This window comes from Lactuca virosa, chromosome 1 (assembly GCF_052849685.1).
Source record: "Lactuca virosa cultivar CGN04683 chromosome 1, Lactuca_virosa_CGN04683_v6, whole genome shotgun sequence".
Classification (NCBI taxonomy): Eukaryota; Viridiplantae; Streptophyta; class Magnoliopsida; order Asterales; family Asteraceae; genus Lactuca; species Lactuca virosa.
The window spans coordinates 71,831,601-71,903,689 of NC_136426.1; the positions used below are offsets into that span (position 1 = coordinate 71,831,601).

The 72,089-nt window shown below is 37.8% G+C and overlaps 4 protein-coding genes and 1 non-coding gene across 6 annotated transcripts; 4 read left to right on the forward strand and 1 right to left on the reverse strand.

Moving 5' to 3' along the window:
- The first annotated feature begins 6,070 nt into the window (after window positions 1-6,070).
- On the forward strand, window positions 6,071-8,623 carry LOC145145269 (cation/calcium exchanger 4-like). The gene has a single exon (XM_079074924.1). The coding sequence runs from the start codon at window positions 6,567-6,569 to the stop codon at window positions 8,421-8,423; it is 1,857 nt and encodes a 618-aa protein (XP_078931050.1). The 5' UTR covers window positions 6,071-6,566; the 3' UTR covers window positions 8,424-8,623.
- Window positions 8,624-8,976: 353 nt separating this feature from the next.
- On the forward strand, window positions 8,977-9,058 carry TRNAS-GCU (transfer RNA serine (anticodon GCU)). Its single transcript has one exon. It is a non-coding gene; the product is annotated as a tRNA-Ser (tRNA).
- A 2,670-nt stretch (window positions 9,059-11,728) lies between these two features.
- LOC145145285 (RING-box protein 1a) lies at window positions 11,729-13,115 on the reverse strand. Its single transcript, XM_079074925.1, has 5 exons — window positions 12,910-13,115; window positions 12,780-12,830; window positions 12,634-12,693; window positions 12,057-12,128; window positions 11,729-11,970 (listed from the first exon to the last, which is right to left on the reverse strand). The coding sequence occupies exons 1-5, from the start codon at window positions 13,034-13,036 to the stop codon at window positions 11,933-11,935; spliced, it is 348 nt and encodes a 115-aa protein (XP_078931051.1). The 5' UTR covers window positions 13,037-13,115; the 3' UTR covers window positions 11,729-11,932.
- Window positions 13,116-20,921: 7,806 nt separating this feature from the next.
- LOC145145301 (ribonuclease MRP protein subunit POP4-like) lies at window positions 20,922-27,395 on the forward strand. Of its 2 annotated transcripts, XM_079074928.1 has the most exons (9): window positions 20,922-21,120; window positions 24,514-24,710; window positions 25,236-25,271; window positions 25,389-25,465; window positions 25,881-26,134; window positions 26,388-26,456; window positions 26,584-26,640; window positions 26,722-26,825; window positions 27,171-27,395. In XM_079074928.1, the coding sequence occupies exons 2-9, from the start codon at window positions 24,545-24,547 to the stop codon at window positions 27,266-27,268; spliced, it is 861 nt and encodes a 286-aa protein (XP_078931054.1). In that variant the 5' UTR covers window positions 20,922-21,120; window positions 24,514-24,544; the 3' UTR covers window positions 27,269-27,395. The 2 variants fall into 2 exon arrangements, with proteins under 2 accessions (XP_078931054.1, XP_078931053.1); XM_079074927.1 differs by lacking the exons at window positions 24,514-24,710; window positions 25,236-25,271; window positions 25,389-25,465; ... (3 more) ...; window positions 26,722-26,825; window positions 27,171-27,395 and adding an exon at window positions 22,310-23,991 and having other exon boundaries at window positions 20,939-21,120.
- A 3,558-nt stretch (window positions 27,396-30,953) lies between these two features.
- LOC145145327 (lipoxygenase 1, chloroplastic-like) lies at window positions 30,954-34,725 on the forward strand. The gene is made up of 7 exons (XM_079074929.1): window positions 30,954-31,473; window positions 31,588-31,868; window positions 32,001-32,238; window positions 32,307-32,642; window positions 32,724-33,219; window positions 33,294-33,557; window positions 33,655-34,725. Exons 1-7 carry the CDS (start codon window positions 31,131-31,133, stop codon window positions 34,409-34,411), a joined length of 2,715 nt encoding a protein of 904 aa, XP_078931055.1. The 5' UTR covers window positions 30,954-31,130; the 3' UTR covers window positions 34,412-34,725.
- Window positions 34,726-72,089: the final 37,364 nt, after the last annotated feature.

Genomic DNA, 72,089 nt, shown 5'->3' on the forward strand with positions numbered 1-72,089 from the left:
ATGGGTGGGCAAGGTTGCATACCGGTTGGATTTGCCCAACGAGCTCAACCAGATTCATAACACCTTCCATGTGTCTCAGCTTCGGAAGTGCGTGGCCGATGAGTCCGCAGTTATTCCTCTGGATGACATTCAGTTTGATGATCACTTGAATTATGTGGAGAGACTGGTGGAAATCTTAGATCGGAAGAAGAAGGCTTTGCGAAACAAGGAAGTGTCATTGGTCAAGGTCCGGTGGCAACATCCGAAGGGTTCCGAATAGACGTGGGAGCTGGAGGTGGAGATGCGAGAGCACTACCCATATCTATTTTCGGCAGTAGACTTCGAGGACGAAGTCTAGTTCAAATGGGGGAGAGTTGTAACATATCTTATTCAGGTATTCGTTTTAACCCTTGATTTATGCTCTATTTGCAAAGTTTAGTCCCCACTGGCATTTTCGTAATTTTGGAGTTGCTGGAGTACACTGGTATGCTAGGCGTACGCAGCGAGGGTGCAAACCCTAAATTTTAGGGTTTAGACCCTATTTAAACACATTTATGGCCTCATGCACCTTCTTATCTTCAGCCTACCTCTTCATTTCGAAACCCTAAAGACTGTTTGTGCATTGTGAAGCTTGTTGAGCCATTTTTGGTGCCATTTAGAGCTTTTAGAGTAGAAGGAAGAGCATTGAGGTGGTGGTGTTTCACTCAAGGCTTTGGATCCAACATCTTGTTGTTGGATTAGGTGTCTAAGCCCATAACTATAATTGGTATGTACTTGACCCGATAGTAGCATGGTCCTTTTGGGTTGCCTTCACCATAGCAACTTGGCAGGATGAATGGTGAGAAAGAGGTTGATAAAGGATTTATTAATGTATTATAAGAATAATATATTAATTGAGAAATCATATTATTTAATTAGTATTCATCAGAAATTAATTTAGTGATCAAAAGAGACTGATTGAAAGAACGCAGACTGATTATGTAAATCAGTAATAGTTGTAGTTTGGGCTAATGGATCCTATTTGTATAGTATGGACGAAAATCTATGGGAAGCCCATAGAGTTTTCGTCCAAGGCTTGCCATAAGGGGGTTCATATGTTGCTTAGGGCCTAAGCAAAGGAAATTAGGGTTTCCAGTTGGAAAACCCTAGCAGCTCAACTATATAAGGAACCCCTATGTTACAGTTTTCGGCTATGCATTCTTAGAGAACCCTTTGGCCGAAAATTGTGAAGTTCCACAACCTTTCTCTTTCTTCCTCATTGCTAGTGGTGTTTGTGACTCCATTAGAGGTTCAACAATTGAGTCACTAAGCTATTGAAGGTCAAGATCAAGCAATCAACAAGAAAGGTATTCTTCTAATTCTTGTTTATTTATTGAATCTGAAAATATGTATGCTATTTTTGCTTTGGAAAATTATTATGCATGTATAACTTGAGAAAAACCTAGATCTAAAGCAATTAGGGTTGCATGTGCACCATAAGAATGTTGTAATGCTCAAAACCCATCAGCGGTATCAGAGCTTAGGGTGTTTTTCTGTTATATTTGATGCCATTGTGTTTTTCAAAGCTGGAACAAAAATCGATTTTTTTGGCATCTGACTGAAGAACTCGACGTGTCCTAAGATGGACTCGACGAGTTGGACCTACTCGACAAGTCCATGCCCTGACTCGACGAGTTGGTTCGTCAGATGGCCGATTTGTCGGATTTCAAGCCAAATTTAGATAAGGATCATTGCCTTAAATTGTTTTAACTGTGAAAATTCGAATTTTCTGTTATAGTAATGATTATCCTCATCTAATTGGAAGATAATGATCAAATTTTAAGATAATTTCCAAATTATGTGATTAGTTTAATTATTTAAAGTTTGATCTAGAAGTTTTATATAGTTTCAAAACTTACCATCAAGTTTTGGAATTTAAAATTTGATTAAAAGTTTTAATTTTGAAATATTAAATTCTAAAACCCTAGTGTTTTAAAAGTTTAAAATACAACCCTTATACTATTATAATATTAAAAGATTAATATGTATATATATGTATAAGATGAGTCAGTCTTACCGTTAGTAGGCCTCATTCACGAAGCCGATATATATAGGGGAGGGGGTATAAGGAAACTGCCTATAAAATGGCGGTTGAATGGGTGTCCACTCTCACCCACCGCTTCCTTGATTGGTGGAGGGTCGTTAGCCGAATGGGTAGGATAGGATATTTAATTCCTCATTAATAAGTATAATTAATATTATAAAGTAACTAAATGTTTTATAAATTCCCAATCTTAGTTACTTTATGAAAAATGTGAAAATGATGCTATTCCATGAAATTGCACTTTGCACCTTGTCAAGTCTTTAGTGGAGCGTATGTGGATAACCGGCACACTAACTTGGACTAACAAGGGTTGTAAAGGGTAGCTCGATAATTGTCATAGATCAATGGAGCGTGTGTGGTTAACCGGCACATTGATTAGGTGGTAAATGTCCTCGAGAGTACCAAGCTGATTTGCATGGTTATTCACACCTTGTTTGTGATCCTCGGTATCCCAGTCACAAACTTGAAGGGCATAATCGAGATTAAACATGCCATTGAAAAGTTCAATGAATCTCAAAAGAATCTAGGAATTTCATTTAATTTAAAACCTAATTCTTCATTTCGTTTTTCATGGTGGAATTGGTAAATCGTCATTTACCTACCTTCAAATAATTTGCAATTGGATTACGGCATCCCTCTTTCGAATTGTGAATTGTTGTGTTGGGTCCTAGCCTTAATATTTCATTTGGATGTTATATTAAGGATTCTTTATCTAATCAAAACTTTGTTCTTTTTCTTTTCAGATGTCTGGCTCAAACAACGCTTCTGGCTCGAACTCCAACTCCTCAAGCTCATTCTCTCTTATGAACATTTGTGGAAGGGTCACCTTCGATGGATCCAATTTCAATGATTGGATTCGCAACATACGAATGGCCCTTCGATACGAAGAAAAAGAATACGTCTTTGACGAAAAGCTCAAAGAGATAGATGAAACCAAAGCTACTGAAGAACAAATAGTTGAATATAGGGCTCACGAAAAAGACGCGACAAAGGTGTCGTGTAATGGTAGCCACTATGACTCCTGAGCTCCAGCGGTTCTACGAGGACTACTGGCCTTACGAGATGTGCCAAGATTTAATAGAAAAGTACCATCAAAGTGCGCATCAAGAAAGGTATGATATTGTCACCTCGTTGATAACAACCAAGATGAAAGATGGAGAGTCCATCACGAGCCACGTGCAAAGGATGCAAAGGTATGTGGATCGTTTGCTCAAGTTGAACATCAACTTTGACGAAGAGTTTGCGATTGATATCATTCTTCACTTTTTACCTCCTTGTTATGATCAGTTCAAGATGACTTATCATATGAACAAGGAGGAAGTCACCTTGAGTAAGCTTCAAGGTTTGTTGAGAACTCCCGAAAGTGGACTTAAAAGCAAAGCTGCCGAGTCCACCCCTACTGCTTCTGCCCCCGTCCTCACTATAGGACATGGAAAAGGGAAGAAGAGGAAAGCTCCCTCTAAGAGCCATAAGGGAAAGTCCCATGATGGATCTACTTCACATGGATCCAAAGGTAAAACAAGTTCTGCTACTCCCTCATCCGATCCTAAAGAAGCAACGTGCTTCTACTATTACGAGAAGGGGCATTGGAAATGAAATTGCCTAAAATATTTGCAGGACATCAAGGATGGGAAGATAAAACCCTCCTTCGCAGGTATTTATACTATTCAATCTAATAACTCATCACATGCTATTTCTTGGGTCTTTGATATAGGATGTGGTTTTCACATTTGTTTTGATTTGCAGGGGCTAAGAAGAAGTAGGGATGTGGAGCATGGGAAGATGAACCTGATAATGGGAAATAGGAAATCATCGCCTGTCACCAAGATCGAGATTTATTCTTTAGTGCTTAGTAGTGGGTTAGGATTAGAGTTGAATGATTGTTGCTACTCGTCAGAAATGACGAGGAATATTATTTCTTTTCATGGTTTGTACAGACAAGGTTTTAGATTTTCATTTAATAATGAAGTTGGTTCTATTAATGCTTTCTATAATGATACTTTATATTTTGAAGCATTGCCTTGTAATGGTGTATATGAAACTGTGATGGTTGTAGATAACTTAGGAAATAATATGTTGCATATCGATTCATCTAATGGTTTAGATAAGGCATGCTTGTGGCATTGTCGTCTTGGACATGTCAACAAGAAGCGCATAGCCTAACTCCAAAAGGATGGAGTCTTGGAGTCATTTGACCTTAAGTCAGATGACACGTGCGAATCTTGTTTACTTGGAAAGATGACTAAATCACCTTTCACTGGTACTTGTGAAAGAGATGAGGGATTGTTAGATCTCATACACACGGATGTGCGTGGGCCCTTCAGAACCACCACAATGGATGCTAACCACTTATGTGTGACTTTTACTGACGATTATAGCAGACATGGATATATCTACTTGATCAAGCACAAGTCGGAAACCTTTGAAAAGTTCAAAGAGTTTAAGTAAGAAGTGGAGAATCAATTGGGCAGGAAGATAAAGATGCGCAGATCCGATAGGGGTGGTAAGTATCTTAGTATCGAGTTTCACGACTATCTAAAGGAATGTGGAATTTTTTCACAATTGACGCCACCTAGAACACCACAACTTAATGGTGTGACTGAGAGGCACAATCGAACCTTGTTGGACATGGTTCGTTCCATGATGATTCGAGCTTCGTTATCTATCTCATTCTGTGGGTATGCCTTAGAGATTGTTGCCCATATCCTCAATCTAGTCCCAACTAAGAAGGTTGTCAAAGCACCTCACGAGATGTGGACAGGGAAGGTTCCCTCGTTGGCACATATCAAGGTTTGGGGTTGCGAGGCTTTCGTAAGACGAGAGACTCACGAAAAGCTTGAACCTCGTAGTGAGCGATGTATTTTCATCGGCTACCCATAGAAATCTTTTGGATATTTTTTCTACAGACCCAGTGACAACATGGTCTTCGTAACAAAGAGAGGGGTTTTCCGCGAGAGAGAACTCATATGCCAAGAGGACAGTGAGAGGCAAATTGATCTTGAAGAGCTTCAAGAGTCAAGCGATGAAGGAACCTCTAACACTAACGCTCAACCTGAGGAAGAGATTCTTGTTGAACCAGTTGACGAGTATTTACCTCTGAGACGTTCCAGTAGAGTTAGTGTTCCACCTGTGTTATATGGTAAGGTAAAGATAGATATAATATTGTCATATGTGTCTTACTTTGGTAATTCTTTTATTTACCTAGTGGGTCTAACTAGGGATGATCATATTAACCGAAAAACCGAATCATAACCAAATTAACCAATATAACCAAACCATATTAACCGAACCATTACTAAAAAATATGGTGTGGTTTCTAGTTTTGATTAACCGAATATATATGGTTCGGTTATGGTTTTCATCTAAAACCGAACTACTATAAACCGAACCGAACCAATAATATTAATAAATGTTTTTAATATAATATAATATTAAATATATGGTATATAATTATATTAGGATTTGAAAATTTAAAGGATAATTATTTGGAATTAGATATGATATGTAATCTTCTATTAATACAATTATATATACACAATCATTCACTTTTTATACAATGGATTTTATGTTTTTCAATTTTTATAGAAAAATATTTTTATTTTAATGTTATCTTGGACCATTATGGTTAACTAATATTAACCATTAGCCATAACTATTAACCGACTAAAACCGTTAACCAAAACTAATATTAACCGTTACTTAATGATTATCGAAATACATTAACCAATTGTAATGGTTATGTTCGGTTTTGACCAATAACTGAACAAAACCGTCTCATACACACCCCTAGGTCTAACATTATGTATTTACGTTTAAGAAAGAGAATAATCGCTTTTTGATTTAAAGGGGGGAATGTAGACGGGATGGTCCGTATGCAAATAAAATAAAAATAAAAATAAATAAATAAACAAAAAAACTAAACTTATTCAAGAAAAGTGCATAACCACATGGAATAAATGGGACCGAATTTGTAATCTTCTCTACATTATATCGTATTATTGTTGCATTTGTGTTTGTTTGTCATGAGGGGTAGAACTGGAAATAGGAACTGGTTTAATTTGTAAAACAAACAAAACCCACCGGTCAATCCCTGAAGAAATACAACTTCATGCAATCGAGCTCTGACAAAATTTACCAGGTTTGCCATTCATCGCCGATAATTATCCGATTTCCGGCGATCCGAATGGTCTGTTGCCGAGGTAAAACACTGCAAGAATCCGTGTCTTCTTAGAGCTGTAATCGTTCTTTGTAGGGTCATCTGTAAACCCTATATACCTCTGAAAATTCTCCGGTAAGACTGAATCTCATATATTCATCCTTTTCCCCAATAAATTGGGTATAATTAAGCTTCCTTCACAGCATTTGGTCCGAATATTCCGTTCTCCTCTTTCAAAAACTTGATTTTCCGACATGAATCGAAACCCTAGTCCCGAGGAATACTTGTGTTAGGGTTTCGATCATCCGCTCTGTTGCTCATTCTTAAAGGTGTAAAGATAATACTAGAATGAGGCAATTTGTGAATAATCTAGGTAGCATACGTCTCCGGTTTCGTGAAATTCTCAATGCTACATTTACCCTGGTTTTTATCGCCCTCTTTTACACCCAGTTCAATATATCGAAGAAAGTTCCATTTCGCGATGCTCAATGGAGTTCAAGAGGTAGGTCTACGATTGAACTAAATGCAAACTCATCAACTCTAACAAATACTAGCCCTGGAATCTGTACTGGATTGGTGGATCATCAGGGTTATCCAAGCAGCTGTGAGTTCTTAAAAGCGAATCCAGATTGTTCATCTGATGGACTTTTTGACTACTTAAACTTCTACTATTGCGACTGCAATGAAGGTGCATTCGGTGCTATACTTTTGGTTCTATGGCTCATAGCATTGTTCTACCTTTTGGGTAACACAGCAGCAGATTACTTCTGTTTCTCCTTACAAAAGCTTTCAAGTCTCTTGAATTTATCTCCAACTGTTGCTGGGGTTACTCTTCTTCCTCTTGGTAATGGAGCCCCTGATGTATTTGCAAGTATTGCAGCTTTTGTGGGACGTGACAATGGTGAAGTAGGTCTCAACAGTGTCTTAGGAGGTGCAGTATTTGTCACTTCCATTGTTGTTGGAATCGTCTCTCTTTGTGTAGCAGATCAACAAGTCCAAATTGACAAAAAAGCATTTCTCAGAGATATTGGTTTCTTCCTCTTCACACTACTCTTCCTTTTCTTGATTCTAATCATTGGTAAAGTTACAGTCTTTGCTGCAATTGCATTCGTCTCCATATACATAATATACGCTGTTTTCATCGCCACAAATGAAATCCTTAAAAAACATGTTCAGAGGCTAAAATTGGATTCTGTCACACCATTGCTTCCACTTAGTATCTTTTCAAGATCGAATCAAGATGATGACATACAAACTTCTTTACTTGATGCTGAAACGGATTTCAATGGTCCACAGTTACCCAATTCTTTACCTGAATGGATGTGGGCTTCCAATGTTGCAATATATTCAAATCAAGAAAGACATTTATGGGGATGGCATGATGATGCCATCGAGGTTGACCAACCATGGTTCTCTTTAACTAACATATGGTCACTTCTCAACTTCCCGTTGACTTTTCCAAGAAGGTTGACCATTCCATTACTCGAAGAGGAAACATGGTCAAAACCATATGCGGTTGCAAGTGCTTCATTGTCCCCTATTCTTCTTTCTTTCATATACAACACCCAAGACAGTTTAACTTCTCGAAGCAAGAATGTTGTTTACATTCTTGGAGTAATTGTCGGTTCTACCCTTGGTATCTTATCATATCTCTACACAAGGCCAGATCATCCGCCACGTAGGTACCAATTCCCATGGGTTTTGGGTGGGTTTCTTATGAGTATAGTTTGGTTCTACATGATTGCAAACGAATTAGTCGCGTTATTAGTTGGATTTGGTGTGTTTTTACAAGTGAACCCTTCGATTCTTGGACTTACAGTATTGGCTTGGGGGAATTCAATGGGGGATTTGGTGTCAAATGTTGCATTGGCTTTAGATGGTGGGGATGGAATTCAGATTGCTTTATCGGGTTGCTATGCGGGTCCCATGTTCAATACACTTGCGGGTTTGGGAGTTTCATTGTTGATTGGGGCGTGGTCTGAAAAACCTGTGTCATATAGTGTTCCACAAGATAACAGTCTTTATTACACGATGGGGTTTCTGATTTTAGGGCTTGTTTGGGCTGTTTTTGTACTTTTGAGAAATGATATGAGGCCTAATAGAATGTTGGGAACAGGTCTTGTTGGGATTTATTTGGTTTTTTTGTTTGTAAGGTTGACTGGTGCAATGGGGATTGTATCATTGGCTGGTTTAAGTAAATTGTAGACATTAACAATCACATGGGTTTGAATGATTTCTGTTGCACAGTTTGTAATGTAGATTGTAGTATAGAATTGTTGGGTATTTGGTTGTATTAGTTGTTGATTTTTTGCCATGTTTGTCTTGTTTTTGGCACTTGAGTTGACTATGGAAACTTGTATCTAAATATGTATATTACCATTTGGATGCAATTAGTGTTTTTGCTATTTTGAAAATCATGTATTGGAATGCAAGTTTAAGATGACAAATACACAAAATAGTTTTGGAGTATGGTTGCGAATGAGCTAAGATAGGCTTCAACTCACTTAGGAAGTTTGAAAAGCATATAAATATTAGTTAGAACTATGGTGGTAAAGCAACCATGGAAATCTTTTTATTAGAACTATGTGAAATAATGCAACACATTTCATGGGTTTCGAAATATAAACTCGAATTTGATTCGCTATCTGTTTGGAGCTCATTTATATACCCAAAATCGAGAGAAATAGTGGCATTAATCTGTAATTACAATCAGAAACTAAATAATATATTATTAAATTATTTGGTGTAATCAACAAGCGACGCTTTGGCCGAGTGGTTAAGGCGTGTGCCTGCTAAGTACATGGGGTTTCCCCGCGAGAGTTCGAATCTCTCAGGCGTCGCAATATTTTTTCCTTTTTCTTGTTTCGCTATTTTCAGAAACTTTTTATGGAAACAAAATTCTGTCAAAATTTATATATAATTAATACGATTAAGTATATTCATAGAAGTTAAATGTAATTTGGTTGTTACAAAAATGATTTGAGGTTGTATGTGTCAAAAAAAATAATAGTAACAATTTCATCCAATCTCATGACTTGTTTAATTATTAAATATGTTTTTTTACGACATCATAATATACACAACAAAAATCAACTTGTTTATAAATATTGTTGTAAAAAATCCTGACTAATTTCCGATTCTTTAAGCGGTACGCAACCGACTATCATTAATGAAGTTGTCGAAACCGATGAATTATTAACATCTCGATCTTGAAGAAGTTTCATTAAAAAACACTACTTGAATAAGGATTAGTGTTTTAATAGTCATATTAACTTGTTTTGTTATGATATTAGTCAATGTTCTAAATAGCATGGCGTGGCGTCGCCGCAATGTCAAGTCTCAAGTTTTATGAGCTGTGGGGAGTCACGACATTTGTTAAGGTGTGACGTAAGGCGGAATTTTTGTATATAATTATAATTTCATATATATTTTTTATAATATTATTCATTTTCTTTATATATATATATATATATATATATATATATATATATATATATATATATATATATATGGCTCAAGGCAGCATTCTCAAAGCGTGACGTCAATTACAAGCCTTAGAGTCATGTCACGTCATGTCGAGCTTTTTAAAACAATGATATTAGTCGTATTTATCTATTTTGTTATTATATTAGTCATATTTATTAGAAATTTACAAAATTGGATTAATTTCTTAATGACTTAACCAATGTTTTGAAAATTGGTTTGAACGGGTCGGTCGAACCGGGAACCATGGAAGAGATCGGTTCAACTAAACCGGTTTTATGTCTGGATCAGAACGAATCGGCCGGTTTTTAACAAAAGTCAAGTTGAACCGGTTAAATGGAATAAAAATACATAGAAATGAAACATTTTGCATAGAAAAAACTTTAGTGATCTTTTCAGATCTATTTTAAACATCTTTTAAATTGAATAAAAACACATGGTAAGTGTTATGAAGCATTTTAATACGTTTGTACTCATCTAAAATTATACTTCATTTCAGTATTATACTTTCTTTTCTTTTTGATATATGTGGATTGATGTAAAAGTTATAGTTATATATTTTTGTAATGTATTTGGAGTGATTTTAGAAACGCGAACCTGTTAAACCGGGAACCAGTCACCATACCGGTTGAATCGGAAACCGATTACAATACCGGTTCAACTAAAAAACCGGTTTTTAAAACATTGGACTTAACCAACAATTAAGGTTTATCCAAAAGTAGCCAATAAAATATAGATTAGGCAAACACATTTGTGGTTTCGCCAACTCGTATGTGGAATCGTCAACACCTGTAATTTCGGTTATCTATAAAATAAAATACCACTTTGCCCATTTCCGAAGACACGAAATCGTAGATAACGTATAGCTATATGCGGTTCCCTTTCAAATCATCTATGAATGTACAAGTTGTTGATGCACATTCCATTCATTGAAGACTTGTATCATCACAGATGACCATGTCGTTTGTGATTTTGTTGATTTTCAGACAAAGTTCATACTCATTATTTCTAAATTTCAACGTATATAATAAAAAGAAACTATATATAAGATTACTTAAAACTTTGTTTTGGGAAACATATTCTTCAACCATGAAAGAAATGATTCCGGTATCGGTGAGTGTGAAATGAGCTAGAATTTTGTTTTGGGGTTTAAATATATCGGGCTATCAGGCCGCGAAACCGTAGGTGGGCCGCGCAACCGCATCCCATTTGACAAAATCATAGATGAGTTATCGAGTCAAACAACAAAATGACAGATGGGTTGATGAAACTACATATGAGTTGACGAAACTGTAGACGGGTTAACCCATCGGTGGTTTCGTTGGTTATTTGGGATAAATGCTAATATGTTTTACTATCTTTAGCTAAGGCCTTTCGATATATTCTCGACACACCTATATACTTACAATGGGAAGAAGAGAAAGAAGAGAAACAATTAGATGGTTACAAGAGAGAAGAAGTCTCGTTCTCAAATGTGGTGGTGACCACAATCCATCACGACAACGACCACCACAAGGCATTGGGATGGTGTGCACACTTGTGGTGACTTGCCACCTTGGCCACGGACAAGTTTCGTGGCGTCCGTCCATTCCAAAAGATCTGTCATTAAGAATTTTGGTCATTTTAATAAATTCCTCCATATTTACTTATTATTAATTTAAAATTTGATTAATTTACAATTTAAGGTCCCAACTAATCTTCAGTCCCTAGTGACCAACTTAATACCATTCAACAACTTTTATAACCTTATTTATAAGTAATTTGATCCACATTATCAACTATACAAAATATTTTTGAACAAATATCAATTTTAATGCAAGAGTTAAGGACTTGATGATTGTGAGATTACAGCCTTAAACAACTTCTCTGGGATATTCCCAAGTTCTTTCATCATTTTGTAAACAAATGTGCAAACCAGAAAATTTCAACACTGCAATAAAATATCATATTTTTTGGAACAAATGGTGTGATAATTCAAACAAAGGTAGCCTTTTATGAGTCTATAAGATCACAATAAAAGAGAGTAATGGTCGATAAAAAGCAATTCCATAATAAAAAGAAACAAACAACATTTCCTTAAGAGATAACTACTACTGAAAACACAGTTTCACGAATCTGCACACATGTTTGTTGTACTAATCCAAAATCCTGGGATCAAATGATGTTACAAAAAAGGGCAACAAAGCATAGTGTTTTAATGTGTCCCTTCCAGTAACTTTCCAAATTTACCTCTAATGACCATATTTCTGGAACTCCCACTCACTGTTGTCTGCAAAACCACAAGAAAATGACTGTTTTAACCCCAGTAAATAATAGAGGTGGGTCAAATTTAATTGTATTAATAACGTTTTATACCAAGAGGGCACACTTGACGAGTCTTGAGCCAGCGGCTAATGCAGTGAAAGTGAAAAGCATGGTTACAGACACCTGTCAGTCAATCCAAGTCCAAGGTTTACAAATCATTAGATATACATATATAAATTGTTGACAAGACTATGCATAGTTCTTGATTATATTGTTTATCTCTTCTCTTGATTTCAACAACAGATGTAACCTAACTATTGCTTCTTCTGGTTTCTATGATGGATTTTGATGACATTACCAACTATGTTAAGTCAAAGATAGTTAACATATCAACACATCAAGGGGAAATCAATCAAAAGTACATTCATCAAAGAAACTATATGAAACCAATATCAAGAAAAAGGAGCATTATAAATGGCACAACAAAAGGGGGTTATATATGTTTGGTGCAAAAATTAAGACCTAATGATGAATTTACACACCAACTTTAGCTCTTCTGTACACACCAGAACTTGTATTTTAGAAATCAAATATAGCATTAATGTTACAGAAGAACAATAGAACACTAGTCCACATACAGAGCAATATACTATAATTTCAGAGTTAGGGTTTAGGTGACAAAGCATACCCCAAGCAACAGTACACTCCTCGCTGGTGGCGCTTGCCTGATTAGCTTGGCATTCGATACCTAAATTAATCAAAACCATATCAGATTACAAGAACAAACCAAATTGTTTAATTCTTAAATAGCGATGAATAAGAAAAAACGCTCACACAGATCCATGATGTGATTTCTGCAGATCGCGCAATTATCAACCACAATATCTGCACGAATTGGGATATCAGGAACATGAGCTAACAAAACACCACGAAAAAAATCGATGTTAGGGTTTCGTATACTCACCCCAAGCCCAGAGAGAGACGGCATTCCACTTCTTGATTTCGAAACGCTTTGGTTTCTTTGAAGAGGAAGAAGGTCCTGGAAGACTAGATCCTTCACCGGCGGGTACCATCATCACGTCGGAGTCCATGGAGTTCAACCACAAGTCGCACCCAAACACTTGCCTAGAGGTCGATTGAGAATGGGAGTTTTGATTTCCCTTCGAACCTATATATTCATAAGGAAGCGCCTGCCACGTCAGCACAAAATTCTTTTCTTCACCCTCCGCTTTTGTATTTGACTGTATTTGCATCTCTCCTCCTTATGACATGCAAAAATTCGATGTGTTTGTAATTTTATTTGGTTTTAAAAATTAAAATATGAATATTTCTTTAAGAGAAATTATATATCTTTCTATCTATTCTTCTATTCATCATGGTGTAATAAAAATATATTAATTTTATTAAATATGTAAAGTATTATAATCTTAAGTATATAGGAAGATTATAGGAATAAAAAGTGAAGAATATATGATTTCTCTTTCTTTAAAAATGGCCTTTAGTAGAACATATTTTATTGGAGTTTTTTTTTATAGTTAGACTATAAGTATACCGACAATCCTCATACAACCACAACCATAATCATATTAACACCATCTTCATCTTTACTCCACCACCGAATGGGAGGGTCATTATTTTATCCCCTCACGCTGTAAAAAGGCTTTTAAGAAGGAAGAAATACGAAAGAAAAAAACGAACAAAATGGTGTGACACCCCATGATTGAGGCCACACCCTTCCACACCGGTGGGAGCAGTGTTTACGACATTGTGGCATGTCTACCTAAACACTAAGTCGGGCATGTTGGTAGTATACATGAGAGCATTAATATCATTTGTTTGACCACTTGTCACCATTCAATGTCATTAGAGAGCATATGTTTTTTTTCCATTGATCACTTAATATAGATCGAGTTATCAATATATACTTTTATGTTTTGTACATCAAAAATTGATCGTTTAATCATATTACATTTTATCTCCTTAATTATATTGTAGTTTCAAACCTTTGGTATTTTTTACTAATTAAATAATTTTATTAAATATTTGATGACACTTTATTTATGAAATATAAGATTTATAATGATTATACAGTGTTTTCATTGTCTTTTATTACGATGACATAATAATTTTAACGTATTTTATGTATATAAAATAAAAACCCCTATAGTTGTATTTAAATATGAATGTCTATTGATATTTTTTTATTAATATTTGAATGTGCTTAAAAAATACTAATTAAATGAAGAGGGTCTTATAAAATAATTTAGATAGATGAAGATAAATTAGTTAAATTATTGAAAAGAAAAAAACTATTCAAACATGTTAATCATTAAGATGTCATTTAATTAGACATTAAAGTTGATGTAAATATGAAGTGACAATAATTTTGAGTCAAAATATAGGTCAACCATTCGAGATGTTTACTTCATATTTTGGTCCCTTCTTTTTACATCTTGTAAAGTGAAGTTTGAACCATTAACTCCTACTAAAATTACCATTTTGCCTGTAATCTCTATTTTTTATTTCTTTTTTATATTATACATATGTGAAGGTGGTAGTTGATTCCAAACCCTAAACTACTACTAATATGAAAGTAACTTGTAAAAAAAGACATCATTGATATGGTGGTTGTCACATGTAATGAAAGGGGTTGTAAAAGGGTGAGGTTGGGATAACGAGTTTTGTTGTAACAAGGGATGATGGTTGAGTTGGGACGGGTACACCTATAAAGACTTACAACACTCAACTTTGATTTTCTAAATTATTTTTGTTTCCTTCCACATCAATTCACATTTTGAAATACTTACAGTCGTAGGTAGAAGGGTGAGGGATAGGTAGGTGTTTCATATACTTTTCCTAATTGATTCCCACTTAGAAACTAAAAACTAAAAATTTGGCATGGGGAATTGGTTTGGTGAGATGGAGACCTTGAAAGTAAGAAGTGTGATACGAATAAATGGCGATTATGTCATATTCGTTCTTGTCTAAGTGGCCACAAGACCTGCCACTTGAATCCATGAAGCCAGATGATCGATTAACTTAGTCGTATGCTTTTTACATTTGTGGTAGTGGATCTTAAACGATTGTGGGAAGCTTCCTCAACACATTTATTAAATTAGTTCATAGTTGATCTTAACATGGAAAAAATGGTTTGGGTCTTCTCTTTCTATCGCTATGTATGTTATTACTAATAATTTGGTTGATTTTGAGCTCCTAGTCTATGCAACTGTGGGTATACAAAATTAATCCTATTCCTTGATTTTTGGAAGCTTATATATGATGTTAGGTAATTAGTCGAAGTTTGAATTAGATATATATTGTTCTTTCAAACTCCAATCAATCTTATTAAATGTTGCTACCTTGAAATTTTAGTATGTATTATTGAATTGTAACTAAATAGAGGTCCTTTTCGATATGGAACATGTGGTAACACAACTTGTTGGATCGTAGAATCATGGATTCAACCCGTCATAAAGCTTGTTTTTTGAACCTTTGTAGTTATATATATATATATATATATATATATATATATATATATATATATATATATATATATATATATATGGCTTAAAACACCCATCATAAAGCTTGTTTGGAAACACTGTTTACTAAGTTTAAAATAAAACTTTTACTTCAAACTAGTATCAAATAGTCTCAAAGTTTACCAAATATTTGAAAAATAACTGACAAAATGTTTAGAAACAAGTATTAGAGTAACCTGTTAATACCAAAGACAAATACTATGTCTAGGTATTTTCAACTCTCTAATAATGTTCCAAATTTCTCTTCTCAACACACCTTCATAAATCTTCTCGCGTTATGTCACATGTCCAAAGTAGTACATTATGACGAGGGTACTGCTGAGTTACACATGGGTCGAACATTATATATAGGAAACAATTATAACCTATTTAAAACCACCTTTTCTTTAGTTCTAACAAACACATAGTTTTCCTCAAATGTTTTACAATATATAAGATATGTTAGAAAATTGGGGTGTTATAATGTTGGATCAATGAGATTTGTGAAAAACAATTTCAGATTAAAGTATTTCAAGGATACACTTGAAAATCTCTAATTGGATAAAACTCAAAGTTCAAGAACAAAGAATGAAGAATATGATATGATCTTGTGTGTACTAGAATAATGATAAAAAAACAGGCATATAACCAATGTCTGGAAACTTACAAGAAAAACTATCATAAAGTTGTCATAAAACAGTTTCACAACCACCATAACCTGTCATAAAATTGCCACTAAAAACGAGTTCAAATACAAGATCACAAAATCGGGTTTAAAACACAAATTTGGAAATATTGTTTACCAAGCTTGACCCCAACCATGGGCTCTAACCCTTGGACCCCGCTCCCAGTGCCGCTCCCAGGGGCATTACTCCTGGACCCCCATTGGTTTAGGGGCTTCGCCCCTAAATAACAATGTACTTTCGACCAATACAAACTTAAACAAATATGCACTTCGGACACACCCTAACTTGTTTAATATTTATCAAGGCAACATAGATCAACAAATCAATCTCTTTACACTTATATAATGTTAGTGATAGAAATCACCAACAAGATATTGCATTATTTTATGGACATACACTTGAGTAACTGAATACAACACTTTTGGAGGAAACTTTTAATGCAATGTACGATATGCTCCTACTAGATTTCTCATGTGTAACAACCCGTTGTTTCAAGTCAATGTAAGTCAAACTTGTTCAAATAAAGTCTAAACTACAACCATGTACAAGTAAATTCACAACATAACTCGATGTAATAAGAACTTTGAATGCCTAGAGTGCATGTTTATTTAGCTTATATGTAAGTATATGTGGAAAACCATGTTGAACTAGGCTAGTATAAGCTAAATACTTAACATAAAATCATAATATATTTTAATAAATATATAGATTTCGGTTTAGGGAATTTAATCCCTAACCAAAACCGAAATCTCATGCTTTTGGAAAATGCCAAAACCGAAAACACCCCTTCTAGAAAGCCTAGATCGAAATCACTTCTCCATTTGACTCAAAACTGAAAACAATCTTTCTTGTTGACTTTAGGACCGAAAACACCATCAAGCCCATTATATAGGACCGAAAACACAAGGTTTAGGCCCATTAGGACCGAAAACCCTCTTTATATATAAAGTTTCATTCGAAAACATGATTCATTTCTCATTTCCCAAACCGTAAACACCCTCATTTTGCTCTCAAAACTCATACAAAAATCTTCACATCTTCAAGAGTTTTCTACCCAGATCATCATAATTTCACCTAGAACACCTAGAACAGCAAGAACAATCTTCAAATCTTCAAGTTTTCCTCAAGAACACCAAGAACATCATCAAATATTCATATCTTCCACCGAAAACACCCAAGTGCACCGAAAACACCAAGAATACCCTCAAATAATTCCTAAGGCATTTTGTAAGTATTTCTTACATTATTAAGTGTTGTCTAAAAGTTTAAATTATTATTTATTATTTAAATTAATATCTTATTAATTTAAATACAATATCGTGCATAATTATTATTAGGATACGACTACTCACACAGGTCCTAACCCGAGGATCACCGCTACCACTTCGTATCCAGACGAGAACGTACATTCGAGGTGAGCTCATACCCCTACGTTTTCACTATTTTTCCATGTTTTTAGGGGGAATACAAGTACAACACAAGGAATTTTTGTGTTAACATCCAAACGATTTCAAACGTTGCAAACTATTTCAAACTGTTTCAAGCTATTCAAAATTATTTCCAACTGTTTCAACTATTGTTTTTACCAAAACATATATATATATATATATATATATATATATATATATATATATATATATATATAAATGAGATTTAACAGGCTTAGGACTGGTGTTTTTTCTTTACTTCATGTTCCTTGTTTGGTTGTGGCCTTAGGGTAAATTCAATTGTCCGACTGTCTTTTTAATTTTAATTATATATGCCCTATATATATGAGTACAAATCTTTAAACCTTTGTAACATGCTGAGCAAAGGAGAATTTTAAGAAATATTTTCATTACAAACGGAATACATTTATAAACTATAATAGACATAGTTTATGGAACATACATACTACTCTACTAATTCAAGAAACGATACAAGAACATACTTATAAACTATAATAAGTATAGTTTATGGAACACTTACATCATTGTTACTAAATTCAGAGATACAATACAAACAAACATATAACCTATAATAGGTATAGTTTATGGAACATACGTATTATTTTTACTAAGTTCAGATTTCACTACAGAAACAAACATATAAACTATATTAGGTATAGTTTATGGAACATACATACAATTATTCATTACAAAGTGATTTCCATTTATTCTACATGTAACCGTCAGTATAGCTTTGTGAGACACACTTCAAGTACTTATCTAAGTACCAACCAAGCGCTGAAATTATAACCAGAGTCTCCTGGAGGGAGAGCGTGAATTTGTGTATAGATCTATACGAGACTGATAATCCCACACCTTAACTGTTACCTACAGTTAGGCTGGCAGGCCTGGGGTGACAAATGTCATAACTATTCTGACGCCTGAAGAACGTCGTTCAGGTCATCTTAGGTCATCAAGTTTGGTTATAATAACTCACAATTTGGTATTGAACAATACGACTAGTGTAAGAATACATAAACAACTTCAAGTAGTTTTATTAAATAATAGAACTACAATACAATATTTTATATTACAGCTGGTGGAAATCCATGCACATACATTTACAGAGTTTTCATACAAGGATATTACAATATACTATTTTCAGTACAGAGAAACATACATTTCAGAGACAACTTACATTTCAGAGAAACATTCATTTACTCTTAGTTTTACTTAAACAATAAGACTGCGATATACTACTACTGAGTAAAATAATCTTTACACTTTGGTCTTATGGCATTAAGACTATAATTTATTTACAACAGAAAATATAAGATTTTCTGAAAGAACATACTTACATTTTCAAAGAACAACAGACTGATTTCCAATACAAACATGCTTATGAACTCACCAACTTAAATGTTGATACACTTTCAAAATCACTTGTATTCTCAGGGAATCAGTAGACATGTACACTTACAGGGTTTTGAGAAGACGGAGCTATGCAATCACGTCTTTTAGTTTTTGCTACATACTTTTGATGTCATACAAACTATGTTATGAACAGATGTAAAAACTATACTTTATCAATGTAATTGTTATGTTTGCTTTGAACTATTATACAATTGTTGTGATACTGTACATGACGACCTCCGCCCCCGAACGTTTCCGTCATTCTGGTTTGGGGGTGTGACATCATGCCTTTTTAATTTCCAATCTTCCTTATAAGTAATAACTCCTTGAAGTCATCAAAATTTATGGGGAGACATTCATTAATTCATATCGTAGTCCTAATAGGTAGGTAATTGGGTTCATCAATGACAACGACCAACGCACTACATATATATAAATGATTTGTTTACTATAAATTAAATAAGTGGCATCCATCGACAACGACTATCACACTACATATAAACATATAGATATGAGACAAAAGCAATAAAAAAGAATGATTTTGGTACATAAAAAAACGAGATATAAGAAATATAGTAATTGATTTATTTTCCTTGTTTCTTTAATATTGAAAACGGTTAATGATTTATAATGGTAATATATTTTAGTTTTTGTACATATTTAGTCATTATTATTATTATGTTGTATGCATATGATTATTAAACTTGTTTTCCAGGTTTAAAAATACCATTATGATCGACTACTATAAGTTTAGTTTGCCGATACATAATTTTTCTCTATAACTCAAGAACACACAATCTTGAGTTTTGACAAGATTTATGGGTTTCAATCCATGACAGAAACACATTTGACAATATTTATAGGTTTAACACACATCGATTCCATAAAAAAAAACACACATACACACATCAATTTGCACATGAACACACACACACACAACGATTTGCACAAGAACAAACATGTACATCGATTCCACAATAACACACACTGTGATTTTCCAGATTTGTAACACAAGAATACACACACCCACAATGATTTGTAGGTTTTGTACCCTTGAAGCTCAATTTCTTGCACAAAGAACACACGAATTATGTTTTGGCACAAAACCAGAGCACAAATATAAAACTACAATTAAAATCATTATTTCCTTAGCATTTCAAGAGCTTGTTGGTGGATACTGAAAATGTGCTAGGGTTTCAAAGAGCATTACAACGGTTGAATTTTTTTAGGGTCGGGGTTTGCTCAACTCTTGAAATTGAAAGAAAAGAAGAGAAAGAGTTGTGAGTTTTTCTAAACTTTCGAAAACAAACCCATATTCGAGATTTAAAGGAAAGTAGAGTGAAAGAGACCTGCTGAAGAACAAGCCCAATGGAGAGAGAGAGAGAGAGAGAGAGAGAGAGAGAGAGAGAGTTTTTTGGAAAAAGACTTTTTCGGCACTTACATCTACGGGCGGGTAGATGTTTACCAAAAAGACCGTTTGTTTTCTGGAAGACAAAAGAACTCAAAAATACTTCTTTATCACTTATTGTATAAAGGCATAGAAAAATACTTTTGGTCCACATCTTCTGCCGCAGACACGGAAAAAGACTAAAGACATTTTACCACTTCCAAAACAAACACCACCGAAGTGTGTGTGTTTGTGTTTTATGATGTGTCAAGAGCTTTAAAAAAAATCAATTTTATCGGTGGAGATGACCGGAGTCTTGTTGGAGTTGTTAAGGACGTTGGTAACCGTTTATACATATAATAATCGGTCATAATAGTATTTTATGAACATGAAAACATGAAAAAGAATGACCATATATGTTTAAAAAAAAGTTACACACTTATATCTAAAAAAACATTTATTTAGCTTTTTTATTCTCGGGTATAAAGAAACATTGGAAAAAAAAATCGAATAAATAAGACAACGGAGAACCGGAAAAAGGAAATAATAAGTAAAATAAATGGTGACGTCTTTACTTTTCCCCGTTGTTCTGAAAACCTAATACAGCCACATGTCGATTTTGGCGACCCCATAGCCTCTGCTTCCTTGAGAGACGACCGCCTTCCTTGCTCCTCCGCCGTCTGTCACTGTCCGCTGCTCCTCCCGTGTTTCGATTGATGCTCGCCGCCTTCCCTCTTTCTGGTAATTTTCTCAATTCTTTCCTCTCATTCCCCTCTAGCTTCAAATTTGTTCTTCCCGCATTACGCCATTTCGAACATGTTTATGAGTTTATTACGGCCGAGCGTGCTCTATTCATCTGTGGATATGTGACTTGTGTTTTTGAATTGCTTTCATTTATTGTTTATTATGGCCGAACGTGCTTTATTCATCCATTTTCTACACACCTTGCTCTAACTCATAAGCTAAATGGCCCTTGATTGATCATAACATTAGCTCCATACCCATTTAGTAATAAGCTCAATGCTTCTTGATTGATCATAACATGGTCTTGAACCCAACTAATTTCGTGTGAATTTTGGTTCTGTTTCTTCTTGATATCATAAAAAAATTCGATCTGTATGCCTCCTTTCTTTTCGATAATGCTTTAAACATGTTTCACTAACACATGTTATGCCAAATTTAAAGTTTAAACTCCTTTCTTTGTTCACCTTGTCAGCATGTTTTTACACATTTGGACATCTTCACTTTCTTTACTCACAAATCCTGCTCAAGGTTTAATCCTCGATAATAGAAAAATAATTATAAAATATAATAATAATAATAATAATAATATAAATTGTATAAATAATTCTAATGTATTAAAAAACTTATAGAAACAAACAGAAAATCAGCATTGCACAGAAATAGGCAAATAGCAAATAGAAAAATAAGTACTAAATACCAAAAATTAAAGAAAATTAGAAAGAACTCATAAAAGTCAAAACCACAAAAGACGATGGGATGAAATAGCAAATACAAATACATCCACGGTTTAAAAGTATGGATGTATACAACAAATTAAACCTTCTTTACCCATGTTAAAATTTGCTTTTAACATGTTTGACTTTTCATGTTAATTTATGCAGTAGAAAGTAATAAAAGCAAATTTTAACCATATCATTCTGATGAACTACAAATGTTAAAAGCAAATTTAAAAAGATTGCATGAAGTTTATGTTCACCTAAGGTACTGTACTATTACAGAAACATTATGTTTTAGGCAATTTTGCAACTCAATTTAACCTTTTTATCTTATTTTTTTCATTCAACCCATAAAAGTTTCAGATTTTTTTGTTCAAATTAACCATTTTGACTGGATATAACTGGTCAAAATGGTAATTTTGGAAAATTATCGGTAAACCCTGACATAACCTGGCCTGTTTGGTTGGCAGGAATCCTTAGAATTAGAAGGAATTGGAATAAGTTCAAGAGGGATTTTTGAAGATTACTATGTATTACCCTCTTTCTTTTAAGCAGTCGGGTGAGGCTGAAACAAGCTTCAAATTTCAAATCCTCCTCCATTAATGGCGTTGTTTTATACAGTATCCAAACGCCCCATCTTTTTGAACCCAACGACTACCCTCCGCTTTTGCTCTGCCTCTTCACAGCCACCATCCGACAATGAAACTGCAGTCGCCACCGCCGTCTCCGTCCTCAAACACCATCGTTCCAAATCCCGATGGACCCACCTTCGTACGCTCTTCCCATCCGGTTTCGATCCTTCCCAATTTTCTCAAATCACCATTCAACTCCGTAACAATCCTCACTTAGCTCTCCGTTTCTTCCTCTTCTCCATCCAACACTCCCTGTGCCACCACTCCCTCTTATCGTACGCCACAATCATCCACACCCTCGCTCGTTCCCGCCAAAAATCCCATGCCCTAGCTCTGATTAAATCCGCTCTTCGTAAATTTCCTGATGCTAATACCGATTCGCCTTTAAGGACTCCACCTTTGATCTTCGAAACTTTGATTACGACTTACAGAACGTGTGATTCTGCACCTTTCGTGTTTGATTTACTGATCAAAGCATGCCTTCAATCCAAACGAATCAATCAGGCTATAGAGATTGTCCGGATGTTGCGCACTAAAGGTATATCCCCAATGATTAGCACTTGTAATTCTTTAATCATGTCAGTTTCTAAACACCACGGGAGCATTGCTGGATATGAAGTTTGCAACGAGCTTCTCGGATCCACTCGCAAATTTGGGGATCAAAAACTTGGTGTCAAAATCGTTGTTCCTAATGTACATACTTATAACATAATTATGCATTCTTTCTATAAAGATGGTTTAATTGAGAACTTAGAACAAGTGTGGAGTGATATGATTGTAAACGATTGCTTACCCAGTGCATACAGTCACAACATTTTAATGGCGGCTTATTGTGATAATGGAAGAATGGAGGAAGCCATGAGAATGTGGGAAGAAATGAGGAACAAGGGTTTAAAACATGATGCCATGGCTTATAACACCATAATCGGTGGCCTTTGTGAAGCTGGAGAGGTTGATAAAGCTGAAGAATTCTTCAAAGAAATGGGATTGGATGGGGAAGAAAGTACTTGTGTCACTTATGAGCATTTGATAACAGGGTATTGTAAAATTGGGGATGTTGATTCTGCAATGCTTTTGTATAAGGATATGTGTAGGAAAGAGTTTACACCCTTGGGATCTACCATTGATGTGTTGATTAAGGAACTTTGTGAGAAGAATAAGGTTTCAGAAGCATTGAAGGTTTCAAGATTTGCAATGAAGAGAAACAATGTGGTTATGAAGGGTGAAAGTTATGAGCTTTTGATTAAGGGTTTGTGCAATGAGGGGAGGATGGATGAAGGTATGAAGCTTCAAGCAGAAATGGTGGGAAGAGGATATGAACCAAATTCGGGAATTTATTCTGCTTTTATTAATGGATATGAGAAAGAAGGAAACAAGGAACAAGCGGCCAAATTGAAGATGGAATTTCAATCAATAAAATGAAAATTTACTATTTCTGTAATTTATATAATATATGTTTAAGTTACAAAACAAAGTAAAATTAAGCAAAAAAAAAAAAAACAAAAAGGGCTATTCTGTCATTTTACATTATTGAAATCAAATTCATTTGACATGTCTGCTGCGAAACAAACACAAACAGAATATGGAATTGGATTCCAATTCCATTTCCTTCCAACCAAACAAGCTTTGGATTCTAATTCCAATTCCTAATAGATTCCAGTTCCTTCAAAAACATTCTGCCACCTAACAATTCAAAATGATTAATTTAGAAGAATATCTGAAACTTTTTATGGTATGATTGGAAAAATGTAAAATATTTGTGATTAAACCTCAAAACTTTACCTTTTTTTTTTTTTTTGTTTTTTGTAATTTACCCTTTAATTAATCATCAGTTTTTTTTAATCATAGTGAATAATATTTAGGATTAGAAAGTCTTAGTATTCAATCTTATTTTTTTATCGATAATCAAGACAAATGTAACAAAATCTTGAAAATTAATCATGATTACCTTATTATTATGTAGAAGGCAAAAATTCTGCCAATAATTATAATTTAAGTTGACCTGATTATATGATTTAAGTGTGGAATGTTGTTGAATCTAGATACACTGAAATTTTATATTCCTAATTGACAATGGGCACAAGCATACAAGAACCAAAAAACCGTGCATTTGAGGCAATAGCACGAAGAGAAGCTCATGAGCTTCAATTACAACAAAATCACAAGAACAATAAACGATTTCTTGAAAGTTCTGCTGATTTGAAGTCTAAATCTGCTGCAAACACCATGTCCAAAAAAGGTTATTGAGCTAACCCATCCTGATTTACATTGTTTTGTATTTAATTTTTCTTCATGTTTGCTTTTTTCTGTTTTGATACCAATTTATTGAAAAAAGGGGTAAGCCGTTGCCGTTGATTATAGTGGCATAAACCAAGGTACCAATTTATTGTGGAAACAAGCAACTATTTACTCTAATTTAAATAAAAAAAAAATTGTTCTTTATGTGTGCAAGATTTTTAACAATGGCATTGATGAAGTCTGGATATTTACATGCCCGAATATTTTGATTACATGCATGTTAATATATCACTTGAAAGATTGATGCGTCTGTAATTATCGTAATTGCTTAACAATTACAAGTTCAAAATATCATTTTCTTGCATGTTAATAAAACACTTGAAAGGTTATTGAGATAAAAATTTGTTTATTTTAGATGAAAAAAGGGTTAGTTTCATTTTCTGTGGTAAGTCATGTTAGTTATTAGCAAAAAAGGATCATGCTATATTGGAGTCTTTGCAGTTGATAATACTTTCGGTATTTGTAGGCAAATATTCTTTCTCAGGGCAAACTACTAAACGTGGTACGTGTTTTGTTCATATTGAAAGTACAATTGCTATTTTTTTTTTATATATATATTTTGTAATTTTGTTATAGAAAGTCAAATGGCAATCATTCTTTTTGTTGCCTAGTTATACAGATGTAGAAGAAGATCATCCTATATATCTTCCACTCTCTCACCCCACAAATGGGAATCTAGCAAAGTCAGATCTTCAGGTCTTTATCTTATTTGTTTATTGTTGCATCCTACTTTTCTAGTTATTACAACATTGTACTTTGAAAAATCTAACCAAAAGCACAATGCCTTAATAAGAAAAAATATTGAAAGCATGATGTTGTAATCAAAAGAAATGAAAAGTGCTATAATTGGGGAGCTTTTTCAAAGTACATATTGTGCTAATAAGAAAAAGTAAAATAAAAGGGCAATACAATAATTCAGTAGAATTTAAAAAAAAAGAAGCTTTTCAAAGTACAATGTGCTAATAAGAAAAAAAATAAAAATAAAAAGGACAAGGTTGATATATAATAATAGAAACAAAAGGAAGTAGGATGCTGTAAATAACAAATAAACAAAAGTACACTGCTATTTCTTACATTTCATGTATTTCAATAAAGCCATCAACTTATGTAGGTAAATGTGGTGGACAAGATTTTGCATGAAGTTCTAGAGAGAGGTGATTCTGCCCAAAATTACATTCAGGGATCTAGAAGAATGAAAATTGACAACCGTGTCTATCTTGATAATATAGTAAAAATTAGCAAAATATCTGGCAACATTACACTTACAAAAGCTTTACAAAGCCACTCAAAAAGATCAAAAAAACACATGTCAATGAAACAACACAAGAAATACGGATCATTGGATTTGCCTCAAGACCTTCACAAGTGAGTTTTTCCCCTCTTTATTTTGTATCGGAATGAAAAATGAAAAAAAAAAAAGGCTTTAGCTTTAGCTTCAAGAAAGCCATCTTAGTTTTATAAATCCCAAAAAAGATACTATACTTTGAAAACGTGGACATTTGTAACAATTATACTTGTCTTTAGATTCCAAAAGGGCTACACAATGCATCTATTAGATTTTCCCGTTTTAAGGTTTAACAAGACTTTTTGAAAATTTATGGTTTTTATTTTGTTACAGCTTTGAAATGTTTAAACCAATGCATGAACTGTGGAAAGACTACATAATGCAACTTCTAAAGAGCGCTGGGTAAGAATTCTTTTTCTTTATATATATTTTTTAAATTTCTTTTCACAGGAGAAAATATAATTGAGCATATTTTTAACTCTTGAAATGGTCATATAAATTTTAGTAATTTTGTTGCGATTATAATCAGGAAAAGTCAAATGGCTCAATGTCTTTTTGGTGCAGATCTACACGGGGCACTTATTCTAGGTTAAAACTCACTGCACTCTGTATCTAAATGTTGTATATAATATTCCTTTATATTTTTGTTAAAATTTTCACTTTTTGCCGTTGCACAATGCAAAATGGCTGGTTTTACTGGAGTGAGTGGGATCATGATCCGTGAAACTGCAGAGACATTGGGAATAATCACAAAAGATAATAAATACAAAGGTAATTATCATCTCTTTTACACAAAAACACATGTACTTTCATATTTGTATCAATTTTCATCGTCTTATCACATTAGCGACTTGATTACTTTTTATAGTGGTTGAATTATTTTACTTTTTTTTTACCATTTAAGAAAACATTTTTTCGCGCAATTTCACCATTGTATTGCTTTAACCACAGGACTATTATTATAATAATAATAATAATAATAATAATAAAAGATAATGGTTCAGTGGCCAAATGGATAAATCGATGAAAATAGGGTATTTCATTCATTCTTTTTTGTTTCTTTTTTCATCATCAATATATTATATTAATATATTAATATAATGATGGTTATGTCAGTTGTATTGAAGAATATATCTGTATTTATGCTCCAAGTCGATTGCTGGAAGATTACACTCCATGGAGATAAGCTCACTTCCAGGAAAATTGGCCAATGATTTTACACCTTTTGTAAGCTTCATATGAGAATGTTAATTTCTAAAGAAAATATTTTTTGCGATATTATTTTTGTAACAGTGGAGGGAAATCGCTTTTTGAAAATGTTGATTTTTTTGGTGATTTTAATGAGTTACATGAGATTAATGAGAAATCTGCATCTTCCCTTTGTCAAAATAGTGCTTTTAATACAATCTTTTTGGGGATGGAGATCTAATTGATCTTCCAATGAGGTTAAAACGTTTTATATGCGCTAAGAGCATCCACAATGCAAGTAGTATAAGAGTTGAATATAATGATGACTATGATTGAATAAGAGTTGAATGGAGTGTGAGTGGGTATCTGGAATGAACAATGAAATAAGCTCGAAACGTATTTAAATAGTCTGAAATACAAGATTTCAAGATGTTTTATGTCACCTGTCATTAGAAAATACAACACTACGAAATTCATTAGCTTGCTCCGAAACTTGGGACATAACAAACATTTCTGCAACACATAAATATATTAGATCAATTACCTATATTTGAAAAGAAAAAAAAAGTGATCATATTATCGATTATCCCAAAAGTAATTCTGCAAATTCTATTTCACTATATAAACTACGTTTAACATTAATAATTAATAATTAATAATATATATTATAGTGGGAGTTGGTATCCTTTTTGTCAACATCGCGTAGTGGCTACTGGCTAGTGTATAAACCTCCATTTATAGGTGTTGTCGCTATTTATGACTAGATATATAAAATATCAAACACAAGAAAAACGAGGTTTTTTTGGGACTGCAAATTTAGAGTTGTGTGGTAGGAAAATCAAAATAATTTCTCTTTTTAATTGACAGTGAGATCCCGAAGGTCTGATGATCGGGCCTTGTAACAGATCAATTCGGGAACAAATCGTTAAAACATAAAAGGGCCCTAACTTTATCGTTTACTAATAATAGCCTATAAAATAAATGATCAAAAATAAAATTATATTATTATGAGTGTCGCATTTTAAGCTAAGTTTATTCTAACACAAAAATCCATGTAATAAATACTTTCTAAATTTTTTTGAACACTGCCCAAAATAAAATGACCAAAATATATTTTACGCTCACCGTTGACCATATATGGCACCAGACTTTTCTTACGGATCATAATTCATAAGTATTTTTTAAGGACGAATAGTTTAACTAATCATTTTATAAGAAAAAAAACATTATTTTCATAATCGATTCATTAAATTTGTATGTATTTGATCATGCAAACCCTCGTGGCCTCTTGTATAATTTAAGCATTACTAACTATTTTAATTTTTATTTGACTTTGACTCTCTTTATAATATTAGCATGTGATTATGTATTATTAACAATATAACATATTAAAGGACAAAAAAGTAATCATTACAAATGTGAAGTTGTACATTTTATAACCAACATTTGATGCATTTGCAAAAGATCATTCCCTTACATGTAGAACAATACTATATTTATGAGGTGTTTAAATCTAACTTAGATGATGGTAGGGATAAACATATGTTATAATGTTAAGTATTTAGAATACATGAGAGAGTACCTCATGAAAAGGTTGTGTATTGTACAAAAAGTTATATACAAATGTCATGGTCCTTTCACTCCTACTTCTATTGCACTTTTTGAGGGGATAAAATCAAAAGCATATCGATATAAAGTCGTTTACAATGGGTTAGGAAAATACCAAGTGACAAGTCCAATGCTAGACCGATTTGTTGTTAAGTTAAATGAGATAACATGCATTTGTAGGACTTGGGAGATTATAGAATTTACATGTAAATATATTGTTTGTGCTATTTGGAATAAAATTTAAAATAGGGATAATGTTCCAAAGTGGGTGCATCCCTCTTATACGAGGTCAACATGGGCTACCATATAATTTAACATAATTACACAATCAATGGTTGTACCATGTGGCCAAAGAGTGATTGTGCATTCATTTTGATTCCTCCTAAACATAACTAACATGTTTGTATCTCAACTATCATTGCAGTGTTTTATTTTATTTACTAACCAAAATGTAAATGTGTAGGTAGGGAGGCCAAAAAAGAAGAGGAAGATGGTTATAGATGGGTGCTGATGAAACTAGGAAGCAAGAAAATTGAGCGGGAAATATTTGACAATGACTTTTGCAAAGTGTCATAACAAAGGACATAACTTCAGGACTTGTAAAGGGCAGTCTTCACAAACTGGAGTAAAGGAGAAGAAGAAAGCTAACACCAAAGATGCTTCAAGTTCTGCATAGTGACATGTTGAATTACTTTTTAAGTATTTAATTTAAGAAATATAATATGAATTGTTTCTTTTGAAGTGACTTGAATGTTACATGTTTCTATTTATTTAAATATATTGGTATGTTTGGCTAGTAGACTCAAACAATGGATTAGTTATGAAATGGTCCAAAACAGTTGATGGTTTTTGTAATGGATTTGTTTCCTATTTGTATCAAGTGATATGATATGCTTTATGTAATTGTTTGTCCAAACTTAAATGGTTTGTCAAACATTTTCTAGCAATGAACTTGATTGCTCAATACTAAAATAAAATATTTCTCCAACATTTTCTAGCAATGAACTTTTGTTTGTAGTCAATGAAATTGTTTGTTCAATAATTTTGACATTGAAATTTTGTTTGTCAACATTTTCTAGCAATACATTTCTGTCCAGAATAGTCCAAATAGCTTTTCCATTAAGGTCATTTCATACATACAGTGACCAAAAACCATACAAGCATGCCAAAAATCATTGCATACATACCAAATAGCTTTTCCATTAAGATCACACATATAGAAATACCAAAAACCATCGCAGAATTACCAAAAGCCATTCCCCTCCAAAAACCATTGCAGTTAAAACTTAAAAGTCATCACACACAAACTACTTTAATACTTATAGAAATACCACAAAAAAAAAAATAAATAAATAAAAAAAATTAACATCAACTTCAGCTTCCACACTTTTGCATGAACAAGGTTCAAGGTTGTTTCAATTATGTCCTAGCTCTGAGCTATGGAATCACCACTACTTCCCTAGGGCACATCGAAAGGTCTATCCACCTAATAAATCGATATTTGTTACTAAATCGAATGCAACTCCATAGCATTCCAGGGTTAAGATCCGTCCATGATGTAATCTTCATTCTTCACTGTCGGATTTCTACACGTGCACGTTACCTGCTTATAAGGATAACTATATGTCACATATGTGAACGTTACTTGCTTATAAGGAGAGAGACAAATATAAAAAAAACGGTATAGTTCTCACATGATGTGCACTCTCATTTAACGGACCAAATCAAACGATGATAGCCATAAAAACTAACGTTACAACTCTCATAAATAACTGAGGCCATCAATATAACGAAAAAAATTATAGACTAAATATGAAAATTTAAAAACCCAATGAACCATTTATGTAATTTTGTCGCACATATCTTGGTCGGAATAATCATTCTGACAATAGCTTAAAAAGTTTAGTCAGTTACCTAATACTCTAAAGAAAACATGCGGTCGTTCTCGTGACTAAAAGTTAAAAATTAAAATGATAGTTGATCGATTTTATAGGGCTTATTTTCTCATATTATAAAAATAAGTTTTTTTTTTTTTTTGGTAAAAATGTTTCTTCGTCGATCTGAGAAACTTGTTACCCCCAAATCAAACATATACTTAGAGTTGGAATCAAGAATGTGAAAATTATAAACGTGAACGGTGATATAATCATCGTGGCATCATCAAAATCCACTTTATTCCTGTATATATAAACTCAAAACCCATTTCTACTGACTACTGTACACCCAGCTTCTTCTTTATTTTCTTCCCCGCAACTCCACTCTGAAGAATCTCTAAGTGCGATGGCACTTGTTAAAGAAATCATGGGTCGTTCCATGATTGAGAAACCCCCATTTCTTCCTTCAAACACTCTTAAAAAGATCCATCATAACCATAATCTATTGTCAGTGAACCCAGTTTCTGTCCCAAGGAGGATCCCGGTAGTGAAGGCTGCGATCAGTGAGGATTTGGCCAAATTTGTGAAAGCAGAGAAGCCGGTTACGTTCAAGGCGAGAGCTGTATTAACTGTTCGGAACAAACACCAGGAAGATTTCAAAGAGACAATTGTAAAGAAAATCGACGCTTTTACCGATCAGATCGGAAGAAATGTTGTCCTGGAGCTTTACAGCACTGATATTGACCCAAGTAGGCAACATGTTTGTTCAAATGCGTCAATAGATTCTTTTTTTGATTGGATGTTCTTTTATTCTTGTTGAATTGAATTTGGTATTGATTTTTGTCCCTTTTTATGATATGAAGAAACAAGGGCTCCAAAGAAAAGCAAAGAAGCTGTATTGAAAGATTGGTCACAGAAATCAAATCTCAAATCTGAAAAAGTTAATTACACATCTGATTTATTGGTGGATTCTGATTTCGGAATCCCGGGAGCAATTACCATCACTAATAAGCATCAAAAAGAGTTTTACTTGGAGAGTATCACCATTGAAGGATTTGCATGTGGCCCTGTTTATTTTCCTTGCAATTCTTGGGTTCAATCCACCAATGATCATCCTAATCCCAGAGTTTTCTTCTCTAATCAGGTAATTAATTATCTTTCTTAGTAATATTCCATATTGGTAAAAACTCAAAAAGGTCTAAACTTTGAAAGTCAAATCTTGATATATCAACTATCAAGCTTACATCTTTATGAATATTATTGTACACTTGAGCAGCCATATCTTCCCGATGAAACTCCAGCCGGGCTAAAACTATTAAGAGAGAAAGAGCTTCGAGATTTAAGGGGTGATGGAAAAGGAGTCAGAAAGTTATCAGACCGGGTTTATGACTATGATGTTTACAACGATCTTGGAAATCCGGACCGGGGAAACGACTTTATCAGGCCGTTACTCGGCGGCGAAAAGATCCCATATCCACGGCGGTGTCGCACCGGCCGATTACCTACCGACACCGGTGTGTATGTAATAACTCATTAACATTTAAAAATCGTATATATGCTGATGATTTATATGTTTTAACAGATATTTTAGCTGAGAGTCGAGTGGAAAAGCCGTTTCCGTTGTACGTTCCAAGAGACGAACAATTTGAAGAATCAAAGCAAAACGCATTCTCGACAGGGCGGCTGAAGGCGGTGCTCCACAACCTGTTGCCATCAATGGTGGCCAGCATTTCAAAAAAACACGACTTCAAGGGTTTCTCACAGATCGAGAGTCTTTACAGTGAAGGACTCCCTCTGAAACTAGGTCTTCAAGATGATCTCTTGAAGAAGCTCCGGTTGCCTAATTTAGTCACCAGACTCCATGAATCTAGCCAGGGCGGCGGCCTTCTCAAATACGACACCCCAAAAATTCTTTCCAGTAACCACTCTACGTCCTTTCCTTATATAAATAATATCAAAAAACCAGATGGATGTTTATAATTATTCTTTTAATTTACAGAGGACAAGTTTTCATGGTTACGTGATTATGAGTTTGGCCGGCAAGCACTCGCCGGGGTCAACCCGGTTAACATAGAGAAGTTAAAAGTTTTCCCACCAGTGAGTCAACTCGACCCGGAAATCTACGGTCAACAAGAGTCCGCTCTCAAAGAAGAACACATTTCGGGCTATCTTAATGGGATGTCCGTACAACAGGCTATGGAGGAAAATAAGCTATTCATAATAGATTACCATGACACATATTTACCATTTCTTGACCATATAAACTCGCTAGATGGGCGTAAAGCATACGCGACTCGCACCATATTTTACTTGACCCAATCGGGCACATTAAAGCCTGTGGGAATCGAGCTCAGCTTGCCACGGGCTTTACCCGGTTCGCGGTCAAAACAGGTCGTCACACCACCCGTAGATGCCACAAGCAACTGGACATGGCAGCTCGCGAAAGCCCATGTTTGCTCTAACGATGCTGGGGTCCACCAGCTTGCCAACCACTGGTAAGCGGGCCCAAACCCGATTCCTTGTATTTCTAGACTCGTGTGGATTTACTAAATTGTCCTTGTTGTGTTAGGCTACGGACACATGCGGCCATGGAACCGTTTATATTGTCAGCACATAGACAATTGAGTGCTATGCACCCGATATTTAAGCTTTTGGACCCGCATATGAGATACACGCTTGAGATCAACGCCTTGGCCCGCCAGAATTTGATCAATGCGGATGGTGTCATAGAGCAGTGTTTTACCCCGGGCCGCTATTGTATGGAAATAAGTGCTGCGGCGTATAAGCATTGGCGCTTCGATCTAGAAGACCTCCCGTCTGATCTCATTAGAAGGTAACCTCTTACCCGTTTACCTGTTCTCTGTTATCTGTTATCTATTTAAAACCCTGTCCAATAACTTTTGGACTAACTTAATGTTTTGTCTTATTAGGGGTATGGCGGTTTCGGATCCAAGTCAACGACACGGGCTGAAGCTTTTAATCGAAGACTACCCGTATGCTAATGACGGGCTTTTGATATGGGAAGCAATACAAAAATGGGTACATACTTACGTAACACGATACTACTCGGACCCGTCACTTGTCTGCAACGACAGAGAGCTACAAGCGTGGTACGCAGAGTCAATCAACGTGGGCCACGCGGACCTCCGCCACGAAAACTGGTGGCCGGAGTTGGCCACCGGAGATGACCTGACCGCCATCTTGACCACCATCATCTGGCTAGCTTCCGCCCAACACGCGGCACTTAACTTCGGGCAGTATCCTTACGGTGGCTACGTACCGAATCGGCCGCCATTAATGAGGCGTTTGATTCCAGACGAACATGACCCTGCGTACATGAGCTTTTTAGATGATCCGCAAAAATTTTTCCTATCGGCTTTACCGAGTATGTTACAGTCAACAAAGTACATGGCTGTGGTGGATACATTGTCGACTCATTCGCCTGATGAGGAGTATATTGGTGAGAGACAACAGAGGTATACTTGGACTGGAGATGAGGAGATGGTGGAAGCTTTTGACGGGTTTTCAACCGAGATTCAAAGGATTGAGAAGGAGATTGAGAGAAGAAACCGGGACACATGTTTGAAAAACCGGTGTGGTGCGGGGGTTTTGCCATATGAGCTTCTGGCACCGGGCTCCCAGCCCGGTGTGACTTGCCGTGGGGTTCCAAACAGTGTGTCTATATGAAAAAAATAGTAGACTGTGTTAGTTATATGGTTTAGAGGTACAAAAAGTATGTAAGTGAGCCCTTCGTATAAAAAATGTAGGATTTAGTTTTTTGTCACGTTAAGTTTCATTTCAAGTAAACAAAAGCCGGATGTGGGTTTTAACTTTTAAGGCCTACATACTGGATAATTGGATCGACTGAGTCAAACTCGAGGTCGGGTGGTTCGTTAGTATAGGTTTTGGTTGGTATGTGTTTTGTCGATACTCTATACCTATAAGTGGGATTAGATATTTGAGCAGTGATATAAACGTGAGTGATGTTGTTTTGGAGGACAGCTTTTGCTTTAATAATTAAACGTACGAATTCTCAACGAAATGAGTATGAATGTGACTTTTCTTTGGTAGATATTTGTTGGGCCTAGTGTCCACATGTGTTATTGTGGTGATTATAATCAAATTATTAGTGGTTGTTTCTTTATTTCGATATAATGTAAAAAAAACGTGTTAGTCTTAAGAAAATTCAACATAACAAATCAGAGTTGGTCATGGGCTGGTTAGCAGGTTGAAATAGAGGTGTGGGTCGAAACCGGGAGCCCGATTTCGGCCTAAAACCAGTTCAACGAAGGACCAGTTATGGGGGTGCTCTTCGTCTTTCTTGGTTGATGATCGATTCACTATTTTACCCATGACATGATGACGGTGTATCATGTATATATACATCATTCTTCCTTGGCCCAATTAGTTCATTTGTCGGTTTTCCCACCATTACCAACCAACGTGTATGCTCGCGACAGAAGTGACTTTCCTTCCAAACTTAACCGAATTAACTAATTTTTTTTTATATGTGTAGTTTTTCACTTTTGCATAACACATTTTTTTTTCATTATACGATTTTATTCAATTCTTGTCTCTGGAAAATGTAAAAACAAAACATGTATTTTGTGTTTTGTATCTCATATATTGCGTGAAAATCGTGATAGTAAATTTCTCTGTGAAACTGCATTTATAGGATTGAACTTATAGATTTAGAAAAGTATTTATAATTCTATAATCCAAGTTAAATATAATATTGTAACCCTATTTTCTAACTCAAGATATCATTGCATATATTGGTGAATGAATAAGACCACACTATTACATAAATTTGTAGAAAAATTAAAGTGTTGTTATATAAATTAATAAAAAAGTTATATTTTTACGTCAGGCCCAAAAAATAGATTATAAAGTTTATGACGCTACGTGGATATTGAAGTCGACATAACCGATTAAACTTAAATTTGGTATTCCTATTGCAAAACAAAAAATATAATTGAGACATTATAATATAAAAAATGATCGTTTTTTTTTTAATTTATCATTTCCAAAAATAGTCTCCTTTTCCAAATCATCCACCAACCATGATATCATTATATAAATAATATTCATGAAATGAAATATGATTTCATTGGCAAGTTCTATCTATTGGTTTTTGTTCTTTGTTATAATGTCACCGTCGCTGTCTGGAAACCTCAACGGTGTATAATGAACGAGTAAAGTCAGCATAACCACGTGTCACAAATAACCCATTCACAGCCGTCACAACTCATACAACCTTCGTCAAACACAACTCCAAGTTCGAGTTGATTGCCGTTGTCTCACACGTGTCACTGTCCAGCTACCCACCACTAGCCACGTGCTTCTACTCCTCCCGCGTTACTTAAATCGGTGCTCAGCTTTCATCGGGCTGACTCAACCGTTGATATTAGTACTCTTTTGCCATCTGTCAAACGAATGGCTAAGACCATGTCCATGTAGAAACAAGAGCCTAGAGAGTAGCAGCTTTAAATTAAAATTTACTGCTCGGATTGTCCTGTTCACAGAATATATCCCACCAACTTAAAACTAAAAATAAATATAAAAACCCAGAAGCTTCCTCCTCAGTCCTGATCCATCACCCAAATGGCCTCCATTCTTATACCGATAATGCCCCTGTGAGAAGAAAATACATAGAAGACTTTGACCAATGCCTACCAAATATTAAAATATTATTATAAACACCAATAAAATCATATTTTTATTTCAATTAACTCTTAAAATATAATTTAAAGTTTTGAAAATTAAGGATGTCATATTTATATTATAAAACATTAATAAAAACGCTATTAAGTACATCAAGAAAATTAGTAGTTAATATATTTGATATTTAGAGGGTGTTTGACAAAACTTATTTAAAAAGACTTATGACTTTTTGACTTATAACTTATTTTGGTGAAATAAAGAGTTTGTAATAAGTAAGGTGCAGGTTACTTATCATTTTTTGACTTATTAGAGGTTTCCAACAACTATAAGTTGTTTTTTACCCAAACATTTTTTTGACTTATACCAGTATCAATCCGGTAATAAGTCAAAAAGCTTTTCTTTAAGCTTTGCCAAACACCCCCTTAATATGTTTGATTCGTAATACCATATCATTTAAATAATCTTGATGATACAGCAATAATGTTATTAATATCAACCAACCAATTCATTTTCATATATATATATATATATATATATATATATATATATATATATATATATATATATATATATATATATGAAAATGAATTGGTTGGTTGATATTAATAACATTATTGCTGTATCATCAAGATTATTTAAATGATATGGTATTACGAATCAAAAAGGGGGTGTTTGGCAAAGCTTAAAGAAAAGCTATATATATATATATATATATATATATATATATATATATATATATATATATATATATATATATATATATATAGGAAAGGGTTATATGGAAAAAAAAATCACAAAAATACATTAAAAAAATACTTAGAGATCACAAATCTTTTTTTTGACTTTATATTAAAAAATATCGCAGCTTTTTTTACAAATTTGCTAATTTTTTTTTTGAAAAATGTAATATTGAGATTCAGCTTCAGCCATATATTTCTTATTTGTCGTTCTAACTCTCCAGCGTACCAGCAACATCGGGGTATTCTAAATCATAAATGATTATATAGAGAAGAGGTATAATCATATATGATTATATATGTTTATATATATATATATATATATATATATATATATATATATATATATATATATATATATATATATATAATCATAAATGATTATATATATATATATATATATGTCTGTCCAGAAAGTGTTTAATCATATATGATTATGCTGGTTGGTTGGGGTAGGGGTGGCAGAGGTGGCAGAGGTGGCGATGGTATAGTTGAAAATATATGTGGAGCCCCATATTAACTCTCCAAAAGAACCCTTGTGGAGAGAAGGGGACTCCAACATATATAACGACTTATATTACCGTGTTGCACCGATGTGGGATACACTAACATCCCCCCCCCCCCCCCCCCCCCGAATCGGATGCTTGATGAAGATAGACAGGGATGTATTGAACCACGGGGGGTGTGAGATGCAGGCTCTGATACCATGAAATATATGTGGAGCCTCATATTAACTCTCCAAAAGAGCCCTTGTTGAGAGAAGAGGACTCCAACATAAATAGTGACTTATATTACCGTGTTGCACCGATGTGGGATACACTAACAATAGTTGACGAAGGTTACAATAGTATTGTCGGTTGGTGGCGGGGTGGTGGTGGCGGCGGTAGCGCTTGTGGTGGTGGGGAACGCGTTGGAAGAAAAATGAACGGGTGGCACTGCATAATCATATACGATTATAAACTCTCCCGACGTACCGGTACGCCAAAGGGTTAGAGCGGCAAATGAGAAATATGTGGTTGAGGTTGAATCTCAAGATCTTCATTTTTTATAATCTCAATGGAACCTACATCTCTTTCTCTCTCTCTCTCTCTCTCTCGATATATATATATATATATATATATATATATATATATATATATATATATAGGCTTAGGTTATTCTATTCAAAGTAATTATTGTGTTATTGTATGCATAAATGTGGGACAATCATTTTACTTATTTTAAGAAAGTGATTAATACATATTATTGAATTAAATATAACTGAAAAATACCATCCAATTTAACTAGAAGGGTATTTTAGTCAATTAATATAGATTTAATAAAGGAAATTTGCATATTTTAAGGGATCATAGATTCTATTAATTTTAAAAATCCGATTTTTACTAATTATAAGGTTTTTAATTCGGACATTCTGATAGAATATGTTTGAGTATGTTCAAAAATAAAAATATTCTAGAACAATAAAATAATAAAAATATTCTTGAACATATTTCTTGATCACGACTTTAAAAATTTGTTGTAGAATAACAAATTCTCGAACCAGCAATTGAAGAATTAAAACAAAAATTACATTAATTCTTATAGAATACATGTAACAATTGTTAAGAATTACATTTATTGTTAAAGAATAAAACTAAAAAACTTTCAAATCGGGAAAAAAACATCAAAATCTAACAAATACACTAATTTATTCTAAAAGAATAATGTTACTAAGAAACACTTTTAATTTTGTTGTCCGTTCTTCAAGCATCAACTTCTTCAAGCATCAACTTCTGTGAAAACAAATCCAATTGTAGTTTAGAATCCAATAACGCATTAGCAAATGATAAATAAAAAACTATATTCCTTTGGAAAAATATGCGCACTTGTTAACTGCACCAAAACCAATAACCAAAAATTGTAGAACATGTATAATCAATGAGAAAATATCCATATTCCATTCCAACATAATTAGAATTCGTGTTTCCATTCCGATAGAATTTGAATTCGTGATTCTATTCCGATAGAATTGGAATGGTATAAAATACACAAATCGATTTAATGCTTGCAAAGTAAGGGACAATATCTTTCAGAAACTCGATAACAATTATAGATCTTTCAAGAAGACAATAAAGGCAAAAGGTATTCTCATATAGGAAATGATAGAATAACACAAACACATTAAATACTGACAATAGTTAAAGGGGTACCTCACTGGGAAAGTATGTTCTGTGATTGTACGTATCCTGTTGATCCTTAACAGCAACTGGCATGATAGGCAAAAGAAACAAATTGAATATTGATGAAAGATCTAGAGGCTTTGAGTTAGTATAACTTGATCCCTCTTACAAGATTATCTGAAAACAATAAGAACTTATTCAGTACAGAAAGATTAAAGTTAACAGTTAACAGAATATGTGTTATGAAAACATACACATGAACATAGAGGTTTTAGGCATATAAACTACTGGTAACCATATAACCCACTATAAAAGAAATGAAAGAGATCACTCAGAACTTTTAAAAGTACTTGTGAACAACATCACAAGTTAATTACAGGTCTTCTTCCTTCTTTTTTTGGGTTATCCAAACCAATTCTTCCAACATTCGTACGAACCGCTTCATATTGTTGACATTCGACTAAAATTCTGAAATTCAGATACAAAACTAATTTCACAAAGTTCATAGGAAACAATTCAAATCGTCGAATGTACACCAAACACCAAAAATTCACAAAATTATAAGAAATTAAGTAACGATGCACAACTAAAAACAAAATAAACATGTAAAAATTCAGTATCAATCAAAGGAGCCGCGCTTACACCAACCACGACTGCTCCGATTTTGGGCATAAGTTATCACAAAAGAAGGTAATCTAATTCTAACAGACATAGTTGGGTTTGGAAAGTTAGAAAATTAGGTAAACCAGAACTAACCAGCGACCTACTCCTTTTGAGAAATTCGAAGCAACAAACGTGTATGAGCTTCTTTCACCAAGATGTTCGCATCCACATGATGGCCGGAGACTGTAAAGATGTGTGGGAGGCGAGGAAGAGGAAAGTTGGCCGGAGACTGTAAAGATGTATCAAAATCAACCGACGATTTCTTGAACGACAATAATCTCTGAACATCGTCTTCTTGACTCATAACCAAAGCAGAACAAGAAAAAAAAGACTGTCTTTTTCAAGATCAACTGCAAAAAAATCAAGGGTGTGAGGCCGATTTATGAAGGGGATAAATTTAGGGTTAGAAAAAGTCAGTTAGATATAAACCTGGAGAAATTAGGTTAAAAGTCAATACCATGATTATAGGAATTATTTTTGGAAGTTATTAATCGTATTACTAAATTACCCTTATTTATTTATTTAATTATTTAATTTTGATTGACCCACATTTATGCATACAATAACACAATAATTACTTTAAATACCTGAACCTAGCTATATATATATATATATATATATATATATATATATATATATATATATATATATTGTATCAATGAGGAACCATTTTAAACCATGAAACCAATGAACCAATCTTGGCCCTTAAAGAACAATTTATCAAGGGCCTAAAAAAAGTTATACATTTAAAGGCTAGACGCACATGTACCAGATCATAGCAAAAAACCCACCACTTGTTTTTTTTTAAGATTTATATTTTATGAAAAAAAATCAAATATACCAAATTTCATAATTTTTTATCCTCTTTCCATAGACATCTATATTGATGTATAAAAAATAGAAAAAAAAAGAAAAAAAATGTCCTCTTTCCATATAGATTCATATTGGTATATAAAAAACAATTTTTTTCCTAAAAAAACTCACCTCGTTTTGTTGTTTTTTTTCTTTCAATATTTAGGTTTATTTTTATCCCATCAAAACTAAATATACGAAAAATCTCAAATTTTTTGTCCTTTATTCATAAACATCAACATCGATTAAAAAAACATTTTGATCTGTTCATATTCACATTGTGAATTTGAAATGTAAATATTTATTTTTAACATTCACAATGTGAATCTGACTTACTATTTCAACTCTTTGATTATTCACAATTTAATTTAGTATAACCCGACTACACATATAGCTCAACCAATAACTCTATATAATCGGGGATAGTTGTAGATGTGGATGCCATATGTGTGACATGTATGTTATGTGCTTTCTAGGGAAGCTTAGTGTAACATCCCCCACCGGCACATATCACAATATTATCCGCTTTGGGACATTCGACATGAGAACTTCCCAGGGGGTCATCCATTCCGGTACTACTCTCGCCCGAGCACGCTTGACTGCAGAGTTCTTATGGCATCTGCCGCCCTCACGACTTTAAAACGCATTGTAATAGGGAAGGTATCCACACCCCTTATAAGGAATGTTTAGTTCTCCTTCCCATCCGATGTGGGATCAGGTGCAACCCACCTTCACCCCCCATTATAGGGTTCGATGTCCTCGTCGAACACATCGACCCGTGCCTTGACCCTGATACCATTTGTAACATCCCCCACCGACACGTATCACACTATTGTCCGCTTTGGGCCACTCGGCACGAGGACTTCCCAGGGGTTCACCCATCCCGGTATTACTCTCGCATGAGCACGCTTAACTGCAGAGTTCTTATGGGATATGTTGCCCTCACCACTTTAAAATGCGTTGTAATAGGGAAGGTATCCACACCCCTTACGAGGAATGTTTATGTAACACCCGGAAACCAGAAGGCCAATTAAGGAAAGAAAACCTCCAATCAAGAAAGCAACTCATCGAGTTCAAGGGTGAGAACTCGACGAGTAGGAATGTTGTCACGCATGTTTTTGGAAGACCAACTCGACGAGTTAGAGGGGACCAACTCGACGAGTTGGACGGGGTTTGGGAAACCCTAGATTCGAGATTTTGCACCCTATTTAAACACTTTATGACTTAGGGTTTGGCCTCATTTCCAGCCTCCATTGTCCAAACCCTATATCTCGAAACCCTAATGCTATTGTGAGCCATTTTGAGTGTTCTTGTGGGTGCTTGAAATTCTTGGAAGGAAGGAAAGCTCGAAGGAACAAGGAATAGTTGCTAGATCCCGAACCCTCACTCCATTTTCGTTACTTACTGGTAATCAAGTCTCAAACTTGCCAAGTAGTTGAGTAGATCTCCTTCTTAGCACCTTTATGTGGTTTTTGGTTCAAATGATATGACTCTTGGGATTTGGACGTCCCAAGTGAAGAACACTTCAGATTTGGTGTCTAAAGGGGCTCTCATGGCATAAAGGTGCCAACTTTATGGCCATGGAAATCCCATGCAACCTCTAAGCCTCTATTTTGGCCCTTCTAGCTCCAAATGGCCATGCATATGGATAAAGCTTGAAGCTTTGTGTAATATTCTTGTCCCTAGAGTCCAGATCTATGACCCCATGGTTCATCTTGTAGTTTTAGTGATGTTTGGATTAAGACCTTGGCCTTTTGGGTTAGGGTTTGAGCTTAATCCATTTAGGAAAGGTATTAATGGGTAAAGTTGGAAACTTTACCCTTCTAGAAGCATTTCCAGTCTGGATTCGGAGTATAGAGTGTAGATCTAAAGAATAAGGGTTTAATGCATTAAGAAAGGCTAACAGACTGAAGAACTCGACGAGTTCATGAAAGAACTCGATGAGTTGAATCACAATTTCAGGGTTTTATGATTTATGGAACTCGGCGAGTTGATGGACCAAATCGGCGAGTTGAGTCAACCCAGAACGTTGACTTTGACCAGAATGTTGCCTTTGACCTTGACTTTGACCAAGGTTGACCCTGGAGGGTTATGAAGTATGGAAAGGTTTCAAAAGGGTTGAGTAGAGTCCATATTTGGACAAGTGTATGTGAGGGGTAGAATGGTATTTTACCCTAGTGAGGACTTATGGCTAAGTTATGAGAATTCCGAACTTAATTAGTTTATATGATCACTAGCAGCTCAGGCAGCGGAAGGATCAGCAGTTCGGGGAATTGACAGCTAGCAGCCAGAGGATTATCCGTGAGATTCAACTTTGCGAGGTGAGTTTCCCTCTGTGTGAACGGGTCTAAGGCACCAATGCATGACCGTATATGTATGTATGATTGTATGTTCCGGACTACGGTCCGATGTCGGGCGGTGCCCGAGGAAGATGTTCATGTTTAGTTATACTTGTTGTCTCTGTGATACTCGTATGTGCCTGGTAGGGAGGTGAGTGTGGGCGGGGTCCCGTATCTCACCACTAGCCGAGTGTGGACGGGATTCCATATCTCATCATTAGTGGAGTAGGGGCGGGGCCCATGATAGGCGAGGCCTTAGGACTGGAGCATGTAGTATTGTGTATGACTCTTTATGTGATAGTATGATTATATGATATTATTTGTATGTGTATAGCGGACGGGGCCCAGAGACAGACGGGGCCTGGAAGAAACCTATATGTATACCGAGCGGGGATCGATGCCAGGCGGGGTCTGATGTCGGGCGGGGCCCGATGTAGGGGCGGGGGCCCAGTATATGTGATTATGTGTATGGTATGTGGTAGGTTGGGTAACTCACTAAGCTTCATGCTTACGGTTTTCAGTTTTGGTTTCAGGTACCTCTAGTTGCAAGGAGAAGAGCTCGGGATGACTGCATTGCACGCACCATGATGTTTAGCCTGCGATGTTTACTCTGATGTTTTTATTTGGAAACTCTGATAATAACGTGTTGAAATACTTTGAATCATGTTTTGATGGAATGGTTTTGTTTAATAATTAAAAATGAAATTTTTGGTCATGATTTTTGGGATGTTACAGTTTAGTTCTCCTTCCCAGCCGATGCGGGATCAGGTGCAACCCGCCAAACTGTAACATCCCGATGTTTTGGTATCTCTAAATTCATCCCTTTAATTTTATTATATGTCATTTTGGCCCCTAAGTCCAAGAAATTGTGCTTTGAAGCCCTAGTGGCAATGTAACACCCGAATCAGGTATGTAGTATCTTTAATAGAGCGAAGTTTAAAGTCTCGGTAATTGCCCTTCTCACGACGTGAATATTTCATTTTTCACGTCGTGATGATTGATCCGGACGCGTGCATAATTTAAAAGTTCACGACGTGAGCAGTATAGTGCTCACGACGTGAAGGTGGTTGGCGACCAAAAACCCTAAGTTTTCGGTATTTAAGGGAATGAGAGGGCTAGGGTTTCTCACCCTCAGCCTCTATCACTCTCTAAGCCTCCAGAAACCCTAATCTTACCTCTCCCTAAGATCTTTTGTCATTTGGGTGCATTGTTGCTTTTGGAAAGAAGAAAGGAAGAAGAAGGAAGTGCTCTAGTATTGTTGTGGGCAAAGAATCAGCATCATCATCATTTCTTCCTGCCTTTGGACCTTTGTAAGTATCAAAGGCTCCAACTTTAGTGCTTATCATGGATAGGTCTTGGGTTTTGGCCATTTTATTGATGTAATTGCATGATTGAGTTGGGTAGACCCATAAAGTTGGTAGCTTTATGGATTCAAAGAGTCCCAAGAGCATTATAGTGTTCATATATGGAAGTTGGTATGGATTTGAGTCATGCATGCAAGTTTGAAGCTCATTTCTCCCCTTTTTGACCTAGAAAATGGATGATCATGTTTGGTGCATGCATGGTCATAAAGGAAACATTTTTATGGACCTTGGGATCCCCTTTAGCTTCTGGAAGAAGTGGACTCGAATACTTAATGGAATAAGGAATTAAAATGATGATTTTTAGCCTCAGACAACGCTCATGACGTGGGGTGTGAGATCCCACGATGTGAGATTCGAAGAAGTCCCGCTTCTGTTAGAACCCTTGGATCTCACGACATGAGAATGGGTGCTCATGTCGTGATTTCGGTTCAGGTGGTTTCCTTGCTGAGTTGACCAGTTTGGGACGAGTCGAGTGGAAATCGGATCGGGTTCGCTGTGACGACGTGACCAAGGCCTGGCCACGAGGTGAGGATAGTTGACCTTGACTTTGACTAAGTTTGACCTTGAGGGTATTTTGGGTATTTTGGGATTTTGATGGAATTGGTCACTTGGTGGATATAGGTGTTGTGTAGAGAGCTAACAATTCAGAGTCGGGCCTCATCAGTTCTTTCCTGTTGCGTGGTGAGTTTTCCTCATTGTATTTACGGGTTGAAGGCACCAAGACCGACTCATTGGTTTGATAACCTGATATTAATTGATATGCTGAGTATGGAATAAATATGCATGATAGTTTTGTTATGCTATTCTGGTAGATCGATAGGACTACCTGTGATATTGTCTATATGATTATGAAACATCCAAAAATTATGACCCAAAATATTCATTTTTGATTTAAGTAAAAATAGTAATCCCCAACATTGTTCATACATCCCAAATAAATAAATATGTCAACATCATGAAATCAGAGTATGTCCTATAAATAGAATCCATGTGGTTTGTCCTATGCAGTCAACCCGAGCTCTTCCCCATGGAACCGGAAGTACCTGAAACATAAACTAAAAACCCTATGCACAAAGCTTAGTGAGTTCCCCAAGATACCGCATACCAAATATATCATATAACGGGCCCCGCCCAAATGAGATACGGGCCCCGCCACACTCGCATAACGGGCCCCATCCAATAAACATACATATACAAGCACATAAAAGTATCACACAGACAAGAAGTATATCAACATAACCAATCAAGGGTCAGCTTTGGTGCCTTAGACCAGCTAAACCCAGTGAGGAATCTCATCTCGAAAAGCTAAATGAAACGAGTGATCCCTGACTGCTGGTCCTACAGCTCCCCGAATTATCAATTTACACATAAAAATTAATTAATATTTGGGATCAACATCAACCCAAAATCTCTACTTGGGGTAAAAAAACCATTTTACCCCTAACCTAGCTTGGTCCAAGAATGAAGCCCATAACCACAATCCAGTGGGCCCAAAGCTAAGCAATCCATGAAGGCCCAAAATATGGCCCAATTCCTAATTGGGCCCAATCCTTCCACACGGGCCCTAGCCCAAGTCCCAATAACATATTTGGCCCAAAAACTACCAAAATCAGATGGAACAACTAAACCATAACCTTCCAAGCCCAAACCGAAATGTCATCAGACTGAGTACGTTGGGCGTACTCAGCTGGTACGTTAAGCGTACTGCATCGAGGGCTTGTACGCTGCACGTACAGGCTTCTACGCCCAGCGTACTCAACCAATTCTGTAACATCCCAAAAATCATGACCAAAAATTTTGTTTTTAATTACGTGACTTATAAAATTGTTTACTAAAAACATCATTGAATCATAGCATTTCATAAAACCAAAATCTCATGTCTCAAACCATTTCATAAAATAGTAACAATGTCAGAGTACAATCCCATGAATCTCATAATGCGGAAATCATGTGTGTATGTGTGATGCGCTGCTACCATGCCGACTCCTTCCCCTTCGATGAAGAGGTACCTGAAAACAAAACTGAAAACTGTAAGCATAAAGATTAGTGAGTTCCCCTATCATTCCGCATACCATACAATATCATATCTAGCCAGACATATTTGGGTGCCGGCCTCCTCTTCGGCCTATTTCAACCGGATAGTTGCCTAACATATCTGGGTGTTGGCCTCCCCTTCGGTCTATTCTGACCGGATAACTGCCTAGCATATCTGGGTGCTGGCCTCCCCTTCGGTCTATTTCAACCGGATATCGGGGACTATTTCACCCCTACCACTACCACATAGAATCATAGCATACTGGCACATAAAACTGTTGGGTTATGAGCATTCTAACACTCCTAAGTGTACATGCAACCCTAAATACCTTGGATCTATGTTTTCTCTATTATACATACAATTATGAACATCCAAGGTATTATCCTAATCTAGCATACAAAATAATAAATATAACAAGATAGAATACATACCTCTTTGATGTAGAATGTCTTCATGAAGCTTGAGTGCCTAGTGCCCCAAGTGTGACACCTCAAATGGTTCACACAACACCAAATACACTTGGAATAACTTGAGAGAAACTTGAACACTCCTTGAAATCGTCTAGCCCTCACACTCACACATTAGTGCACGATTTCTTGAGCCATGGGATTCTTTTATATGGTGGCTATTAGGGTTACACCATGTAACTCATAACTTTACCCATTCCTTATGCTCCATGGATTTTAACCTCCATGGAGTATCCATGGGTCACCCCATGGACTTAGTCCAACATAAGGAATCTTGGATCACAAGCCCAAATATATAAGAATGAATGATTTACACAATCAACCCATATATTTAATTAGTCTCCTTTTGATCACTTAATTAATTCCAAATTAATTCTTGATCAATACTAATTAAATAACCTTATTAATATATTAGAACTTATAATATATTAACCAACCTTAAGTGTTATTTCTCTCATTATAGTCTATCCAAATGCATGATGCCATGCAACCCAAATGGACCATGCCGGGTCGGGTCAAGTCTTACCAATTATAGTTATGGACTTAGACATTAATCCAACAGTCTCCCACTTGGATAAGTCTAAAACTATTATTGCGTATGACTTCAGGAACCGATCAGCAATCGTAGCTCTCAAAAGCTTCTGTCGAACTCTGACCTTGTCGATGAACTCTGACCTTTGTCAATGACTTGTCCATTAGATAAGGGATCATATATTCCTCCATTCTAGATATCATATGGACTGAGACATGGATTATCAATCATTCTCTCTGTATATTTGTTGTTTCCCGATTTCCGATTCATGATGACTGACTGATTAAACAAATCAAATCAGTCCTGGCTTGGCCAAGCACTCACATGTATCATCTTTAAATCATCGAGGGGCCCACAGATATCGCTTTTATCCCGAAGGTAAAAGGAATGGATAAACTTCGACTCATATGGCTTGTTCTACTACTTGTTGAATCATACACAAAGGCACGTTTTATAACATCGAGTTACCAATGCGTTTTCGTGCAATCAATGCACAACCAACTCATAGTAACAACTCATATCTCTAGGTTTGAAGAATATAAGATATTATCGTCTCATGATCACTCGTGATAAAATCCATGAAGTGATTCAAATGAGTGCGGGTTGAATCCAATACTCAGAACTTATGAGCACTCATGAGTGTTGTAGCACCACTTTGTCCACCAACTTGGACCTCTACAAACCAACCCATGACAGTCTTGATTCATATCTACTTCCAACATATGACCGACTGTGGATGGTTTGAATAACTTAATCATTCAGGAAGAGCGACTTAGTTATTCTGGAAGTCAAAACATGCAAAGTGAAGGACTTTAGGTTTTATTCTTGATTAAGCACAAAAATTTCAACACGATAGGTTATAAACCTCAAGTCGTGTGCTAGTGAAGGACTTTAGGTTTTATTCTTGATTAAGTCTTGAAACTTTCAAGAGCTTTAAGACTCCCACTGTCCTCTTGACATATAAGACTCCCTTGTCAAATATTCAAGAGATAGTGCGGATTCTTTATCAAGACTAACACTTTACACAATTGGCCTAAGTTGGTCTCTGTTTTATCCAAAACATCACAACTTACCAATTTCAAATGTACAAGAGTATATAACCTTTTACTCTTACATTTGACTAGTGTTAACAAACCCTCTTTAAGATATGTCACTCAAGTTACAATCTTGGAGTATGACTCTAAGAATTGTTTTGGAACGAAGTATGACTCATCTTTTTGATTTAACCATTTCAACAATTCATGACTCCTCTTCTTAGTCATAAGAATGCACTAAGATGACTTTAGAGGACCAATTGTGATATGGTATCTTAATCATTAAGATGATCATAAACATGATACTAAAGTACTCTCCCATCTTTTCAGATTTGAGAAACTTTTATCTTTCTGCCATACTTTGATTCTTTTTATTCGTTCTGTCTCACATTGAAACTTCTCCAATGCTACAGACTTATACTTAAACTTATAAGTATAACCATATTTACTGAACTTAAGTAAATCATGACGAATAGTCTTCTTGATCTTTTGTGGTGGACTTGACCAGTGCACAAGAATGTGTACTCGATCCCTTAGTCCTTTCCTTATTCACATAAGGAATTAGTCTTAATTTTCCAAGCTGAAAGTTCTCATTCATCATACTATACAACTTGCATGATTCCAAGTTTCGGTCCAATTGAACCTTGGGTGATGAGAATCTTTCCTTATTTGGTAATATTAGACACTACCACAACCGAAAGAATCAAATCCATTTTTCCAATATTGCTATCAATGGAATCTTATAAGCAACAACTTTTCACAAATGCCATTGTAAGGATACTTAAAATAAATAAAATCAAAACCTTTTTCTTTTATTTTAAAACTTTGCGGAAAAACTTATCCTTACAATCCATATGAAAACCTTGTTGTTATCTATTCCTAAGCAATATAAATATCATAACTCTTAAGTAATAGCCCAAAATTCTGATCACCGAACCATGCGATTGAAATCCATCTTCGCGATCAGAATCAACATGTACTTAATAGAGTTAGACAATGGACTTTACCTGAAGTAGAGCCAAACTTATTGACTTTAACATCCTTAGGTAAATTTGGCAGCTTCGTAACCAATGCCCCTTCCTTTGGCAATAGTTACCTATGGACCCTTGATAATGGGACTATCTCAGACTTCGCCTCTCTCTTTACCATTGGGTCAACCGAGTTGACTATGGCCGATCCCTTTCCATTGGGAAGAGAGAGCTTTACTGGATATCCAATGTCATCATTGTCAATGTCCATAGCGTTTTAGGAAGTTGATCTTAGCAAATAGATAAGATCATTAAGGGTCTTGTCTTAGTCTGTTTCATAGGATTCCCAAAAGAACTCACTATGTGACTTAGAAAGTAGTTGAGCCACCAACTTTCTCAAGACTTTGACACCCAACTCTCCCGGCTTGTCAATATGTGACTACATCTCCAAGATGTGATCACACCTAGACCTTGCCTTGCCAATAGGGCTTGAGTGACCTTAAACTTTTTAGGAACTTGTGGGTTAGGGAGAATAATTGGAGGAGGTGAAAGAAGTATGATATCCATGGGACATCATCTTCATTTAGGAAAGCTTGTTTCAAGAGATTTGGGAAGATCATAAATGTCTAGACCAGACATCTTTTTGGGAGATATTCAAGATAGTTGATTTAAAGTCCTTAATATGACACCCAATATGAAATATTAAGGCTAGGACCCAACAAACTATTTTATAACTTAGAAGAGGGATGCCGTAATCCAAGCTATAAAATATTTGAAGGTAGGTGAATGACGATTCACCAATTTCCCCCATGAAAAACGAAATAATTTAATAGGTTTTAATTGGATTTGAAAGTCCTAGATCTTTGAGATTCATTGAACTGTTCAAAGGCATGTTTCAATCTCGAGTGTGCCCTTCAGGTTTTGTGACTGGGATGCCGAGGATCACAAAACAAGGTGTGAATAACCATGCAAATATACTTGGTACCCTTAATATTTACCCCTTAATCAGTGTGCCGGTTAACCACACACGCTCCACCGATACTATGATAAATATTAAGTTACCCTTTGCCTACCTTGTTAAGTCCAGGTTAGTGTGCCGGTTAACCACACACGCTCCACTAACGACTTAAGCAAAGTGCAAAGTGTAATTTCATGGGTTAGCACCAAATTCACATTTTCCTAAGTAACTAAGATTGGGTATTAATAAGAGTTTAGTTACTTAGTATTTATCATTAATACTTTTAATGAAAGGAGAATTATAATCCTTATCCTACCCGTTTGGCTAACGACCCTCCACCAGTCAAGGAAGCGGTGGGTGAGAGTGGACACCCATTAAACTGCCATTTTATAGGCAGTAACCTTATACCCCCCTTATAGACCGACTTCGTGAATGAGGCCTACTAACGGTAAGACTGACTTTACTCTTATACATATATATATATAAATATTATTAACTTATAATATTATAAAGTATAAGGGTTGAATTTTAACTTTTAAAATTGTAAGGGCTAACTTGGAATTAAAGTATTCATAAGTGAAAACTTTTCAAATTCCAAAACTTGAGGGCAAGTTTTGAAACTATTCAAAACTAATTAATTCCATAACTTATGAGTTTAAAGTGGTTTTAATTAAAAAAAACTCTTCAAGTTCCATAACTTGAGGACAAGTTATGGAAGACTTTAAACTAATTAATAAAAAAAAAAATAACTTTTTTTTATTGTAACTTATGGAACTAATTAAGGTTACACTTTTTTTTTTAATTTAATGAAGAGACTCTTGAACCTCCATAACTTGAGGACAAGTTATGGAGTCATAAAACCATTTAATTAGAACTAGACTCTTCATTTTGTAACCTTTGCCAACTTTTATGAGTTTTATGATTCTTAAATGTGCTTTTCATATAACTTGAGGACAAGTTACAAAAACACACTTTGGAATCAACTATTAGATTAAAATGGATTGAAAACAACTATTTCACACAACTTTTCTATTAATCTAAGAACCTCATAAGAACAAGATAATTCAAATCATCAATCTTCAAGAAATTAGCATGAACATACAAACTAATACAAATCTTGAAATTATGACAATTATCTTAGAAATTGGATTAGCATGAACATTACCACATCAAAAACAAGTTTATAAGTCCAAAAACATCTTAGGGTAATGTTCCTAGTCCAATTCCAGCCAAAACAATCGAATATATGCATCCAACTCGATTTTTCAGCTACTTTTGCAAGTATAACAAGAAAACAAGCCTAGTCTCTGATACCACTGTTGGGTTATGAGCATTCTAACACTCCTAAGTGTACATGCAACCCTAAATACCTTGGATCTATGTTTTCTCTATTATACATACAATTATGAACATCCAAGGTATTATCCTAATCTAGCATACAAAATAATAAATATAACAAGATAGAATACATACCTCTTTGATGTAGAATGTCTTCATGAAGCTTGAGTGCCTAGTGCCCCAAGTGTGACACCTCAAATTTTTCACACAACACCAAATATACTTGGAATAACTTGAGAGAAACTTGAACACTCCTTGAAATCGTCTAGCCCTCACACTCACACATTAGTGCACGATTTCTTGAGCCATGGGATTCTTTTATATGGTGGCTATTAGGGTTACACCATGTAACTCATAGCTTTACCCATTCCTTATGCTCCATGGATTTTAACCTCCATGGAGTATCCATGGGTCACCCCATGGACTTAGTCCAACATAAGGAATCTTGGATCACAAGCCCACATATATAAGAATGAATGATTTACACAATCAACCCATATATTTAATTAGTCTCCTTTTGATCACTTAATTAATTCCAAATTAATTCTTGATCAATACTATTTAAATAACCTTATTAATATATTAGAACTTATAATATATTAACCAACCTTAAGTGTTATTTCTCTCATTATAGTCTATCCAAATGCATGATGCCATGCAACCCAAATGGACCATGCCGGGTCGGGTCAAGTCTTACCAATTATAGTTATGGACTTAGACATTAATCCAACAAAAACATAACAGATAGTGGCATACCAGACAATCATCTAAATACAAGCTCCTACTAGTGGGCCGGCATTGTGGCCTTAGACCCACTTCTACTGGAAGGTAACTCACCTCAATGACGTGAAGTGTCCGAACTGTCCTCGATGTTGGGATCAACTCCTCTCAAACTCCTACACACAACAACCTTCTGTAGCACCTGGTTCTTGGTATGTATTTTTATTTAAGTATTTTTGCATTTTTGGCCTTGGATTCGGCGAGTTGAAGGACCAACTCGCCGAGTAGAAGCGGGATGAGGCACGGGATTTAAGTGATGAACTCGTCGAGTCAGGTCCCGAACTCGACGAGTAGACTCTGACTGGACAAAAACCCTAATCCGAGGGTTTGCACCCTATTTAAACAATGTTATGTCGGCCACAACGTCCCTTATGCTCCCAGAACACCTCTCATTGAAACCCTAGCCGTTATTGAAGCAATTTAAGCCTTGTTGGTGGATTTTGGTGCTTGTGGTCTTAAGAAGGAAGGAGAAAGGCTTGAGGAAGCAAGTAAAGACCAAGGGAACCCGAGTTTGTGCACCTTCTACAGTTCATTGAAGGTAAAAAGCTGTAACCTTGCTCTTTCATTTGTTAGATCCCTTTTTGGGGAGATTTAGGGCTTTTATAAGCCACTTTTGATGGCCAACCATGATTGCAAACATGGTTGGGGGTTAGAGCTTCGGAATCACGTCATTAAAGGAGTCACAAGGCAGTTGGGGACTGCTTTTGCACCCATGAAAGGCCCCATGCATCTTAAGAGGTTGTTTTATGTCTTTTTGAGCTCAAAGTCCCATGCAAGCACGTAAAGTTTGTAACTTGACGTGCTAGATCGATTATAGAAGCTTGGATCTATCTTTTGATCAAAGGTTGTACATCAGAATTCAAGGATTTAGAGTGTGGACATGAGTGACTCGGCGAGTCCGTTCTTGGACTCGACGAGTCCGAGGCTTTGAGCCCCATATCTGTTGAGAGTCAAAGGAACCCAGTTGAGTGTTAGAAGGGTTGTAATCGGACAGGAAGAGTTACCCAATGTATTGGACGTGATTTTAGACCTGGAGTTCATGGGACTCGATGAGTGCTAGAACAGACTCGGCGAGTCCAAGGCAATCTTCTTAAGGATGAAGATGAACTCGACGAGTTGTTCATCAACTCGGCGACGAGTTGTTCATCAACTCGGCGAGTCGAGGACAAAACTTGTTCATCAGATGAAGGTGAACTCGACGAGTTGTTCATCAACTCAGCGAGTCGGATGAGTTTCATGCGATGTTCATGTGAGGGAGGAACTCGTCGAGTTGACGGCCCAACTCGACGAGTCGGGTCATGGATAAGGACGAGTAAAGGGTGAGGGACTCGGCGAGTTGACGGCCCAACTCGGCGAGTCGGGTCAACTTGAAGTTGACTTTGACTAGACTTGGACTGGCCCTGTTTAGGGTTGTACTGGCTGTGTGTTGACTTGAAGGTCGTCGTGTAGGGATTGAGGAGTCGAAGGGAGTCGACTTGTGCGCCGAGGATAATTCAAACACTGCACGACATTGAGGTGAGTTACCTTCCAGTAGGGGTGGGTCTAAGGCCACAATGCCGGCCCACCAAAGAGGAGTATTTGTAAGATGATTGTCTTTGTGATAATTATCTTGGTTTGGTTATGTGCTTTGGTCACGAGTATTATCTGCATGATATGTTACGTGTATAGTAGGGAGTAGGATCCCTGACAGCGGCCCTTAGGGCCGTGGGGTAGTTCAGTACCCGGATATGCCTGACTGTATGATTGTACCTTGTTGTTGTATGCTAGTGGTAGGGGGTGGAATAGTCCCCAGTTACCGGTTGAAAGATACCGATGACAGTTACCAGTTGAAGGATACCGATGACAGTTACCGGTTGAAAGATACCGATGATGGTTACCGGTTGAAAGATACCGATGACGATTACCGGTTGAAAGATACCGATGATGGTTACCGGTTGAAAGATACCGATGACGATTACCGGTTGAAAGATACCGATGTTGGTTATCGGTTGAAAGATACCGATGATGATTACCGGTTGAGAGATACCGATGATATTGTATGGTATGTGGTATGATGGGGGAACTCACTAAGCTTTGTGCTTACGGTTTCGGTTTTGGTTTCAGGTACCTCTTCGTCAAAGGGGAAGGAGCCGGCGGCGTAGCATCGCATCACACACACATATGATTTCCGCATGGAGTTTTCTAGGATTGTACTCTGATATGTTATTATTCTATGGCTTGGGTTTTCAGACATGACAAATTGTTTTATGAGATGATGTGTTTTCACAGTATTTTCTTATGAATGTTTTTATGTGTTGGTTAATTAAAAAGAAATTTTTGGACCTGAAAATTGGGATGTTACAAGTTGGTATCAGAGCCCTGGTTTGAGGGATTCGGACACACCCTCGGGGGTGTCTGGACTCAAACTGAGGGGCTAAAAGGTTTTTACAAGGAAAAATGGTTTTCTAAAATCTAAATGGAAGGATTTTAAGAAAGACGAAGTGTGTGATGCATGCGACCGGTCGGGCTCAAGTAAGCTTTCCCCAAGATACCCATACTTGATATGTTATGCTATATGGTTTTGATTCAGAAAACTACATGCTAGAATAGGACTAAGGATCTAGGAGGATGCCTTGTGTGCCTGATATATGATTCTGAGAATTGCATGCTAGTTAGGGCTAAGGATCTAGGAGGATGCCTTATATGCCTGTTGTATGAGCTGTATGCTAGGACTGTTTAGTCAGCAGTAGGATGACATGTGTAGGTTATGCCTGATTTGGTTACCCAATGCTCGAATGCTGCTTGCTTGGTGCTATGGGGGTTCTGGCCACCTTCAACTAGCTAAGGAACGGATATGTAACAGTATCCGCAAGTTAGTTAGGGGGGAAGTGGTGGGGACTCCTAGTGCAGCTGATGGCGGAGGGTAGGTCGGAGAGTGCCCTAGGAAAACCTAGGATGAGGTCAGTGGAAAGTGGTATCGGTGAAAGGGACTTGGTGAAGTCGAAGCAGTCGTTGAGGAAAGCACGGATAGATGTGGAAGGTAGTATGGGCCCGTACTACTGGAAGCAGAGGATCCGCACTCGAATCAAGGAGGGCCTAGATGGAACCGGGAACCTTGGAAAGTGTGTTAGGCCTCTTGGGAGTATGTATGATCCTGACATTTATGCGTGTATTTTCAGCATGGTGACCACACGACATGGAGCAGGAGGTTCCGGATCAGGATCAGGGTCGGGCTCGGGTGCAGGATCCGAGCAGGTTGATGACGGGCTGGGCGAGTTCATCGCGTCTGAGATCACGAAAGGCATTCTTGAGTCGACCCCAGTCATTTTCGAGTCGATCAAGGAAGGGATTGTTGAGCTGATGGAGGATCGCCTCCGGGCATTCAGGAGTCATATGGCGTCTAGCCAGACGAGTACGCGCACACTGTCCTTTAAGGACTTCCGAGGGAGCGGTGCGCCGAATTTCCATGGGGTGAAAGACCCCATTGCTGCTAGGAGATGGATCGTAGACATCGAGTCTGCGCAGCTGACCAGCTTCTGCCCCGAGGGGTCGAAGGTGAGATATGCAGCAGGGTGCTTGAGAGACAGAGCTAGAGATTGGTGGGAGTCTGTTGGTGACTCATTGGGAGCCTCGGTTGTTGAGGCTATGACCTGGTCAGACTTTGTGACCAGATTCAGGGCGGAGTTTGTGCCAGCTGTGGAGCTTCAGCAGCTGGCCAGAGATTTCTTGGACATGAGACAGACGACGGAGACTGTGGCGGAGATCACCGCCAAGTTCCGGGAGAGGGCATTGTTGGTGCCCCAGTATGCGGGTGATGAGGACATGAGGAGGACCCGCTACCATGATATGTTACGAGCTGACATCCGGGAGCATGTCAGTTTCTCAGCTTGCCCTACCCTGGATTCCATGATTGCCAGGGCTAGGGAGAGGGAGATTGATCTGGAGCACATCCGGAAAAGGAAGGCAGCGGAGGGGCTGACGACGGGGGCTTCGGGGAAGAAGCCCAAGGGATCCAATGGTAGGCCGAAAGGTCAGTCTGGGCGGGACCGCTGCGGGAAATGCGGTCGGTCACACGAGGGAGCTTGCCGCACTGGGTCGGGTTCAGGCTGCTATAAGTGCGGCAAAGTTGGGCATTTTGGCAGAGATTGTACCGCCCCTACTCCTGCGGTACAGATGACAGGCCTGATTTGCTTCCATTGCAATCAGAGGGGCCATAAAAAGGCCAACTGCCCGAGATTGTCAGCAGCGTCAGCAGCGGCGCCAGCAGTGGCGCCGGTCTCAGCGACAGCGCGGGTTGCAGATGGCCGGAAGGCCAAGACAGAGGCTCCAGTGGTGCGGAGCCGAGCATTTCAGTTGACAGCCGAGGAGGCACGCGCTGCACCTGATGTAGTGACGGGTATGGTTCCTTTCTTATGCTTTTATGATATGGCGCTGTGATCTTGATATGTTAGGTATGTGCGCTGTTTAGGATCGTTCCATGTGAACGGTATCCCAGTTCAGGTATTGTTTGATTCGGGTGCCACTCGATCATTTGTCTCTCTTGCGCTTAGCAAGAAGTTTCCTGAGTCTTCGGGCATGCTGGATTGCCCTCTAGAGGTCGAGATTGCGGACGACCGGTCGGTACGAGCGTCGGAGGTTTACCGAGATTGCGTCCTACGACTGTTTGAGGAGCGTTATCTGGTAGATCTGGTTCCCATACCTTTGCGGGGGAACAAGGTTATTATCGGTATGGATTGGCTGAGCCCCAATAGGGCAGTGATTGACTGTGCGTAGCAGTTGGTGCGGATCAGGACCCCACGTGGGGGAGAGCCGGTAATTCAGGGCGAGAGGCCACTACGAGGACCAGCTTTATGTTCACCAGTGAGAGCTAGGCGTTACCTCCAGCAGGGTTGTGCAGGTTATGTCGCCTATGTTATGGATACCCGGGAGGCGGGTAGGGCGACGGTGGGCGATGTGCCCGTGGTGCGAGAGTTCGCGGACGTATTCCCCGAGGAGCTGCCTGGGATACCTCCGGAGCGACAGGTGGAGTTCAGGATCGACCTAGTCCCTGGTGCGGCTCCGATAGCCAAGGCACCGTATCGGTTGGCTCCTCCTGAGATGCAGGAGTTGTCTACACAGCTGCAGGAGCTGTTAGACAAGGGATTCATTAGACTGAGTAGTTCTCCCTGGGGAGCCCCGATTTTGTTGGTATAGAAGAAGGACGGGTTGCATCGGATGTGTAGAGACTATAGGGAGCTGAATAAGGTAACGGTGAAGAACCGTTACCCACTCCCTAGGATTGATGACCTCTTTGACCAGCTACAGGGAGCATCTTGGTTCTCCAAGATTGATTTGCGTTCAGGGTATCATCAGATGAGGGTCAGAGAGGAGGATGTGCAGAAGACGGCGTTTCGGACGCGTTATGGCCACTATGAGTTCGTGGTGATGCCTTTCGGGCTCACCAACGCTCCTGCCGCGTTCATGGATCTCATGAACAGCGTGTGTAGACCGATGTTAGACCGGTCTGTGATAGTGTTTATCGATGATATCTTGGTTTACTCCAAGACGCGAGAGCAGCATGAGGAGCATCTGCGAGAGGTTCTGGAGACTTTGAGGAGGGAGAGCTTGTATGCTAAGTTCTCCAAGTGCGAGTTCTGGTTGCGCGAGGTGCAGTTTCTTGGGCACCTTGTCAACCAGAACGGCATTTCGGTAGATCCGGCCAAAGTGGAGGCCATGATGAGATGGGAGGTTTCGAGGTCTCCATCTGAGATTCGGAGTTTCCTGGGATTAGCCGGCTACTATCGGAGATTCATCCAGGATTTCTCCAAGATAGCCTTACCCCTGACCAGGCTAACGAGGAAGGTCGTGGTCTTTCGTTGGGGGCCTGAGCAGCAGGCTGCATTCGAGACACTGAGACAGAGATTGTGCGAGGCGCCAATCTTAGCCCTGCCCGAGGGCATGGAGGATCTCGTTGTGTACTGTGATGCGTCCATCTCGGGCTTGGGCGCAGTATTGATGCAGAGAGGGCATGTTATTGCTTACGCTTCGAGGCAGCTGAAGCCTCACGAGGCAAACTACCCGACGCACGATTTGGAGATGGGGGGTGTTGTGTTCGCCCTCAAGATTTGGTGTCATTACCTCTATGGGGTTCGTTGTACGATTTTCACGGACCACAAGAGCCTGAGGTATCTCATGGACCAGCCAAATCTGAACATGAGGCAGCGTCGGTGGCTTGATGTGGTAAAGGATTATGATTATGAGATCCTCTACCACCCGGGGAAGGCTAATGTGGTGGCCGACGCGCTTAGCCGCAAGGCAGCGCCGATCAGGGATATCTGTCTGAGGATGACAGTGGTGACTCCGCTGTTGGAGCGGATTCGGGAGGCCCAACAGGAGGCCATAAAGGAGGAACATCGGAAGAGCGAGCGGATTGTGGGGCAGGTTTCCTCCTTCGACTATGATAGCCGAGGGTTATTGAATCTTCACCATAGGGTGTGGGTCCCTTATCATGGAGGCGTGTGCCAGATCCTGATGGAGGAGGCACACAAATCCAGATTTTCTATCCATCCTGGAGCGACGAAGATGTATAGAGATCTTCGTCCCGATTATTGGTGGCCCTGCATGAAGCGGGACGTAGCATTGTATGTGGAGCGGTGCTTGACCTGCAGGAAGGTCAAGGCCGAGCACCAGAGGCCACACGGCAAGATGCAGCCGTTGGATATCCCGCTGTGGAAATGGGAGGATATTACGATGGATTTTATCACAAAGCTTCCCAGGACCGCGCGAGGGGTGGATTCGATTTGGGTCATCGTCGATCGATTGACCAAGAGCGCTCATTTTATTCCGATTCCGGAGAGTATCTCGGCCAAGAAGTTGGCCGACATCTATATCAGGGAGGTGGTGTCGCGGCACGGGGTGCCAGTTTCAGTGATTTCCAACAGGGATGTACGGTTCACTTCCAGGTTTTGGAAGAAGTTTCATGACGAGCTGGGTACTCGTCTGCATTTCAGCACCGCTTTTCACCCGCAGACGGATGGTCAGAGCGAGCGGACCATCCAGACGCTAGAGGATATGCTGCGGACATGTGTTTTAGACTTCGGAGGTAGCTGGGATACCTACCTTCCGTTGGCGGAGTTCTCGTATAATAATAGCTATCATGCGAGTATCGATCGACCTCCCTTCGAGATGTTGTACGGGAGGAAGTGCAGGACCCCGATATGTTGGGGCGAGGTTGGCCAGAGGGTCATGGGGAGCACCGATGTAGTGCTCAAGACGACCGAACGGATCCAGCAGGTCAGGAGCAGGCTTCAGACCGCTCAGAGTCGGCAGAAAAGTTACGCCAACAAGCGCCGATCGGACCTGGAGTTTCAGGTCGGGGATATGGTTCTCCTTAAGGTGTCGCCATGGAAGGGCGTCATCCGATTCAGGAAGCGGGGCAAGTTGGGTCCCAGGTATATTGGACCCTTCAGGGTTATAGCCCGGGTGGGCAAGGTGGCTTATAGGTTGGATCTGCCAGCCGAACTCAGCCAGATCCACATCACTTTCCACGTCTCTCAGCTGCGGAAGTGCCTGGTGGACGACTCAGCAGTAGTACCCTTAGAGGATATTCAGGTCGATGACAACCTGAATTACATTGAGCGACCTATAGCAATCCTTGACCGGAAGTCGAAGGATCTGAGGAACAAGAGGGTTGAGCTGGTAAAGGTGCAATGGCAGCACCGGAAGGGCTTGGAATGGACTTGGGAGCCGGTAGATGAGATGATGGAGCATTACCCAGAGCTGTTCCATGATCGAGCAGCAGACTTCGAGGACGAAGTCTAAAATAAATGGGGGAGATTTGTAGCACCTGGTTCTTGGTATGTATTTTTATTTAAGTATTTTTGCATTTTTGGCCTTGGACTCGGCGAGTTGAAGGACCAACTCGCCGAGTAGAAGCGGGATGAGGCGCGGGATTTAAGTGATGAACTCGTCGAGTCAGGTCCCGGACTCGACGAGTAGACTCTGACTGGACAAAAACCCTAATCCGAGGGTTTGCACCCTATTTAAACAATGTTATGTCGGCCACAACGTCCCTTATGCTCCCAGAACACCTCTCATTGAAACCCTAGCCATTATTGAAGCAATCTAAGCCTTGTTGGTGGATTTTGGTGCTTGTGGTCTTAAGAAGGAAGGAGAAAGGCTTGAGGAAGCAAGTAAAGACCAAGGGAACCCTAGTTTGTGCACCTTCTACAGTTCATTGAAGGTAAAAAGCTGTAACCTTGCTCTTTCATTTGTTAGATCCCTTTTTGGGGAGATTTAGGGCTTTTATAAGCCACTTTTGATGGCCAACCATGATTGCAAACATGGTTGGGGGTTAGAGCTTCGGAATCACGTCATTAAAGGAGTCACAAGGCAGTTAGGGACTGCTTTTGCACCCATGAAAGGCCCCATGCATCTTAAGAGGTTGTTTTATGTCTTTTTGAGCTCAAAGTCCCATGCAAGCACATAAAGTTTGTAACTTTACGTGCTAGATCGATTATAGAAGCTTGGATCTATCTTTTGATCAAAGGTTGTACATCAGAATTCAAGGATTTAGAGTGTGGACATGACTGACTCGGCGAGTCCGTTCTTGGACTCGACGAGTCTGAGGCTTTGAGCCCCATATCTGTTGAGAGTCAAAGGAACCCAGTTGAGTGTTAGAAGGGTTGTAATCGGACAGGAAGAGTTACCCAATGTATTGGACGTTATTTTAGACCTGGAGTTCATGGGACTCGACGAGTGCTAGAACAGACTCGGCGAGTCCAAGGCAATCTTCTTAAGGATGAAGATGAACTCGACGAGTTGTTCATCAACTCGGCGAGTCGAGGACAAAACTTGTTCATCAGATGAAGGTGAACTCGACGAGTTGTTCATCAACTTGGCGAGTCGGATGAGTTTCATGCGATGTTCATGTGAGGGAGGAACTCGTCGAGTTGACGGCCCAACTCGACGAGTCGGGTCATGGATAAGGACGAGTAAAGGGTGAGGGACTCGGCGAGTTGACGGCCCAACTCGGCGAGTCGGGTCAACTTGAAGTTGACTTTGACTAGACTTGGACTGACCCTGTTTAGGGTTGTACTGGCTGTGTGTTGACTTGAAGGTCGTCGTGTAGGGATCGAGGAGTCGAAGGGAGTCGACTTGTGCGCCGAGGATAATTCAAACACTGCACGACATTGAGGTGAGTTACCGATGATGGTTACCGGTTGAAAGATACCGATGACGATTACCGGTTGAAAGATACCGATGATGGTTACCGGTTGAAAGATACCGATGACGATTACCGGTTGAAAGATACCGATGTTGGTTACCGGTTGAAAGATACCGATGATGATTACCGGTTGAGAGTTACCGATGATATTGTATGGTATGTGGTATGATGGGGGAACTCACTAAGCTTTGTGCTTAAGGTTTCGGTTTTGGTTTCAGGTACCTCTTCGTCAAAGGGGAAGGAGCCGGCGGCGTAGCATCGCATCACACACACATATGATTTCCGCATGGAGTTTTCTGGGATTGTACTCTGATATGTTATTATTTTATGGCTTGGGTTTTCAGACATGACACATTATTTTATGAGATGATGTGTTTTCACAGTATTTTCTTATGAATGTTTTTATGTGTTGGTTAATTAAAAAGAAATTTTTGGACCTGAAAATTAGGATGTTACACCTTCCTTAATTACCATTTCATACTCTTAACCCTTTCAAGGGTCAACTCAAGTCAAGTCAAAGTCAAGGTCAACACCTTGGTCAAAGTCAACTTTTAGTCAAAATCAACATCTGGTTGACTCAACTCGCCGAGTTGGTCCACCAACTCGTCGAGTTCCATAATCCACTAACATCTTGGAACTTCACTCCTACTCGTCGAGTCTTTCAAGAATTCGTCGAGTTCTTCTTCATACAGAATCGAGAACTTTAGTCAATGACTAGCCGAGTTCATCCTTGAAATCGTTGAGTCCTTCTTCATGCAAGTTGGAAAGTAAGTCCTTGACTCGCCGAGTCTAGCCTTTACTTGTCGAGTTCTTCTTCATGTTCATTGGGACATTGCCTTGAAATCGTCGAGTTCATCCTTGAACTCGTCGATTTCTTCGATCTTCAAGTCCATATTCAAGTCCATCTTGTTGAGTACTCTTTTATACTTAACCAGATCGATCAGAAACAGAAAAGGTTGGGGAACCATAACCCGACTCGCCGAGTCCCCCAAAGTCCAAGTCTACCAAGTCGATTTCAGTTGGGCTTAATGCATCCAGAACATAGATCTGACCTCCTAGGGTCGATATTGCACGTAAAGTTACAAACTTTACGTGCATTCAAGGTGTTATTAGTTAAGAACACCATTTTCAAGTCTAAAATGAAGTCTAGGCCAAAGGGTGGGGCTAAAGCATGATAATTTCGTAAACTTTATGGCTAAAGGGGCTGAAAGGGATATGGATCTGAAGTTACAACTTCAGATTACACTCCATACTCAAAAAGGCTCACAAAATTGCTAAGAGATGGCCCTAAACTCAAACATGGAGGGGTCTAGCAATAGGAAAGTCAAGGAAGAAACTTTATACCTTTAAGGGACTGAAAATGTAGCTTGAACCTTGGATCTACTGCTTCCTTGAGCCCTCTAGCTCCTTCTTCTTCTTCCTCTAGCTTTGAAATCACACAAACACTCTCACAAGAGGCTCACACACTCAATAAAGCTCAAGGGACACAAGTTAGGGCGTTTTGGACTAAGGGAGACGAAGGGGACTGCATGGGAGGCGATTTAGTGCGTTTAAATAGGGTGCAAACCCTAAAATTTACGGTTTCACCCATACAGGTCAACTCATCGAGTTGGGGCTTCCGACTCGGCGAGTAGGTTCTTCCATCCGCGTCCGAAATCCGTCCCTACTCGACGAGTTGAACCTCCAACTCGTCGAGTCCCAGTATAAAATGCAAATATTCTTTATGTAAGATACGTACCAGGAACCGAGCGTTACAAATTCAACCAACTTCAAGATTAAGCTCCTAACCAGTTAAGACTTTGCTCCAAGATGTGGATCTGACCCCTTTAAGTTGAAACACCACGTAAAGTTGCTAACTTTACGTCTATGCATGACCATAAGAAGCTCTAAAGCTCAAAAAGGACTTAATGGATGCATGAAGCCCCTAAACTTCATAAAGTTGGCACCTTTATGCCAAATGAGTCCATGAAGACCTTGGATCTGAAATAATAAGCCTTTGGGACGTCCTAATCCCAGCATCCATCCAAACCATGGCTAAAAACATAACTATTTAACCAAAAGGAGATCTAAGCATCTAGCAACCAACATAAGAACTTGATACCTCAAACTTCTTGCAAAGTAGGTAGAGGTTCTGGATCCAAGACTTCCTTCTCCAAGCTTAGAAACTTCAAGATCATCTAACTCCTTCACAATGGACAAAATGAATCTCTTCAAAGGCTCAAATGCTTGACAATGGAGGCTACCATTCGATTTAGGTTTTGGAGGCTTTGGGTGCTGGTAAAGACGCCATCCCCAGAAAATAAGGATGCTTGAATAGGGTGCAACACCCCCATTTAGGGTTTTATTAAAGTATACATATGCCCAGCGTACACTTGCATACGCCCAACGTACGCAACCTAAGTCCCGTCTCGCCACCAACCAAGTACGCTAAGCGTACCAAGTGGTACGCCCAACGTACTGGCTTCTCAACCAGTACGCCAAGCATACGAGGTGGTATGCCCCGTGTACTGTGACATCCGCCTAAAATGGATTCGGGTCAACCCAACCCAATCGGAAATTTAATAAACCCTACTCAAGATTACTTGACGCTAATAGGATCAAAACCCATACACTACGATATAAATTGACGTTAATAGCAACATAGTATAGTACAACGTTATAACTATAATCAAATTAAATTATGATACCATATTAAAATCAAATCAAAGTATAATGCTATAATTAAACTTTGATTTGATTTTAATATGGTATCATAATTAAATTATAGCATTCAAGTTTGATTCTTTTAATTTAATTAGAGCATTATACTTTGATTTGATTTTAATATGGTATCATAATTTAATTTGATTATAGTTATAACGTTGTACTATACTATGTTGCTATTAACGTCAATTTATATCGTAGTGTATGGGTTTTGATCCTATTAGCGTCAAGTAATCTTGAGTAGGGTTTATTAAATTTCCAATTGGGTTGGGTTGACCCGAATCCATTTTAGGCGGATGTCACAGTCTCCCCTACTTTAGGAAATTTCGTCCCGAAATTTAAGAAGAGAGTACCTTAAGAGAAAAGTTGTGGGTATTTGGTACGCATATGATCCTCACGCTCCCATGTATACTCAGGTCCACGTGCCGACTGCCACCTGACCTTAACCAGGGGAATGCGACTTCTTTTGAGTTGCTTTTCCTTTCGGTCGGCAATTTCCAAGGGTTTCTCGATAAATTGCATTGTCTCGTCGATTTGGATATCCTCGAGAGGAACATGAAGGTTCTCGTCTGCTAAACACTTCTTGAGGTTGGCTATATGAAATACTGGGTGAACTTTCTTAAGCTCTGTTGGTAGATCCAACTCGTAGGCTACTGGTCCGATCCTTTTTATGATCTTAAACGGGCCTACGTAGCGTGGTGCCAATTTACCCTTGCGTCCAAATCGAACCACACCTTTCCATGGGGACACTTTTAACATGACCATGTCACCCAGGGTAAATTCAAGCGGTTTGCGTCGCTTGTCGGCATAACTCTTTTGTCGGTTACGAGCTGCGAGAAGGTTATCGCGAATCTGAGTGATTTTGTCGGTTGTTTCCTGGATAAGCTCAGGACCAACGATTGGAGAATCCACTGTTGCGCGAATCACGTGGGACTCACCAATTTCATGCCAGCAAATAGGAGATTGGCATTTACTGCCATACAATGCCTCAAATGGTGGCATCTTGATGCTAGAATGATAACTGTTATTATAGGAGAATTCCACCAACGGTAAATGAGAGTCCCAGTTTCCTCCGAAATCCAAGACACACGCCCTCAACATATCTTCGAGTGTTTGAATTGTCCTCTCAGATTGACCATCGGTCTGAGGATGATAGGTGGTACTGAGATCGAGGCGGGTTCCCATGGCTGTTTGAAGTGATTGCCAAAACCGAGAGAGAAATCTCCCATCACGATCTGAAATGATGCTGAGAGGAATGCCATGCCGACTAACTATCTCGTTGATGTAAATCCGAGCAAGTTTTTCAACTTTGAAATTTTCACGGATGGGAAGGAAATGAGCGGATTTGGTCAAACGGTCAATGATTATCCAAATGCTGTCGTGTCCTTTTGTGGTACGGGGAAGTTTGGTTACGAAATCCATGGCGATCGCTTCCCATTTCCACCTGGGGATTTCTGGTTGGACCAATAGTCCAGAGGGTCGTTGATGTTCTACTTTGACCCTGGAACATGTAAGACATTTGGCCACGAATAAGGCAATATCCTTTTTCATTCCCGACCACCAATAATTGGTTCTCAGGCCATGATACATCTTGTCAGTGCCCGGATGAATGGAATATCGGGTTTTATGGATTTCTTCCATCAGGAATATACGAAGATTGTCACGATCTGGGATCCAGATGCGATCTTGATAATAGAAAATACCATCAGATTTAGTTTCCAACTCCCCATCAATTCCCGTGGGCATGTCATTTTCGGTAATTGCCGAGTGTTGGGCTCCTCGAATTCGGTCGCTGAGATTGGACAAGATAGGAGAACATATTAGATGAAATGCATGGGCATGTTCTTTTCGGCTTAACGCATCGGCTACGACGTTTGCCTTGCCCGGATGATAGCGTATTTCACACTCGTAATCATTTAGGAGCTCGACCCATCGTCTTTGCCTCATATTGAGTTCCTTTTGATTAAGAATATGTTGCAAGCTCTTGTGGTCGGTGAAAATTACGCATTTAGTGCCGTAAAGGTAATGCCTCCAAATTTTAAGAGCGAAAACCACGGCACCGAGCTCCAAATCATGAGTCGTATAATTTCTTTCGTGGATTTTGAGTTGTCGTGATGCGTAAGCTATAACCTTTCCCTTTTGCATCAAAACACAACCTAGACCGAGATTGGAGGCATCGCGGAATACCACGAAATCTTCGGATCCTTCAGGGAGTGTAAGAATCGGAGCGTTACACAAACTTTGTTTAAGGGTTTGGAAAGCGTATTCCTGCTTGGGTCCCCAATCAAATGGTGTACCCTTGCAAGTGAGAGAAGTAAGCGGTAAAGCAATCTTTGAGAAATTTGAAATGAAACGCCGGTAATAACCGGCTAAACCGAGGAAGGACCGAATTTCCTTGGGGGTACGTGGGGCTTTCCAATTCTGGACTGCTTCAACTTTTGCGGGATCGACTAAAATACCCTTGTCACTTACAATATGACCAAGGAATTGTACCTCATTTAACCAAAACTCGCATTTCGAAAATTTGGCGTAGAGCCGATTTCCTTGCAACGTTTGGAGAGTTAGGCGAAGGTGTCTTTCATGCTCTGCCTTTGTCTTGGAGTAAATGAGGATGTCATCAATAAAGACGATAACAAAACGGTCGAGATAAGGTTTAAATACCCGATTCATCAAGTCCATGAATACGGCAGGGGCATTTGTTAGGCCGAAAGGCATAACAGTGAACTCGTAATGACCATAGTTGGTTCGGAAAGCGGTTTTGGGGATGTCTTCTTCCCGTACTCGAAGTTGGTGATAACCCGAGCGAAGGTCAATTTTGGAGAAGCATGAAGCTCCTTGAAGCTGATCAAAAAGGTCGTCGATCCGAGGTAACGGATATCGGTTCTTGATGGTTAATTTATTTAACTTCCGATAATCGATACACATACGAAAAGAACCATCTTTCTTTTTGATGAAGAGAACCGGGGCTCCCCAGGGTGAAGTACTAGGGCGGATAAATCCCTTATCGGTTAATTCTTGGAGCTGACTTGCCAATTCTTGCATCTCGGCTGGAGCCAACCGATATGGAGACTTGGCTATGGGAGTAGCCTCATGAACAAGATCGATGCGGAACTCTAGCTCACGTACTGGAGGGAGTCCGGATACATCATCAGGAAAGATGTCGGGAAAGTCTCGTACTATCGGAATATCTTCGATCTTCTTTTCTTTGACCTTTGTTTCCACCACATGGGCTAAGAAAGCCATATATTCTTTTCGTAGATATGATCGAGCTTGAGTACATGACATAAGACTAAGCTTTTTCGAATGAGTCTCGCCATAAATACGAAGACTTTGACCGTCGGCGAGAGGAATACGAATGAACTTATCGTAACATACTATTTCAACATGGTTTTGGGATAGCCAGTCTATTCCTACTATGATGTCGAAGCTACCAAGTTCCATAGGAACTAAATTGACAGAAAATTTATGACCGCAAAAATCGAAAGTGCAATCTTGGATGACTGCATTGAGTGAAACGTATTTTCCATCGGCGACTTCTACGGTAAAGTACTCATCAAGAATCGTGCGAGATGTGTGAAGTATGGGCTCAAATTCCAAAGACACAAAACTTTTATCGGCACCTGAATCAAAAAGTACTGACGCGTAGCAGTCATTTATGAGAAACGTACCATTTACGACCTTGTTATCGGTCTTTGCTTGGGTTGCGGTAATGACAAAGGCTCGGCCTTTAGGAGCTGGAACCTGCATTGTTGGATTTGCCTGGGCTTGGATGTTGATGATATTGACTAGCCTAGGACACACGTTTCTGAAATGGGTGGGGTCACCACAGTTGAAGCATGTTCCAGTTGGATATCGGGTTTGTGTTTGCTGATTTGAGGGTAGATAGAGTGGTCGCTGAGTTTTTGGTGCACGACAGGTGTCCGCCAAGTGGCCATAGCGACCACAATTCGTACAGAGGCGACACGGGCTGGTGGTCATATGGTGATAGTTACAGTGGTTACAGAGGGGGTGAGGTCCGGTATACGACTTTTTATTCGGTTGGGCTTGTGGGGTGACTTGGGTGATAGGAGTACCAGGGGTAATAACAGCATGGTTGTGGTGATGACTTTTCCGCTTCTTTTTGTCATGTCGGTGGGAGGACTCGAACTTGACAATTAGGGGGGTCTCAGGGGTCGGCTTTTCAGTTGACATCTTTGAACCCTTGCGTGGGAGGACACCATCGTTCATATTGTCCTCGTTGAGTTGACCTGCTATTTCAATGGCGGATTCTAGGGTAGATGGCCTGCTGCTGGTCACCGAATCACGGATCTGGCGTGGTAACCCTTTGATGTAGCGACGTATTGCAGTTTTCATAGGTTGAACCATGTGAGGTAGGAGTCTCGAGAGATCATGGAATCTATTGGTGTAGGTCGCGTTGTCGCCTCCCACCTGTTTCAGATTCCAGAATTCATCCTCGAGAGTTTGCAATTCGCTGTCAGGGCAGAACTTCTCCATCATGCGTTCCTTTAGTTTTGACCAGGTCATTCCCAAGGCAACAACCTCTCCCTTTGCCCGTTTTTCTAGGTTCCACCATGTGAGAGCATGACCTTGGAGGCACCCTGTAGCATGACGGACCATCAGGTCCTCAGGACACTCGCTATGGATGAAAGTACTCTCCATTTCTTCAATCCATGTGAGGAGTGCGGTGGCACCATCGATGCCTTTGAAGTAAGGCGGATTGCAGTTACGAAAGTGCTTGAACGAGCAACGAGGAGTGGTTACTGGAGCTTGTGGCTGAAGAGAATGAAGTTGGGTTGCAATTGTTGGGATGACGTTTGCTACCTCCTTGGCGATAAGGGCAGCTAGCCTTCGGTTGTTGCGAGCAGCGTATGGGGGTCGTAATGCCATCTACGAGAAACACGCATATGGACTTGTGAGTTATTTGTAAATTGATTATGGAAATAAAGTTTTTAGACATTGTTGGGTAAAATAATTGTAAAACACTTGTTGGGCCATGGTTAGGAGTGTTGGGCACCTTTTGGGCTTTCCATGGTTACTAAATGTGAAACATGTAGCACTTACGTGGGCCCCCACAAAATTAAGTTTTCACATGTCTTTCCCACTACTAGGCCTATTAGGGAACTTAATAGTCCAATGAGTTGGCCATTTTGGAGTGTATCCTTTCGGATACGTTTGATAAGGTCGGGTATTTTGATGGCTCAAAAGTAATGTGAATGACGCGCTTTGGCCTATAGGTTTGGGAACTCTCGCCTTTGGTCCCCAGATAAGCAAACTGGTCCCTCGGTTGATTGGGATGTATACGAATGCTTGCCTAGTCAGGACTTTCAGGCTACCGGCACCTCCCCCTTCCAGTTACTACGCGTCCATTACTATGATCCTACCCAACTAGAGTGGATGACTTTGAATTTCCTATGAGCTCTAAGGAATATATATGTATATACATTTTTTTTTAAAACCACTTGAATATGTGTGTGATTTTCAGAGAAAGAGGAGAATATTCACCAGTGTATGCACACATATAAGTGTCAGGAGTAATACGTATGCACTTAAGGGAGCAATTAACACACAAAGGTATTCCTAGGATTTTCTAAGTGTGAATTGCATGCAGTTGTGTGTGCATTTTATAAACTAGCATACGAGAGGACCCTAGAGGCTATAGACTAGGTCAAGGCAATTAACCTAATTCCTTATAGTCAAGGGCTCTGATACCAATCTGTCACACCCCGATCCTTGTCGGAATCGATCAAGGCGTGATATATTGTTCAAAGTCTCATGACAACTATGTTATAATATGATTAGATTCAACTAAGTACTAAGTATGCAAACAAGATCCACAACATACAAATACCAATCCAAATACGAACAACATTTATTACATCAAATTTAAATAGTCTTGTGGATTTCTAAGGCACAACCTATTTTTCATCAACTTCATTCTTCAAATCTGCATCATGGGTAAAAACAGGTCAACTACGAGAGTTGGTGAGTAATCTAATTTTAGTAGAGAAAATTGTGAAGTTGAAACATTTATAATTTGAAATTTGTTTTCTTTTGAAGTCGACAAACAATTGTATTTGAGATAACGGTTTATAAATCAAAAATTGATTAACAAATGATAACAACAACAATAAGTCCTCACCCTATATATACATATGTATATATATATATATATATATATATATATATATATATATATATATATATATATAGGATGGAGCATCTAATCATCAAACACACTCAACCACGTGCGATCAATCACCTTAGCGTCCCAAGGCGGGGTGGTCAACCCAATAGCGCTATTATTGTCCATAACGTACCTCAAGAATACGGGCATAGTCATGGAGATTAGACTAAAAATGGTAATGCACTACAAGTACATGTAGCGTAAACAAACAATAGTTATACAATTAATGACTCACGTATAAATGTCCCAACAATGTCTCAATTGTGATAAAAAAATTAAATGAAGTTGGAACATATTAGAATCACATGATACACCCCAAAAGTATTGAAAATTATAAAATATGGGGTAGATTACTCACATTAGTCCCAAAACAAAATGCGTGTGTCGTACGATAGACGGTTCGGGTTAAAATGGCGTAGAACCTAATATAATTAATAGTTTTGGTTTAGGAACTGCTAAACGAGAATGGAGTATTAATACAAATAATTAGACACATATTCTTATATTAGATGAATTAACAATAACTCATTTTGATTAGAATATTAAGGTATTCATTTGTTAAATGAATTTTAAATTGAATTAATTACTTTGCATAATTAATTTATATTTTCAATTTAGGCCAGATTTTAATAATTTCTTATTAAAATAATAACTTGCCCAATTATAATTATTTACAGATTTTAACAATTATTTATATGAAATAATCATTAAAATGCATTTTTTACATGCTTAAATACTTAGGAAAATGGTTTTAAATAGTAAACAGTATTGAAAAATTATGAAATTATTAGGAAATCATTATTTCATATAATATTAATTACTGTAAAAATTTTATATTTTTCTGAACTGTTTTAGTATTTATTTAATACTTTAATGATTAAACAACAACAAAATCCGGGAAAAATAATAAATGATTCCCAAAAATTCTGTAAAATTAACCATAGTTTTATAACATGATATAGAGCCCAATGTATAAGTGTCGGATATTTGTGACTATGGGAAGTATTTTTTATATATTTTATTATTAATTAAACAATATATGGGTCATCCCAAAATTTTCTCAGAATTTATTGAATGCAAAAAGTATTTTATGTGAATTATTGCCCTACTTTATTGCAATAATTATAGTAATTCAATAAAAATAAGTTATTTTCTGAAAATTTCCAGAACTTCTTATTTTATTGATGGGATTCTGAGAAAAATCAGGTTTATGCATTAAATGAGTTTTAGATAGTTTGGTGGATTTAATTTGTTTCTTGTATGAATTTGAAACTTTTAACAACATACCTTGTCGAATGCTTCAAGAGGGATGAAGATTGGAGTATAATAGATTGTTCTTGGCTGGAATATGAGTAATTCTTGGATGAATTTCGAGATTGAGAGTTAGAGAAAGAATAGAGAAGG

Bases quoted from the DNA above. Each gene is read 5' to 3' on its own strand.
- LOC145145269 (XM_079074924.1), top strand. From the start codon at position 6,567: ATGAGGCAATTTGTGAATAATCTAGGTAGCATACGTCTCCGGTTTCGT.
- LOC145145285 (XM_079074925.1), bottom strand. From the start codon at position 13,036: ATGGACTCCGACGTGATGATGGTACCCGCCGGTGAAGGATCTAGTCTT. The intron at 12,831-12,909 runs GTGAGTATACGA...CAATTCGTGCAG, and splicing joins CGTCTCTCTCTGGGCTTGGG to ATATTGTGGTTGATAATTGC. The intron at 12,694-12,779 runs GTGAGCGTTTTT...TGATTAATTTAG, and splicing joins AAATCACATCATGGATCTGT to GTATCGAATGCCAAGCTAAT.
- LOC145145301 (XM_079074927.1), top strand. From the start codon at position 22,442: ATGGCGTTGTTTTATACAGTATCCAAACGCCCCATCTTTTTGAACCCA.
- LOC145145327 (XM_079074929.1), top strand. From the start codon at position 31,131: ATGGCACTTGTTAAAGAAATCATGGGTCGTTCCATGATTGAGAAACCC. The intron at 31,474-31,587 runs GTAGGCAACATG...TATGATATGAAG, and splicing joins CAGCACTGATATTGACCCAA to AAACAAGGGCTCCAAAGAAA. The intron at 31,869-32,000 runs GTAATTAATTAT...ACACTTGAGCAG, and splicing joins GAGTTTTCTTCTCTAATCAG to CCATATCTTCCCGATGAAAC.